The 72089-nt window shown below is 33.8% G+C and overlaps 4 protein-coding genes, 1 long non-coding RNA gene and 1 other non-coding gene across 19 annotated transcripts; 5 read left to right on the plus strand and 1 right to left on the minus strand.

The window, feature by feature from the left end:
* The first annotated feature begins 4020 nt into the window (after positions 1 to 4020).
* On the plus strand, positions 4021 to 9601 carry LOC122296996 (sulfite exporter TauE/SafE family protein 3-like). The gene is made up of 12 exons (XM_043106787.1): positions 4021 to 4527; positions 4871 to 5030; positions 5194 to 5394; positions 5674 to 5738; positions 5833 to 5872; positions 6866 to 6927; positions 7028 to 7114; positions 7378 to 7428; positions 7900 to 8121; positions 8837 to 8930; positions 9060 to 9200; positions 9345 to 9601. The coding sequence occupies exons 1-12, from the start codon at positions 4291 to 4293 to the stop codon at positions 9425 to 9427; spliced, it is 1443 nt and encodes a 480-aa protein (XP_042962721.1). The 5' UTR covers positions 4021 to 4290; the 3' UTR covers positions 9428 to 9601.
* A 697-nt stretch (positions 9602 to 10298) lies between these two features.
* TRNAE-UUC lies at positions 10299 to 10370 on the minus strand. The gene has a single exon. It is a non-coding gene; the product is annotated as a tRNA-Glu (tRNA).
* Positions 10371 to 11523: 1153 nt separating this feature from the next.
* Positions 11524 to 15256, plus strand: LOC122297001. Its single transcript, XR_006238602.1, has 2 exons — positions 11524 to 12132; positions 14679 to 15256. It is a non-coding gene; the product is annotated as an uncharacterized LOC122297001 (long non-coding RNA).
* Positions 15257 to 24344: 9088 nt separating this feature from the next.
* LOC122297006 (cytochrome P450 90B1) lies at positions 24345 to 28660 on the plus strand. The gene is made up of 8 exons (XM_043106797.1): positions 24345 to 24768; positions 24874 to 25198; positions 25295 to 25447; positions 25548 to 25802; positions 25886 to 25978; positions 26092 to 26170; positions 26287 to 26393; positions 28167 to 28660. Exons 1-8 carry the CDS (start codon positions 24566 to 24568, stop codon positions 28425 to 28427), a joined length of 1476 nt encoding a protein of 491 aa, XP_042962731.1. The 5' UTR covers positions 24345 to 24565; the 3' UTR covers positions 28428 to 28660.
* Positions 28661 to 33894: 5234 nt separating this feature from the next.
* On the plus strand, positions 33895 to 46981 carry LOC122297022 (succinate dehydrogenase [ubiquinone] flavoprotein subunit 1, mitochondrial-like). Of its 14 annotated transcripts, none has more exons than XM_043106812.1 (16): positions 37369 to 37521; positions 37866 to 37997; positions 39315 to 39424; positions 41004 to 41150; positions 41280 to 41419; positions 41898 to 41984; positions 42080 to 42172; positions 42271 to 42335; positions 42503 to 42645; positions 42989 to 43176; positions 43606 to 43780; positions 43866 to 44036; positions 44252 to 44321; positions 44411 to 44531; positions 44615 to 44652; positions 45464 to 46981. In XM_043106812.1, the coding sequence occupies exons 2-16, from the start codon at positions 37951 to 37953 to the stop codon at positions 45528 to 45530; spliced, it is 1662 nt and encodes a 553-aa protein (XP_042962746.1). In that variant the 5' UTR covers positions 37369 to 37521; positions 37866 to 37950; the 3' UTR covers positions 45531 to 46981. The 14 variants fall into 14 exon arrangements, with proteins under 14 accessions (XP_042962757.1, XP_042962781.1, XP_042962771.1 ...); XM_043106879.1 differs by lacking the exon at positions 37369 to 37521 and adding an exon at positions 40011 to 40108 and having other exon boundaries at positions 37860 to 37997; positions 39257 to 39424; XM_043106870.1 differs by lacking the exon at positions 37369 to 37521 and adding an exon at positions 40021 to 40108 and having other exon boundaries at positions 37860 to 37997; positions 39257 to 39424.
* A 2740-nt stretch (positions 46982 to 49721) lies between these two features.
* Positions 49722 to 52943, plus strand: LOC122297015 (SCARECROW-LIKE protein 7-like). Its single transcript, XM_043106805.1, has 2 exons — positions 49722 to 51875; positions 52428 to 52943. The coding sequence occupies exon 1, from the start codon at positions 50001 to 50003 to the stop codon at positions 51870 to 51872; it is 1872 nt and encodes a 623-aa protein (XP_042962739.1). The 5' UTR covers positions 49722 to 50000; the 3' UTR covers positions 51873 to 51875; positions 52428 to 52943.
* Positions 52944 to 72089: the final 19146 nt, after the last annotated feature.

Here is a 72089-nt window from a genome sequence, read left to right on the forward strand (position 1 = left end):
ATTGTGTCATATATAGACAGGGTATCTAACCAATTCTTGAAATTATGACAAAAGATCATCTCATATACAAAAATTTGGCACTTCCACTACGGAAACTTGAAGGAATTGAACCCGGTAAGTAAAAAGGTGACAAACCTAATAATTACTAGGTTGTTTCATAATATATATATATATATGAAGTGATGTTGATTAGTAATTATAAAACTCAATTAGCCTATTAGGGACGTACGGTAATAATAATAGAATAGTTGTAAAGTTGATGATGGTTGGAGATTACCAAATTTAAAGGATGAAGTAATAGACTAAATTCAACTTAATCTAACCAATCCTCGACTTGCCCCAAAACCTCGTATTGAAAATTAAAGAAACAAAAATGTTTAACTTTAGTTCCTACATAAGCAAAGCCCTATATATGGGTAACGTAACTAATGAGTTTTGGTTCCACCAGTAATTTTTTTCGTTTTAAGAAAGAAGAATTTTATTCACAAGCTGGTATGGAGTATACATATTGCATATGGCTGATATGTTAGGATTTAATTTATATGAAAAATTTATAAATTCAAATCATATAAATCAAATTGTATAACATCAATAATGTGTATAGCGTGTTCTTCATACCGACTTATAAATATAATGACTTTAGTAGAAAAATGGGAGGAGGATTTGAAGTTACGAGCAGAGGGTAAGGTTATAAGAATTTTCAAAAAACTCTCAAAGAGTCTGTTTAGCCAAATACCCTTAAATGAGTATGTGTTTTGAAGAATTTAGCAAGATTTTAAATACTATGCCGTATCGACCAATATTTATCGTGTCGAAATAGTAATCGGCACATGGGAGGTAAGTGTTTCGTAATCAAATCAAATACTAACCTTATTAATGTGTTTCGGTCAATACCGGTTGGGTTTCGGTATATTGGCCGAAATTAATATAAAAATTTTGATTTTTTCGTAATTTTCACTTCAATTCTCTAATCTGAAGACTATTTTTTTTACTTTTTTTAATCATCTTTTCTCGAGGATTGAAAATCAAATCCCTACTCTCATTTTTGTGATGAAGATGAGTGATTTTTTTTTTTTTTTTAATAATTAGAATGAGAACTTAGAAGTATTATTGAGTTTTATAAATATATGTTTTAATTTTTTAAGATTTATATTGATGTTATTTTAAAATATAATTTATACATAAATAATTAATTTATCTATATATAAATTATTTTAAAACGATATTAATAATAAAATATTTCGTTCTAATACTTTAATCAAAACGATATTAAAAACTTTGAAATTTAGTAGATTTTGAAATGAAAGAGATGTTGAGTATATCCAGGTCAAGTTGTAGAAAGGTGATGCATACGACAAAAACATTGCGTTTCCTTCCGAATGTGAATGATCAATTGCTTTACAAATCAAATTACATTTTCCAAATTCTTAGAAAGAGACGTAAATAATATTTTGGGGGACCATTGCAATGAATGTAATATAATGTATTTTCTTTCGTGACTTTTGTTACATATAAAACGACGTCCCGTGTTATGATAGTTGGACGCTGCTACAGTTACCGTTGGTGGCTCCCGCACCGTTAGGCTAAAAAAATTTTTTGTTTTTTTTGTTTCTTTTTTCAAATTATTTTTTAATAGTTTTAAATATTTAAAAAAAATATAAAAAAATTATAATAATATTAAAAAAAATTTCTTAATCATTAAGAAAAAAAAAATTAAAAAAAAAATTTTGAGCCAGCAGTGGTCCCCAACGGGAGCCATAGTGTTTTCCTATGATAGTTATCCATAACAGTAGTACTGTACGGTGTTCCGCAGCCGCTATCATTTTATGCGGAATCGTTGTCACTTCGAGGTTCCTACTTCCGCACTGCATTTGTCTTCAAAAGAATCAAAACGTTGTATGCCGTTTCTGCGAAACTTCCTGCTGGATATCTAACTGAATTAAGTTATACGTGTCACTTTTATACAATTTTTATAAATTTTATTAATGTAATTAATTAAAATAATTATTTTATATTAAAAAAATAATAAAACTAATCACATTAATAAAATAACGTAATGAATATATAAAAATACATATACATAAAATTTTTATTATTTTATATAATTCTTTTGTGAGTACATCATTCTTTTTTTTTTTCTTTTTTTCTTTTTTATATATATTGAATAGAGTTTTGTTATATATAAATAAAGTCGCGTACTAATCTGCATATCAATACTGATTCCTTCATATTTAAAATTTTAATTAGTATTATTTTTAATAAAATTTATATTTTGATCAATTACAATAAATTAATATACATATTAATATATAATTGTGCTTATAATTAAATTTTTCTTATTAAATAATATAATTTAAAAAGGAAAAAAAGGATGAGGAAAGGGGCGGCACATTTGTTTGATGCGCCGTTTACAAAATTACCCTAAAGACAAGAAGGGGGGAAGCAGCTGTGAAACTTCCACTTGTGCACAAATCGAACTCGATGCTTCGGAGCAATGCACCCTTTTAACTGAATTTTCCTGTGGATTGATAATAAATTATTTAACCCTGTCGATATTCTTTAGTTAATTGAAAAAGATCTGAATCTGAAAAATTCTATTGCAACAGTATAGAATATGAGTTTTATTCATCATTTTTACACACCACATTATATTTATTTTTAATTTTTTTAATTTTTTTTTTTAAATTAATTGATTTCTTCTATTCACCATTCATTCATCACATATTTAATAAAAGAAAAACAATTAAAAAATTAAAAAAATTATGTGTGACATGTGATGTAAGAATGATAAATAAAATATTTCATAGAAGATATACCTATCTCCACTTCTACCATATTAGCAATGAAAATTTTTAGCACAATCGCATCCAAATTGAGAGGTCTAATTTCTGTTTAATTAAGGTATGGAACATGTCCTCTCTTGGGCTTTTGGTTTAAACAATTGTTTTTTTTTTTTTTTAATCAATTGCTCATATGAAAAAACTCATTTGTAAATATTCCAACAAAAAAACTCATTTGTAAATATTTCTTAAAAAAAAAAGGGGGATTAATCATGATTTTCTTGGATTCCATTGTGTCATATATAGACAGGGTATCTAAACGGTAGCCAATTCATGAAACTAACACAAAAGATCATTTCATATACAAAATTTTGGCACTTCCACTTCCGGAAACTTGGAGGAACCCAGTGAAAAGATGACAAAACCAGTAATTATATATATATATATATATATATTCCTCTTTTGAAATTTGATCTTCCAAATCATCATATTTGTCCTTTTATAAGAACTGTTTGCCTTTGAAACTATGACATTTGGCCCAACGTGATAAAGGCTTTATCTGGAACTGAAAAGAAAAAAGAGGGAGAGATGGTGTTGAAATTTGGATCAGTCCAATTATAATTAAAAGAAAAGATATTTATAATAGTAAATTAGGTAATATTTAAAAAAAATGGATATAATATAAAATTTATATGAAAAAATTCTAATTTTTTTTAGAGTGATTAATTAAACCTAAAAAATGTTTATATTTAATGAGAAAAATGATAGTATGTTGTATGAGTTTGTCTTTTTATTTTGACCATCCTTGTATTTAATTTTTTTCACTTAATAATTAAGGAAATAATTTTTAATGTATTTATATATATTTTTATTTTTTAAAAATATTTAACTATGTTAAAAGAATGTAAAAAAGGAAAGAAAAAAAAAATAACTTTGTGCTAATGGACACGTCCACGGATAAAGTTGAATGACACGCTAGGACTACTCATATTTATTTGTCATTTCAAGAGCAAGATCTTCTAAGATTTCACGAATTGCTCAAATCAAATTCATTGTAATGAAAATTTTTGTCAGCTCAATATTTATAGTTTATAACAACAACAAATTCAAACATATTAATAATATTTTTGAAAAGAAAACTATGAAGAGGTACATAAATTTTATTAAAAAGTAATAATAATAATTTTATAAGTAGTCCAAATCATTGGGCCAGGGAGAAAGAGAGAGAGTGAGTGAGGCACTGAGAGTGAGTGAGAGAGATATAAATGTGGAGAATATGCAGGTACCGAAAGACTGGCCTTTTCATTTCTTGATTTCTTCCTTCATTTCTTGCGTTCTTCACTTTTCCCTTCCACCTAGAAGCGTGACTGCATGTGCTCTCGTAGGAAATTAAGAAGAGAAAACAGTTAGGCAAGGAAAGCATATAGCAAAGAGTTCTCAGAAGTAATACACTATAGTACATACCATTACCATCTTCCCTCGTTTTTTGCTTTGCATACTGTCTGGCTACATGGCTCGGACTCAGTTCCTGAACCAGAGAGGGTTGGCAATAACAACAGCAGCGGTAGCATGGTTTTTGTTTGGGAGCCTAGTTATGATGAGCAACGTCAGCTGTGCAGAACGGGTCTTGAAAGATATAGAACCAGAAAGTTCTGTACTTGAGAGAGAAGAAAGACAAGGGTTTCTACTTAAAATGTTTAATTTCTTATTACAGGGTGGGAAATCTTCCTATGAGCATGTTTGGCCGGTGAGTTTTTAACAATCTTGAAGTCATTCTAACACTTTCTGGCTCGTGGGTGGACTGAATTTATGTACTTGCAACTCGGTTTGGAAAACACACCCTCTACATATTTGACATATATAACATGATTTAATTTGTAAGAGAATCTGATTTTATGCTTCTTATGTAAATCAAATTATATCATGTCAGCGGTGTGGAGATTGTCTCCAGACCGACTTACCAAATTATGAGGAAGTTTCTCCTCTAATGTATTTCTTATCTGGTACTCTGTAATTCTTTGTTTGTGTGTGTTTCCTTCGACTACGATTGAAGTATTTTTATTTTGACACATGATTCATTGGTTGGGCAGGAGATGGAATTCGGTTGGAAAATTGTAGTTGGATCAATAATTGGATTCTTTGGCGCAGCATTGGGTAGCGTTGGAGGGGTTGGAGGTGGTGGAATTTTCGTCCCAATGCTCACCTTAATCATTGGTTTCGACCCCAAGTCTTCCACTGCCATCTCTAAGTGTCAGTATTGATTTATGCAGACATCCATGCCTTCCTGGCATTCATGTTTCATATACACATACTACAAATATAAACGCATGCATTCTTCAAAAGCTAGGTTTAGTTTAATCAATAACTTACTACAACCAGACATTATTAAGATTGGTGATTTTCGTGGGTGCAGGTATGATCATGGGTGCCGCTGGATCAACGGTATACTACAATCTGAGACTCAGACACCCAACACTGGACATTCCCCTAATAGATTATGACCTGGCGTTGCTCTTTCAGCCCATGCTAATGCTAGGAATTAGCATTGGGGTTGCCTTCAATGTCATGTTTGCTGATTGGATGGTCACAGTTCTGCTTATCATTCTATTCATTGGTAGTATCAATACTAATAGATATCGGCATTAACTTGTTTCAATAATAGGGTCAATATAGGAGTTTTGTAGTCTATCTTCTAATTTCCTGTATATTGATCATTGTGATGACTACTCAATTGAAATTTGTTTTGTACAAAATGCTTTTGAGATCAAAACTATTATGTCCAAATTCTATGCGTTTGTCAAGGCTCTTCCAGCCACTGCAATTGTTTTTTTTCTTTTTTGGGGCAAGTGAAACAGAATAATTAATAGAATTACACTGGAATTATTGCTTCCAGGTACATCAACAAAAGCATTATTTAAAGGGATTGAGACATGGAAGAAAGAGACAATAATGAAGAAGGTAAGATTTTCCACTAACCAAATCTTAAGCGTGAAATTGAGATCCGTATTTTCGACTTACTAATGAAGAGATGCCAATGCTACTTGACTTTCAGGAATCGGCTAGGCTGTTGGAATCAGAGACAAAACCTGGTGGTGAGTATCGGTGGTTCTCTCCAAGTCAAATTTTGGTAGAAAAATCCAAACTTTTGGTAAATATATCATGATTAAGTGCTACAATCAAAAGGGACACTGAGATATAACTGGCAGGGAAAACTTGGATGGCAATACAATCTTATTCACTAACAAATCATCAAAGTTTCCTTCCATCAGTTTTAATTTACTATTGCTTTCTGCTTTTAGTATACATGACTGGTGTAAATAAGTTTACTCACACCAAAGGCTGCAGTATGACCTTCCGAAGGGGAAAAAGCTTGCTAATAGACAGAATCTATATCTAATTTTGCAGAACTGGTTGGGATTGTAATCAACTATTACAATATAATTCAGAGTCATTTTATGGGGCATCTGACTAAAGTTAAGTGGGTAAGGGAATCTATAAAGAAGTTTCAATATATAAAAACCCAAGACAAAAGCTTTTGAATTTTAAAAACTTATGGTTAAAATTTAATTAGAATGGGCAAAAGATTAGTTCTACAAATTTTCTATTGAATTACCTACTTATAATAGGGCTGGCCTCATTGGATATTATCTTAAAAATGATGAACATCATCATCACAGCTGCACTTTACAATGTTAGCTGAAGTTAAATCTTTTACAAGCATGAAAGCTAGAATAGAACTGACTCACATCACCTATCAGAAACAGAATGTGATCGAATTCCAGTGTCACTAGTTCTCAGGGAATTGAACTACTCTTCAGATATAAATAGCAGTTCTTTTAAACTTAAGGTTTAAACCAAGTCTATGTACCTCCTCTGCACATAATACTACTCATTACTTCCCTAAATCACATGAAACCACAAAATATTGAGAGAAACAAACTGATGCCCCCCCTCCAAAAAAAAAACAAAAATCCTCCTAGCAACAACAAAGCAATAACACGAAAGAACATCCAAGAATTAAGGGAGAGAAATCTCCTCTAAATATTATTAGTGGCATTGGATTGTGCTAAACTTATGAACTGCAGATGGTTCTGGAGAAGAATACAGAGCACTACCAAGTGGTCCCACTGATCACCAAGATGAGGAGGTGAGTCCAAGAATGTCTAATTTTCTTTACAGAAATCTTGGTTACTTTGTTAGTTTTCTTGTTGTTGCTGTCAGATTGTGACTATCACCATCTCATCCAGGTTTCCCTAGCACGCAACATACACTGGAAAGAAGTATCCCTGCTTGTGTATGTCTGGGTGGCTTTTCTTATTGTTCAGATTGTTAAGGTAAGTTTTTGGATTCTGAAATCTCATACAAGAAAGTACCCTTTTCAAGTATTTCATCTCTCTGCATTGCTCAATGAATTGAACTGTTACAAATGAGCTTTTTCAGTGTCCTAATTAAATAAATGTATCTAGTGGTAGAGGTCCTTGGCTTTATAGTGCTAGGAGACCTGTCATATGCCATTTCAAGTTTTGGACAGTCACTACTCACCATGAAGTTTGCCTTATTTTACTGAGTATTTGTATCTATATGTATCTTTATGCAGACATATACGGTGACCTGCTCCATCAATTACTGGATTCTGAACTCCTTGCAGGTAAAATAATCAAATTTCTTTCAGGCTGCTTCCATAGCATATTAAGATGAACAGTGAAGCACACTGCAAGATAATTATGTTTCCTAGTTTATTATGTAAGCTTCAAAATAAAAGTCTATAAAGAATATAAAGGCTACGTATAATCCTAGGAAAAAAGATTTGCTTGTAGAATTACGCACGACAAAACACTCTTTACAAGGATAGAAGAATCATTGCAAGTCGCTTCACTACTGTAGAAAACAGATGGTTTTCTTTTCTGGGATAAAAAAGAGATGTAATGCTAGATTCCCGAATAAACTAATGGCAGCAAATCTTTCTGTATCCATCTCTTTCTTTTCAGATTGAACCTGCACTTGATTCAAGTAAGTTTGGGAATCATGTAACTAAGACATGAACAAGCATGCTCTAATTATATAACTATCAGATCTTCCCATATAGATCAGCCTGTCATAATATTTTCTCGTTGTATAGGTACCGATTGCGGTCTCAGTGACACTTTTTGAAGCCATAAGCTTATACAGAGGGACAAGGGTGATTGCATCTAAGGGAAAGGAAATCACAAACTGGAAGTTGCATCTGATTTTTTTATACTGTAGCTGTGGTATAGTGGCCGGTATGGTAGGTGGACTGCTCGGGCTAGGAGGTGGCTTTATCTTGGGACCCCTTTTTCTCGAATTGGGAATTCCTCCTCAGGTATCTCGAACATTTTTCTTGCATCTTCTACTTCTGATCCTCTTAAAGAAACAATGTGATGTGATCCTTGAACATGGCCAGGTGATAAAGGATTGAGTGGAGAGTGATTATGGTAGATCTTAGCAATAAAAGCCAAGCACATATACAATAAAATCAAGGAAAGGTGATGAAAGCCAATGACCATAAGGGAAATCGACCATAGGACAATAGTGATTAAAAGAGTTGGCAACATAATTTTCATTGGGGAAAGTTTCTGGGATCTCATTCCCCTTCTGTTTTGAAAATGTTGAGATATTCTTACTGTTACACATGAGATGAGATGAGATGAAAGTTGAAAGTTGAATAAAATATTGTTAGAATATAATATTTTAATATAATTTTTGTTTTGGATTTGAAAAAGTTGAATTGTTTATTATATTTTGTGGGGGAGTTCGGGAAAGTTGTAATGAGTAGATGAGTTCAATGCTAATCAAGAGGAAGCAAAAAAGATACTTAAAAAATGGATGTAAAACAGATCAGTTGAGTACCATGTCAGTGGCAGGTATTTAAACTTGCTTAACCAACCAAGTAACATGAAACCATATTACATAACATCTAAAAGCTAGATATCTCAACTTGAAGTCATCAGGGGAAAAACACATGCACGCAACATACAGAACTCGGGCTCGAACACAAAGGAAAGTTGAACCAGCTTCTAAATTCGCACATTTTGCAGGTAGCAAGCGCAACATCAACCTTTGCAATGGTATTCTCATCCTCCATGTCAGTTGTCCAATATTACCTTCTCAATCGTTTCCCTGTTCCATACGGTAAGTGAATCCAAACTCATTTTTACTGCTAGAACAAGTTTTGTTAGCAGGAAGGAAATTCATAGTATCTATAGTTATTGTTAATTTAGCATCAGATTTCATTCTACTTCAACTTACTCTTTGCTGCAGCTGCTTACTTTGTTCTCGTTGCAACAATAGCTGCCTTCACTGGTCAGCACGTAGTGAGAAAGATAATTAAACTCCTTGGCAGGGCATCAATAATAATCTTCATACTAGCTCTGACAATCTTTGTGAGCGCAATCAGCTTAGGTATGCAGCTATCTATCTTTCCATCATTAAAAAAATAAAAAAGAAATAAAAAAGAAAAAAAGAGCAACATAGCAAGACATTACAGCTTCTTATTCTTTTATATGTCCATACAAGGGTGATATAATTTTCTACTGCATGTCACAGGTGGGGTGGGCATTGCGAATATGGTTGAGAAGATGGAAAATCAAGAGTACATGGGTTTTGAAAATCTGTGTCACCAGTCTTAAGATGTTGTGTCCCAATATTGTTGTTGAGTTTCTCAACAGAGCACCCATATATCCACTCTGTTTTGGCTTTTACATGATCAGCCATTTTCCCCATTTGGTTTCAAGCAAAGACTGTTAACTGCTGTACTACTATATGGTCAATTCATTATAACCGTCTCTCCGGAAATTTCACCATCATGTTTCACAATTCCATCTTATTAAAGTTTCTTCTACTGAAAACATTCACACCAAGAATTCCTTAAGCTTATCATTAAAGAAATTCATGGGTCTAACTCATCTTATAAAACCGGTTCAACAAAAGATAGTTGTTCATTACTTATAAATATGTTCAAGACTTTGTCCACAATCAATGTAAAATTTATTCCTCAATACTGAGAAATGCTACTTATCATTCTCATACCACGTACCAACATGTGATTTAGGTGTGTTTAAATAAAATGGCAAAAAATACAAATCACATTTTGGTACTTAGTGTAGCTGTGTAGAGGATGCTAAGGAGAATTTTTCAATTCGAAATACCTTTAAAGGCAAATTTTCACCTTGCAGAAAGATCTCCATTCAATCATTTGTATATTTTTAAGGTAACTATTGCAAAACAATAGGAGGGAGCCAGTTTGGGGGTTTTACAATTTTTGTATGCGCTGCCCAAAACAGTTGTAAGATGGAGTTTAATGCGATTTTCAGTTTTTATTAAAAATTGAACTATTTCCTGTGTACTGAAAGTGTGAATGATGGATGGATGGCCTTGTAAAATGATGAATTATGGCCGTATTAACTAACAATAGTATTTCTCAGTTATAACTTATTCCTACGAGTCAAGGCAGGCTACTGAAAGTCAAGAACAAAAACATGATACAAAAATAAAAGCTTATTCCGTTGCCGGGAATCGAACCCGGGTCTCCTGGGTGAAAGCCAGATATCCTAACCGCTGGACGACAACGGATTTGTATTAATTCTGAGACATTACTAATATATCTTAAGCACTACTTTCGGCCTAACTCACCCCGCTCAAACTCAGGCAGTGGGTGGGCTGAGTCTCAGCTCGGAATATTTGTGAGTGGGGGTACTCATCCTACTTCATTCATACTCAAAAGAATATTTGATAAATTTTATTTGTTGATGCCAAATCAACAACATCACTCTTAAGTTTTATCATGAAAAATAATTAAATAGAAAAATTATTTTCGTTGAGTTCAAAAAGTATTACTTGAATTCTCAAAAAAAAAAAAAAAAAAAAAATCTACACAAAAGTGAAAAATTATGAGATACATATTAGCATGCCAACTTGGTATATTACTCTTATTCTCTCCTATAATGTCTTAAAATTTTTGGTGTCTACTCAAGAAACATGTTAAGCAACATCTAACTTTTTCAACAGTAAAGAATAATCTTGATCATGCTAAGGATAAGATCAAAGATGACAATAAAAATTAGAGTTTATCAATAACTCAGTCACTAGATAAATAACATAATTGTATGGTTTACAATACACAAATGCATTATGAGATATATATATATATATATTAGCATACCACCTTGGTATATTACTCTTATTCTCTCCAAAAATGTCTTAAAAATCTTGGTGTTTACTCAAGAAACATGCTAAGCTGACATTTAATTTTTTTCAAAAATAAAATGATAATCCTGAATCCCTGATCATGATGTTATGGATGAGATCAAATATAACTATAAAACTTAGAATTTATCAATAACTTAGATAAATGATGTATTTGTATAGTCTACAATACAAAGTGTTTGATGTAAGGATGGGGTTACTCTGTCACCCCATCCTTACCCGCGTACCGCCTAGTGTAATTTTTTTTTCACATTTTTTTAATCATTTTCTTAATTACTAAGAAAAAATATACCAATACATTTAAAATTACTTCCTTAATCACTAAATAAAGAAAAAAATATATATATACTATAACGGTACACTTCAGGCAGCACAGTAACTTTTTCCTTGATGTAAACTCTATGACTTATCTAATGCATGTTACTCTATATAATTGGCATAACCTATACACAATCACTGAATTATATCATCAAGATCTTGTTATTGTGTTTACTTTATCATCCACGAGCGTTCCAACGTTTTTGGGTAGCTTTGGTTCTCATCAATGATGTGTATTAACCACACGATTGACGTTTTGTCACCAATCCATGAATGACACGAAATCTAGTGATATTATTAGCTCATATTGTATCTTAGACGGTAGTCGATATCTTAGTTTCTAGTGATATTAATAGTTCAAAGCAAACACGAATCTCTTTTGTTGTTTTTCGAAGACCCCACAATATTAATACGTCTTAAGAATGAGTCCTGCTGGCTATGGTACGGAGTAGCAACATAACATCTTAATTTGGCAATCGAGCCGGGGAATAAAAGCAGAACGGAAAGAAATGATTTTTACTTTGTGCTCGGTTTTCTTCGCTCTTCGGTCTTCACCAGTGTTTATCGAACCGTGATCTCCTTCCTGTGATTGTGTTTTGCTTCGAAAACAAGCTCGGTTGTGTTGGGCTCATCAGAAACAGTAATTCCTTGAGTTTTGCGGTCCGATTGAAGGTCGGAGAAGAATATCTCTGATCCGAGCAATGATAACCCGGTCGAAGCTCGTTGAGCAACTCAGAGACCACCAGATCCGTTCCCAACGCAAGTGTCCGGCTCTTACTGTCTTCTCCCCCAAACCCCATTTCACTTCCTGGTACCCCTTTAAACCCTTTCATTTAGGAAACCATATTCTATTCAATTTTCTGAAAAATAAATTATAATAGAGATTTTCAACGGAAATACCTTCTTTTCAAAAGGTCAAAAAAATAAAAAAGTTCTCATATTCGGTGTACTCGACGCCTCGCAAAATATTATTATGTTTTGTTTGCTCCAAATTAATTGTTTTCGTGAATGACTTATTGTTGTTAAGCACGCCAACCTTGATTGATAAATTACTGCTGTTAACTGAAATTGGTTTGTGTTTTGGCGTTGATGCATTGACTATAGAGCACTCAAGTGGTGAATTTTGTTTTTGTTCCTAACTGGTGGTGACAAATATCATTGTTTATTGCTTAAGTTACTTTCTTGGCCTTTGTCGTTATCTTAATCACGTACTTGAGATTTATTACACAGAAAGCACTTATTAAACAGAAAAAGGAAATTATTATAGGGAAGTCATGCCAGGTATTGATCTCATGTCGTTTCCATTTCTTTGTAAACATAACCTAATATATTGTTCCCCACTTTGCTTCCTCAAGTTGATAGACTGGTTGCCCGAGTTTTGAAGTTCTTATAATCAGTTGAAACATTATCCTAGAATAGGGTATAGTCCAGTGCCCCCAATAAAAGAAACCTTGCTTCATCCGTGGTTACTGAAATAGAACCTTTTCCGTTGTTTCTTACCTTGCGAATTTTGATGACTGTTAATGTGGCCATTACGATTTTGGTTTTTCTAGGCCATATGTCCCACCTATTAGGTGATTCTGCAAGTTTTTTCTAACCTCAATCTTTTAGATCCATTACCCCATCAGTAGTGGTTACTTGTACTTGGAATGCTCATTGATTCCCTCTTGAAACTAAAGTTTAAACAATTGATTTCCCTACTTATAAAATTTAAGTCAGTATAATTCTAATTGGTCTGGAAGAGATAAGGGTAAATGAAGCATTACTCTTCGAATGGATGATGAATTTTCAATTTTGAATGCATTTTTTTGTAACAACCCATGGAAAGGCCAAGACGCATCTAGGCTAATACTCCAAAAGTACTTCAATGTTACAATTGGAGTTTGCAAGACCTTTTCTTTCCCAAGCATTGTGGGATCCCACTCACCACTTTCCCATACACAATCACACATCCAGGGTATTAGATTTTTTTTGTTTATCTTTTGTATTTGTCCTTGTGCCAAAATCAATATTGTCCCTGTAATAAGTTTATTGAGCTTAAATACCATGAATCTTTTTGTCTCAACTTTATAGACGTACTGATTCAGTATTTTAGATAAACCTCTCACTGAAACAATAATTTATGGAGGAAAACAGTTTGTATTCCAATTTCTTGTCTAAATCTTTTGATTCTGGCAAAATAACATTTAGTAAATAGTTAAAGAATAAATTACCATTCAAATGCATTTGGATAGGGTGCTTGTGATTGGAGAAGACTAGAAGATAGTCATACACTTTCTTTGAGTTCCAGCAGTTTCTCCTGCTAGGATGGTAAGTTGATGGTAGTTTGCATAAACGAGTCTGGTTGAGCTGAGTTTTATATAGCTCAGGTACAAACTCGAAGTTAGTGTTTAGATAGTCGGAGTTTGTCCTTTTTTTTCTAGAAACTCTTGGAATTGGGTATGGTGGAGCCAAGCAGCTTTGAAATGAAACTTATTGAGATTAGTTTGAGGTGAAAAAAAAAAAAAAAAAAAAAAAGCACACAGACACAAGGCAGTAAAATATGAGTAATCATTGCATGGGAATGTTGATGGAATGTATTTGATTCTAAGGGCTCATTCATTCTAGTAGTAATGACTGCATACTTGTGTTGTGAGGAGTTTGCTCTTGTTTCAAAATTTTGGCTTTTATTGATAATGATCAAACTCTTTGGCGACTAATATTTGATCTTATGTGTTCACGGTTTGCACTTGCTTGCACTGCCAGAAGTATCAGTAAGGCTGGCAAAAAATCCGTTGGCTGATGTGTTCATAAATTCGATTAAGTAAAGCTATGATTTGCATGACTTCTAACTTTTCATAAGTAACTTGAACCATCTATTATCTCTGCACCAAATATCCTCTGCAAAAACCCTGGCACCAATAATATTTGCTATGTGTTCTCAAGTTCCCACAGGTAAAGTACTCAGAGATTGAATGTTTTAGAAATCTGTGAGTTTCCTTCAACTATGGTTGTGATTGCATGGGGATCAAACTCAGTCAGGATTTGATTAGACGGAACCACTCAGTTTTTTCTTTACTTGAGGGCTTTTGAGTCATGTTCTACCAAATTGAGTAGTAACATTCATTTGCCAATTCATATGGTCGGGCTTAACCATCTCCATTTCTCCTTTATCGAATTCATCTTCCTCTCTCTCTTATGTTATGAAATTTAGTATGCCCATGGATTTCTTAATATCGTACTTTGTTTAATGTTTACCCATTAAAAAGAAAAAAAAAAATCTCAAAGGAACCTTTGTTGATTACCTATGCTAGTGCCAAAATATCTTTATATTCTTGTTGCCATTCAATTGCAATAGCTTTTGTTAACTTCATGCAGGGTCGATGTCACCGTGGCAATCTTTTGGGCTCTAATCTTTAGCATGCTTGTCGTGTCATGCTATTGGTCCCTTTACTTAGGCCACATTCGGATTTCTTTTGTGGTAATCTGCATTGGTATCTTTCTTCCTGTACGCCTAAGAAAATCTAGGCAGTCCCTTGCCAGGAAGAAGGAGAGAAGACTGCTGTTACCATTGTCTATGTGAACATCTGTGGCAGAGAAACTATGCAGCGCGCAGTGTACGCCTCACTGCCCCTTTTTGAGATTAGATGCATACACAAAGGCATGAGAATTTGCCAAACACCATTTCTTGATCATTGCAAACAGCATAGATTTTTAACTTAGAGAAAATGCTACTTCCTATTAATTTTCCCTTCATGGGCTTGTAGATTCAATTGGGTTTCAGAAATATCTGTACTCAAATATTGTGCAGTTAAAGTGGTTGCATATTTAGAAGTTCAGGCACAGCCTAGACCCGAGAGGTGATACCAGCTTACAAATGAATAGTTGGCACTTTGAATTTTTTTTATGAGAATCCAGTGATACGTGGGTCCAAATGGCCTGCAATGTGAGCAGAATTGAATGGCTCTTCTATTTTTTTGTTTCATGCATAATTTTGTTTTCTAAGCATATCAAACTGAATTCTTGATGAATATACATCCTCGAGCTGTTCATGTGGGTTACTGTATTTTAAGGGTAGGAGTTATTAGGACAATAACGAGAGCTTATTCTTACACATCGAATCCATCGAGAGGTGTTGACAAAGAAACTAACAGATCATCATGATATGAATGCTGGAGAAATTAGATCAACGTGCTACATACGTGCATCAATGATGGGATCAAATTTAATTTAGTGCGTCTTTATTCCTATACTTTCGCTAATTAGCCTGTAACTTTCATGTGCATGATATCTATGCAAATTAATACTGCTCTACGGCATGCATAATAAGCACTTCGAAATCATCAAAGTTCTCAGACCAAATAAGATAAGGTCTGATTTTTAAATGGGAAAATCAAAAAGTACTTCGGCATGCATAAGCAATCTATTCAAATCGTCAAGTCTTTGGATTAAATGAGATTAGATCTGATTTCTAAATAGAAAAGCCAAAAAGTACTTTGTCATGTATAAGCATTCTATCCAAATCGTCAAAATCCACGGATCAAATGGGATAAGGTCTGATTTCTAAATGAAAAAACTAAAAAGTACTTCGGCATGCATAAGCATTCCATCCAAATCGTCAAGTCTTTGGATCAAATGAGATCAGATCTGATTTCCAAATAGAAAATCCAAAAAGTACTTCGGCATGCATAAGCACTCCATCCAAATCGTCAAAGTCCACAAATCAAATGGGATAAGGTCTAATTTCTAAATGGAAAAACTAAAAAGTACTTTAGCATGCATAAGCACTTCTAACTTTTCGAAGCCTTTGGACCAAATGGCATAAGGTCTGATCTCCAAATAGGAAAAACAAAAACTACTTCCAAATCGGTGCTCATGAATTCAAATTATCTTTCGTGCCACACTGCTGTATTTTTGTCGTGGTGATTAAGTTGACCCATGCAAAAACTCGCATGATTTGATTGGTTGAATTATTCTCGGTTTATTAGTGCTGTCGTGGTCCCTCAAGGGACAATTTTGTTATGTTCCTCTTGAACAAGGCTCAAGTACCAGTTATCATGAACAAGGGAAGAATATCCGATTGTAGTGGGTGGCAGTGTGGCACACAAGTTGGATCGACTCATCTAAGTTAATGAATGAGTATCCGACCCTTGAACAAATGCTGTAGGCCCTGATCTTCTGTTGGACATTTAGATGAGAATTGAGTAAATCATTGCTGCCTAGACTGACCTCATGTTTCTGTTTTTCTTTGTTCTCGTAATTCAAATTGCATGATTTTTGTTTTAGTCTGTCACTTAATAATTAATGGCTTTGTCTTTCTTTTTTTATTATTATTTGAATTTAAAATTTAAATTTTACATTAAATTCAAAACATATTTTAACGGTTCAAAATCTTCCGTTTCAAATTACATTAGAAACTATAAAATAATTCGAAAACATGGCCAAATTCAAATCTAGATTTGCTTAATACAAACAGCCAGCTTGAACACATTTTCTCATAATAATAATAATTATTATTATTATATACATAGGTTCTAACCCTAGCTAGGGATTAGACAAAACAACTTGATTTTGCTTAATATAATATTTCAATTCGTAGGAAAATTGGTGGGTCATGCGAACTGCAGTACTACTGTTATCCAGTGGAATCTTGGTGTCAATTGGGGTCATGTTTTTATAATAATCACTACTTCTCTTAAATAATTTTCTCACAAAGATATTTTTGTAAAATAAAATTACATGCAAGAATTCCAAAGAAGATGCAACCAGCAATTCTAGCTTTGATAAAAATGCATTACGTACATGAGTTAAGCTGCTAGCTTTGAGCTCAAAATCATACGTAAAAATCGTTTTTCAACGAGTTTAATGTTAATGAATTTTCCATGCACCCTTTTCGTGGGTTGTAGCTTTGATTTATATATTGTACATCTGAAAGGTTAAGTGATTTTTGTAGGTTCTGAATGGATGTTGATGTTACACGATACTAGTTGTGCTTGCTAGCTGCTTTTTTGTAATATTGGAGGCCACCTTTTCCTTGTCGTCAGGTTTTCGATGGACTGATTATGTGATATGTCCAAAAACAATATCATCGTTCTTTTAATTAAAGGCTAATTAATGACCTTTTTAATCCAAAAACAAGAAATTAAGTCTACGAATATCATGTAATTATTTTAAAATAAGTAAATAAATATAAAATTTATATAAAAAAATTAATTTTTTAATAATAGATCTCACTTTTTTTTTAAATAACTATACGATATTTACGTACTCTACATCTATATATACAGTCATAAAATATATAAATGATAATGTAATATGTAATCACTTATAAAAAATAAAATTTATTATTAAAAATTTAATTTTTTAAAATATAAATTTTATATTTATTTATTTTTATAATGATTATATTACACTTAGATATTCACGATGGTATCTATATATAATTTATTATTAGGTCCTCTATTTGCTGTCAAAGAGTCATTAATGTCCTCGATCCCATTTTCTCAAGTTGATTAGACAAGGCATGAATACTGGTTTCGAAAACTCTAGCTCAGTCAGTGCCCTCTTACTAAGTGCAGAGGGGTACTGCATATAATGCATTGTTATAGATTATAGGGGGAAGACATTCATTAATGGAGAGCTCGATCGGTTTCTTCATCTTGGAATATTACAACGCCGAGTTTGTAATTAAAATATTTTATTAATTAAAATATAACATATTTATTATTATTAAATAATCATTTATTAAGACAGTGATGATCAAAATGGCTAGATCCGTATCTCGAAAATACGGTGTTAGGTGTGTGTACGTGGTTAATGGAACTTCAGAAGTGTGGTGCCGTGTGAGTCCCATTTGCGCCTCGTGGAGCGCAATGCGGCTCGAAATTGGACATGACAATATTTCTCAAAGAATTAAATCCATCTAAGCACTTCTTCTTAAAAAGGCAAAAAAAAAAAAAAAAAAAAAAGAGACTAATAAAGAGGAAAATATCTACAAGAGATACGAGAGTTATGTCATTTGTATTTGAAACATATTTTATCTTATCTAATTTTATTTTATTATTATAATATTTTTAAATTTTTATATAAAATATAATAAATATTTTAATATTTTAAAATTTTAAAATAATAATAATAAAATAATATTTTAATAAAATTTAATTTTCATCTTTTATTTAAAACTATCTCATCTTATCCTATTTCATATTTAAATCTAAATCAAGATCTAAAGACCATTTAGATTAAAAACACTATTAACCCATTTCATCTCATCTTATCATTATAATTTTTTCAAATTTTTACATAAAATATAATAAATAATTCAAAATTTTTAAATTCTAATTTAATTTTTTTCAAATCTCATAATAATAATATTAAAAATTAATATTATAATAATATTTTATTTAATTTTTATTTAAAACTATCTCATCTAATCATCTTACTCTCCAAATTAAAAGTACTGCAAACAGTACTAATGGTGGAGCTACCCTAGCTACTATTTTTCTTTCTTTTGAATTATTGCTTTGATAAATAACGACTAATCCCAGATGTAATTGTGAAGGCTAGGGTAATAATTCTGTCCTTGCTGCGTATCATGAGATCAGTGGTAAAATATGCATAAACTACTATTTTATAAGTTTTTCTGCAATTAATATTCTCTTACTAGATTTTGCCATTTTTATTTTTTAGTCGGATTTATTGAGGTGATAAATGATTTGGATACATTTGTACGAAATCAAACAAAATAAATAAATAAATAAAAATTAGTGTAAATTTCTAATTATTTAGAATATATATATATATAAAGAAAAATTCTATTTACAGCTCATACCTTTTATTGAATAAGAAAAAAAATATTATTTTAAAAAAAATATTTTAATAATTTTAAAAATAAAATTATCTATGATTGTATTTCAGTCTCTAAATGAGAACTGTACGTAATATTGCTTATAAAAAAAAAAATGTGAATAGGATAATATATTTTGTAATGTCTCAATGAAAAGTTGAAGGTATGGGACCTATATTTTTTTAAAAAGAAAATAATTATATATTTGAAACTCCATTAAAAATATTATAAAAAATAAAAATTTCTCATTATTAAATAATACGAGTACTCATACATCACTTGTATTCTCACGATACATGGGGTATGCATTTTTCTTACCCATGTAGCCGGAGAGAGTTTGGTTACATCCACATGAGGTGTAGTGATCGTATATTGATGGATACATAATCGCAGCTAACTACTAATTGATTGTATATATGATGTAACCTGCTGATATTTTGGTGCATACTAGCTGTCGAGTTTTGGGAATTTGGCTGTGTACTGATTATAGGGACTTTCAACTTCTAATTTCACTAAAATAAGGAAGAAATAAGAGAGAAAACATAATAAATATTAGGTAATTCAAGATTATTACTTCATTCCATATTTTGGAAGGATGTTCTATTTTTAAAGATGAGACGAATTAGGTTTAAGTCTTTAAGATATATCTGAGGAAGATATGACACCAGCCATCTGAGTACGTACGTACGTACAAGAGCTCTCTGATCATCTCTTTTATCCAAAATCTCTATCTCTAGAAAGAAAGCATCGTCAAGCTGCATGCAAAGACAAAGTGGATCAGTGACTGATGGAAAGAGTTATGCAGAGTACTTGGTAGGTAAGAATTAAAGAAAACACATTTATTATGTTGATGTTTCGTGTTATATAATTTTGGATTTCTGTCCATTGAGATGAGTGCCACTTATCATAATTTGAAAGAAAGTGTCATGCACACGTTGACATTAAAAAGGATATGAGTGGCTCGATTCTGATGGTTAAATTTTATTTTTTTCATGTATTTATTTAATATTTTTAAAAAAATTAACAATATTTTTAAAAATATATTTTTTAATCACTACCTATAAAAAAAAATAATGTCATAATTTTCATGCGTGACTTTAGTATTTCTGAAAGAACAATGCTACGTACAATTTCTATTTAAGAATTGTAATATAGATACAAATAATTTTATGTTTAAAATTTTTTTAAATTACTAAAATACCATTCTTAAAATGATATTTTTTCTTTTTTAATAAAGAGTCTGTATATGTAGTCTCTACTTGAAAATTATAAATAAAATTTCTCTTTCTGAAAAGATATTCTCTGACCATAAACAGCAAATTTTAACTTTTTATTTTTATATTTTTTGCTTGCAAATCATATATAATAGTTAATACACATATTTGAATTTAAAAAAAAAAACTAATTTAAAAAAAAAACTAATTTTTAAAATTTCTCTTATAAATTAAATGATGCGTTTATATTAATGTGAATACTCCACGCCTGCTCGTAATTATTAAAAATTATTAAACTATTTTTATTTTTTTTGTCAAAAATATTTTTCATATTCTAAATGAAGATAAGAGAAAGAAATTATAATGTCAGAATTTGATCAAGTAATCATGTTCAGAACTCTAGCCATCATCATGATTGTGCAAAACCAAAGGCAGAGGCCGGGACCTCAATCAATAATCGCTCACGCTTGAGTTTGGCTCAAAAGGTGGCCGCACGATGCTCCCACAATTCTCACCCATTTTCCTCTTTATTTCTCCCCCCTTTTTCAATATCTTTATTCTTTTTCGTTACGGTTTATTTATAGATTAATATTTTGAATTTAATAAATGATAATGGTGAATGAATTCAGTAAAAAATTATGGTGATTTTTTAATAATCTTAAGATATATACTCTAATTATTTAATTTCTTTGGGCAATTAAGTTATCTTTTAGATACAAGTTGTCAATGATGATCATGTCTTTCAGAATAACGAATTTTTGTTCTTTCTTATGCCTTATAATATGGGTTAGTTTATAGACGACATAAAAGAAAAACACCTTTAGAAATATATTGATTTTATTGGTTTGCCAACTCCAAGCACGATTCATCTTGTCCCAGTTATTTTATTCTCATTTTTTCTTGGCATTGGGTGTCTAGAAATAATGTTCCAAATAATTCCGAGATGCAATAGCTATCAGTAAGGAATTTTTTAGAAGTGTACATCGGATAATTTAATGAAAAAATCTTTTAATCCGATGGTTCCTAGATATTGTTTACACCTAAAAGAATTTGAATCTTTGACCTGGAGAGCATACCTTCAAATCCAATATTTTTACCACTTGAGTCAATCTCTATGAGTTAAAATAAGTGTAAGGGATGCTTATATATATATTATAAAGTGCAAAATGGTCATGATACTCATTCCTCAGTTTTTATCAGTATCCAAGGTCGAGAATACATAATCGCCATATCTTGATAAAATGGTCACTTTTAAGGTTTTTTCAGGTTATAATAGATAAAATTGCTTTAATTTTTGCTAGGTTGTCACTGCCATCCATGCAAATATTAGTTCTTTTTGTATTCTATTATTATTATTATTATTATTACTATTACTATTATTGTTGTTATTGTTGTTGTTGTTGTTGTTAGGGTCTTCCTACGTCCACCACTCTCAATAACTGTTGAAAACTGCAATTAGGCATAGATGAGTTTTTAATTTTTTGTTTTTCTACATGTATTTTTTAACACTTTTAATTTTGTTTTTTTTTTAAATTCACAACTTCATTAAAAAATACTTCCTTAATCATGAAGTTAAAAATAAAAACAAAAAAAGTGAACTGTAGAGAAGTGACTTTATCATTTTCCTTATTTTTAATACCTTCGCATAAGTAACTTCCAAACTTGTAAAATAAGTTATTAGATGGAAGGACTTGAGTGGTGGCATTCATTTTATTATTGTGATCAACTTGCAATTTTATCAGATTGTCCTATCTGTGAGCAAGAACTTGAAACAACTAAGCATGTAATTTGGGAATGTATTGCAACAAATGATGTATGGCGGCAATGCTCAATTCGAATTCAAAAGTTCAAGTCTCAAAGCCATAATCTCAAGAATTTTCTGGAGGAGATCTTTAATTTGCTTGACAAGAAGGAAGTGGAAGAATTTGCAATTACCTCTTGGCAGATTTGGGCTAGAAGAAATGATCTTATTTTTAAAGGTTCACTTTCTTATCCCAATCAGATAGTGCTCCATTCATAGCATTTGTTGCAACAATTCCAGCAGCCTAATAGCATATCCGAGACCTCATTAGCAAACAATTCTCAAGCAACCCTTTCTTGGGAGGCTCTTCCTCTAAATGTATACAAGTTCAATTGGGATGTAGCATGGACAAGACTCATTGTAAGGCTAGTTTTGGAGCTATCATTCATGATTGGGAGGGTTTTGCTATAGGCACCTTGAGGAGGAACATTGAATATTTATATCCTGTTCCTTTACTAGCTGAGGCACAGGCAACACTGCATGCAGTTAATTTATGTAAGGCTTTGGGTTTAAAGTAGGTCATATTGGAAGTTGATTCTCTGCAAGTAGTTGAAAGAATTCAGAAGCAACAAATAAATGATATTTACTGTGGTATGTTTATTGCAGAAATCATTGAGAGTTTGGCTGTCTTTGATCAATGGTCAGTGAACCATATTGGGAGAGAATGTAACAAGGCTATTCATGCCTTAAGCAAAGTGCTTTGGGGGTCCTAGATGTTATCATTGATTTAGATGCGATTCCTCAATATATTCTTTCATTCTGTTGATACTTATTAATAAAGTTTTATTTTTTTCTTAAAAAAAAAATGGCACAAAATAAAATGATCGAGTGAAGAAGTGGGTTGGTTGGATTGATGGATGGAAGAAAATTGGAGCTTTTCTTTACGCCACGAATGGGTTACACATTGACCTAGTTTGACGGCACCAGACTCCTATCTTTCAACCAGTTGTATTTGCATCATTAATTGACGGCAAAAACCTTTTTTTTAAACTTTTATATGAATTTAATGACTTCAATTGATACAAAGATTGACATAATTTAAGTAAGTTTTATAGGCAATTTGAATTGAGAAACACTCCTAACTCATCTCATCTCATCTCATTATTATATTTGCACCCGACTCCTATCTTTCAACAAAATTGTATTTGCACCTACCATCATTAATTGACAGCAAAAACCTTTTTTTAAACTTTTATATGAATTTAATGACCTCAATTGATACAAAGATTGACATGATTTAAGTGAGCTTTAAAGACAATTTGGATTGAGAAACACTCTCAACTCATTTTATCACATCATTATAATTTTTCTAAATTTTCACACAAAATATAATGAATAAATCAACTTTTTCAAATCTCAATTCAACTTTTTCAAATCACAAAATAATAATAATAATATTGATGTCAAACAGAATTTAGATTAATTATGATGGTTAGTTTCAATAGATGATCAACACAAAGTATATAAAAGATTTATTTATCCAAAACACAGAGAAAATTTTGAATAATATTGATTAATAGTAAAATTAAAAAAAAAATTATGAAACCCACAAGTTAGACTTAAATAGTTGCAAAATCTAAAATTATGATGATTTTCCAAAAAAGAAGAAATCTAAATTATTGTATGAGAAATAAATACATAAATAAACAAAAATCCTACAAAAAATTTGGCCAAAATCCAAATCAAAATCATTTCTAAAACTTGAAACCAAATATTTATTAATAAGATAAAAATGAACATAAATATATGATTTGAGAAAAATTAACTAATATTGTCTTTAGTCCAAAAAAGATGTTAAGATTTTCCTTCCGTATTTATACATATTCATCTTTTTAAATGAGTACTTCAATGCAATTAATGTAAAATTTGGATCTATATACTTCATATCAATTTGAATTTGCATCAAATATTAAAAAATAATATTATAATAATATTTTATTCGAATTTCATATAAAACTATCTCATCTCATTTCATTATCTAAACCAAGCGTTTTCTTACTTTTTTGCATGCCATGTTATGTATCAACATGTAGGATTATTTTAGCAGAAAGTTAGCAAATTCACGCACCAATTATGAGCAAAACAAAAATATGGAACTTAAAAAATGCAAGTTTATTTTATACAGATTAGCATTTCCGAAGTGTAAAGCCTATTTCCTCGCTATGCTTTCGGCTATTTTCGCTTAAAGACAGAGCTGCTTATAAAAAGCAGCCTAGTACGTTTGGCTTCGAAGCTTGCACTTGAGTTTGCTTTCATCGAAACCATCTGCTCAAGTTATTTTTTGAAACTACTGAAAGGTGCAAGACGTGGAACTACAACAAGAAGCAGAAATCTGATTCAAACTGCTTAGAACAGACTAAGCAAATTCCACGCACAGAGATCAGGGAGAAAAGAGTCAGTCTCCATGCCTGACTCAGAGCTAGTTCTCTGTTCTGTTCCGTCTATCCTAGCTCTACTTCTGATCTTCATTTTCATCAGAAGAAAGCGAAGCAGACTCAATCTCCCACCAGGGAATATGGGCTGGCCTTTTCTTGGAGAAACTATAGGTTATCTTAAGCCTTACTCCGCTATTTCAATTGGAGAATTCATGGAGCAACACATATCAAGGTAATATCACATACACTCACAAAAAAACAAGCCGTCAACACACAAAAATCAATGTTCTGCTTTACACAATTATATCTCTTAAATAAACTGTTTCTCATTGTTCAGATATGGCAAAATTTTCAAGTCTAATCTGTTTGGAGAGCCAACAATAGTCTCGGTAGATGCTGGCCTCAACAGATTCATCTTACAGAACGAAGGAAAGTTATTTGAATGCAGCTATCCCAGAAGCATAGGTGGGATTCTTGGAAAATGGTCAATGTTGGTATTAGTTGGAGAAATGCATAGAGACATGAGGAGTATCGCACTCAACTTCTTGAGCCATGCCAGGCTTAGGACCCATCTCTTGAGAGAGGTAGAGAAGCATACCGTGCTTGTACTGAGCACCTGGAAGGAGAATTCTATATTTTCAGCTCAAGATGAAGCCAAGAAGGTAAAAGCTTTAAAGATAGCAACTTTTTTTCTATTCAGCAAGTCAAATTTAATTATCGAGACAGCTTTGCTTATTATTTATCAATAAGAATTGCAGTTTACCTTTAATTTGATGGCGAAACATATCATGAGCATGGAACCCGGAGTTCCCGAGACCGAGCAGCTGAAGAAAGAATATGTTACTTTCATGAAGGGAGTGGTATCGGCTCCTCTGAATTTTCCCGGAACAGCATATAGAAAGGCCTTGCAGGTAACTAGTTTTACCCCACTGGACGATAATGATGAATGTTTTAGAAACATAAAAATCACGGTTTCAGTGGGTTTATCTTGCGTGATGCTCTGCTTCACAGTCTCGAGCAACCATCCTAAAGTTTATCGAGCGCAAAATGGAAGATAGACATCAGAGAATGAAGGAGGGAAGCGGGAATTTAGAGGAAGATGATGATCTTCTTGGATGGGTTTTGCAGCATTCCAATCTTTCAACAGAGCAAATCCTTGACTTGATTTTAAGCTTGCTCTTCGCTGGCCATGAAACCTCATCAGTAGCCATAGCTTTAGCTATATACTTTTTGCAAGGTTGTCCCAATGCTATTCAACAGCTAAGAGTAAGTACCTCCTCAAAGTCACAGACAAATCCCCTTTAAGTTAATTTACCATATTTTAATTATTTTTTGATGTGTCGTTTCAGGAAGAACACCTCAGAATTGCCAGAGCCAAGAAGCAATCAGGAGAAATGGAGTTGAGTTGGGATGACTACAAGGAAATGGATTTCACCCAATGTGTAAGCTCAAGCAGTACCTATTTTCAATGATTTTGCAGTAAATTTATGGAACTTAAATCTAAATTATTCCATTATTCAGTTCTTAAGACCATTCTTTTTTCCCTCTTGTGAAGGTTATCAATGAGACACTCCGGCTTGGTAATGTAGTGAGGTTTCTTCACAGAAAGGCACTGAAAAATGTTCGGTATAGAGGTATGACAAGGCACTTGAAATGAGTGTAATTTCGCTGGAAGGTTGCCAGAAACTGACCCAACTTTGATTTTTTCTTTTTTTTTGGTTGAATTGTTTATTATTATTGTGTTTGAAAGGGTATGATATTCCATGTGGATGGAAAGTGCTTCCGGTGATTGCAGCTGTGCATTTGGATCCTTTGCTTTTTGACCAGCCTCAACAGTTCAACCCGTGGAGATGGCAGGTGACTTATGAGCCCTTTGACAGCATGCCTTTCATAATGAGTGCTATCATTTCTTTCTTTCTTTCTTTTTTTCAAAATAAATATATATTCTGGTATATTAAACTAGGAGGAGGAAAAGGGGGGAAAAGGGGGTTTGATTGACTTAGCAGAGGTCCCCAAGCACTTTCAGTGGTTACTGTTGTTGTGGCTCTCACTGGCAAGCATTGCATAATTGGTCATAGACCCAATTGGTGCTGCAAATGATTGTCTGGCAGATCATGGTGGCCAAAATTAAGTAAATATTATTATTATTATTATTATTATTATTATTATATTAATGTTTTGGTGTTGGTTGCTTGATAATCTTAATCAAATCCAAGACTGCTCGTAAACTGTTGTAATGAAAAAAAAAAAAAAAAAAGCAGCCAAGATGTAAAGCCAACATGGGAATGAAGTCAGAAATATCACCTTGTGGGACCAGACGGAATAGACTAGATTTAAAAAAAGATCATCGTTAGAGGAATATCAACTTTCTCAATAAATTTTATTTCAGATTTTTGGTCCCCCGCCCAGGCTGCCCTATGCCATATTTTCACAGTCTAACATCATACCACATTTAAGTCATGTTTATTTGTGTATTTACTTTTTAAGATCTCAACTTTGATTTTAATTTGATATATTATTGTTGTAGATGGTGTCTTCTTTGCATGCAGTAACTAACAATTGAAATTTTTAATAAGTTTATTGTAAGATTTCTATTAAAGCCTTTTTCATATCTGTATGGAATTGGGATTAAAGGGTGGTTATAAAAACTTGGTGGGATCTCTAGGATTTTTTTGGAGATGAACTGTCATGATCAAAGAACCAATGTTACACAGTACGGCCGACTGCCAGTCTGCCCCCACGAAGTTGTGGCCGTTTCTCTCTCTATTCCATGCGTGCGTGTGGGCGGGCCTCTGGGTTTTGAGATGATTAAAGCCCATGTGGAGGTGGGGTTCTCAAGTGCACGTGCACCAGTGCCTTTCTATGGTGGGTCAATGAATTGACGAAACTGGTCCCTGATCACCAGCCACCATATTCCGGAAAGAGAAAAAGAAAGAAAAAAGGCAAAACCCCGTTCAAGAAAGTGAGAAACTCCCTAGTCCCTAGCTTAGCAAAGAGCAGAAAAAAGGAAAAAGGAAATAAACTTATTGACAGAGATAATTGTGGGGGCAATGTACTATGCTGTTTTTCTCTCGAGAAGTTGGACCTCATCAGTCATCATCATTTTCGTTGAATGTCCCACTACTTGAACACATAGAATTTACATCCATTTTTATAGGCAAAATAGAATAATTAAAGATTCGTATCGTATCTAAATCTATGGATATATATATACATATAAATTGTTTGTACTTTGGGTTATGTGACAAAAGCAACCCTGTTGTTGATATTTGGTGCATGTTTGTTTTTAGACAGTTAAAGGTTATGTGATTTAGCAATCCATATCCTTAAAAATTCGTTTGTTATAACTACATGCCCAAGCACACTAGAGTTCTATATTAGATTTTTAAGAAACGAAGAAAAATAATTAGTTGATATGTGTAGTTAAGCTATGTAGCTAGAAGCCTAGCTATGAATCAGAGCAGAGATCTCACTCAACTATAAATATTCCATAAGTGGGTCTAGCCCGCAGGTGAAGGGAGTGTGAGAGAGACCCATGTTCTATATGCTATATATAAGATTCAATAGAAACTACTGTGATATTTTTCATTATTTCCTCCTTGTAATGGTGTGATGGTTATGATTGAGCAGAACAATGGAATATTGCGAGGATCTTCATCCAGTTGCCCGAGCATATCAACAACAAGCAATAACTTCATGCCATTTGGGGGAGGACCACGGCTGTGCGCGGGATCGGAATTGGCAAAGCTAGAAATGGCAGTTTTCATCCACCATATGGTCCTCAACTACCACTGGGAGTTAGCCGATACGGATCAAGCTTATGCCTTCCCCTTTGTCGATTTCCCCAACGGCCTGCCAATCAGGGTGCAACAGTACCCCAGCTTCATGTAGAGTTATATTAGAAAGACAAGTACAGCTCATGCATGCATGTAAAACTTCATGAAAAGACACAGCTAGCTAGATATATAGCTTATTTCCTCAAATCTCAAAATCTCAGCCTCTCATGATGCATGCTGGTTGCAGGACAATATAGAAACAGAACAGAGCTGATTAATATGTACGTTAAGATTGAGTTCTTGGATTTTCCAACGGCTTAATTAGTGTAAGCTATTTTCACCTTATCATCATGTAGCTCACATGAACACAGGGAAGACAAAGAAATAAAGTACACAAGATTCTAGGACCACTCGGTCCCCAAAAAAACGTCTGTAAATTTGTTTCCCTCTATGCCAATTGCCATGTTGGGACTTGGGAGTTTTTAATATTCATTTATATATAATATACAAAAAATATATATATATATATATATAGAGAGAGAGAGAGAGAGAGAGAGAGAGAGAGAGAGAGAGAGAGAGAGAGAGAGATGAGGTGGAATTTTCTTCAACATATATATATATATTATAACTTGTCTAACTAAAAGATCGAGCTATATATCTGCATCCAAATATCATTCGTGTCTTTTTGTGATTTATTCAGAGTGAAGAGGAGGAGTGTTCAAAATCTCCAAAAGAAGATATGGCATAGTGATTGGACTATACACTTTGTTTTTTCTAACCACCATTAAATAATGAGTATAGTGATGCATGTGTCTCCCATCCTCAAATATACTGCATCTTATGGCATATAAGTTACTTGATATTCATATCGGTTTGGTTCCCAAAACCATTGCTTAATTAATTAGCAGTACCACTAAAAGGAAAATCATTTTAAACTTTTAAAAATATCAATAATTTCCACTCATTTCCAATGAATATTTCAAGTTTATATTTGTATTGAAGAAAAGGTCATGATCACTTGTGAAGAAAGTGTTAGTAATTAGATGATCCGCAAATTAGATTTTCTCATCTTTCCCTTGGGAAAAAGCTCAAAAGGGTTTAGATTTTGTTGGTTGTTGCCATATCTTTGGTTGTTTTGGCCGGCACGTCCCTTTGTAATTGGGAGCGGCCCCCCCTCCCACGTCCTCCCCGTTTGATGCCACCTGTGAGATAAAGCTTCCAACTGCCAAGGTCCAAGACAAATTATCTGTTCTTTGGAATCGGTTTCTTCCTTGGTTAAAGGAATAGAAACAAAAAAACAAAAAGTACTTCGTGCAGAATTAAAGTCCCATAAAACCATCCACGTACGAGAGTATACCACCACATGAATGCCTCATGATCAGAAAAACAAAGAACGAGGCCGGGAACAGAAATTGTACAAGGTTTCAAGAAAAAAAAATATATATATACACATAATATTGTAAGTAGAAAGGAGTCGTTTTGAGTACAGTATATATAAAAATATATATTTTTTCTTTAATCAGCCAGTTCAACGATTTGAACTAAGTTTAAACCGGAATCGAACTGGCTAATATTGGTTTTTTATATTTGCTATCGCCTGCTGACCAGTTCTCCGCCGATTTTAGCAGGTTCTTGACTCCAGCAGCCAGTCTCCATCAGCGTAGGTCGGTCCGGGTTATAGCTCTAATAATAAGTAGGGTAATAAAGGAAAAGGAATTACCGTGCATGCATGCTGATTAGTCAATCAAGCAATACACGTGGGACAATTGTAGTTGTAAAAGTAGTACTGGGACAGCAAGTCGAACAAGAGAAATTAAGGTCTAATTAATTAATTAATTGGAACGTACTCATTATTGTAAGGGGTCGGCAGCATTAATAGGAATTCAATTATATATATAAGGTACTGGCAAGGGACCTCTACAATTTGATCTCCACTGACAAAAGGATTAATATTGTCGGAAGTACTGCATGTTATCCTTCTCACAGCTTAATTAGCTGATAATCATGGCCTCCTCGTTTGTTTTGATCATTTCGCTTTCCAAAGTTCTTGTGTGCGTGCATGCTGCTCCTCGTCACGATCGAGTACTAATTCGTGGCCTGGTTTCTGTTTATGATCGTCATCATGGGTGGTCTCTCTCCCCCTCCTCTCCTGTGCATATATGGTATGTGAAGCTGCACGATGCATGTGGGTTTAAATTCATGGTCTCTATCCAAAACAACACTGTTCGAGAGCTACGTACGTCGTACTGACCATTTATATATGCATGGGGTTAATGCTTTTCTGTTAATGCTTGTTTCCATGGACTGTCTCCGGCCTTTATATGGTAAGAGAAGCTGCACGTTGTGGATTTAAATTGTGGGCTCTAAAAGAACACTGTTCGATACAGCTACTTACCAAAGATCGATCAGTCATGGATATATAATTATTAGCTACCATTTTCCGGCCTACTTGACTGCTGATTATCCACTAGCTAGGAATTATAGCTCGAAGCCATGCATATCTCTTTCATCGATCTCTTTTGATCTGTGGTGTAGGGGTCACCTTTCCATTGCCCCCAAATAATTAGCTAGGCCGATGATAAGTCGTTTTGGCGTATTATTGCCTGCTGATATCGTACTGCCAATATTGTACCTACTTCATAAGATATATTAAATATATTTTATAATAAAAAAATAATTTTATAATTTAATATATCATATTAAACGGTAATATTAATTTATTATAATATAAATATAACGTATTATACGAAATTATATAATAAATTTAATTTTATAAAATCTGTTTGTGATAGTAGGGCCTCTCATTACCAAAGTTGATAACTTGATATATAATATCTTCAAATTATTTAAATTATGTGTCATAATGATTATGTCATATCACCTATTTTCATTCATTTTAATATTTAGAATTGAACAAAAATTTTAATATTCAAATCTATCTTCCGTTGGGGGATGTAATGTGTAGATTTGGGTAGTTTTAGATATAAAATGAAAAAAAAATCTATGATTAGAGGGTGTTAAATATACTTTTTCAAAATTTTAGGTAAAAACACATGAAACGCAACTTAAATTACTACCCATTTTACAATCACCCCCAAACAATTTTAACATTAACCCTTACTGAAAAACTACCAATAATTTTCAATGTACCCAATTTTCGTTTAAAAGATAAAATTATCCCTAAAAGTTCTCAAAAAATACTATGAAAATAATTAGAAACAATTCCTTGAATAATTTATTTTTTCTATTTTCATTTATTTTATTTTTTGAAAAAAATTGTTCATGCTGTCTATTTATTTACTTTTAAAAATTTTTGTTTTGATTTATTTTAATTATTTATCAAGGGCGTTTATCTCAAATTTTTTACAGAACTGCAGAGGATTTTATTATACTAATTAATCAATAATTACACTTGAGAGCGAAAATCTCACTATTTAGGACATTTGGGATGTACTCAACTATTCATGTCACGTGACAGAAATCCTAATTTTCACTTTTCTGTATTATTTACTCGAGTGGCATGTCAAGCACATCTCGAATGAACTCTCTGTTTAAACTTCTCTCGAGCAACCTATTGAGCGAGTAATGAGTGAACTTTTTACTTGCCACTTTTTCAATTGCAAACAGTGCCTAAAAGTTTCTCCAAAAGCCTTATTGAAAATAAAAACTATTATACATCCCTGTCGAGTCAAGTCAGGCCAACATGCCAACAAAATCAGGCTCTACAAACCCAACAAGAGTTAAATAAAATTTCTCCTGGTAGTTTGAGACTGTCAAAATTGATTACTTTGGATGTGATTGAAAATTTATAGGTAATTTAAAGTAGATTTGAGTATTTTCTCTAATTTATTTGGTGCTCTCGAATAAATAGGTATTTTCTTTGGTAGTCTTGAATATAAAGTTTGTTTTGATGGGCCTAGAAACACTTGTCTTTGTGGCTCACATGTCTAGACCCAGGCCCGTTTACTATTTCTTGAGTGGACAAAGAGCTCTACGAACCCAATTCAGCAATTTCTGCGTAGGGTAAGCCCATCCATGAAGCATCCCATCAAACACACACTCCCTTATCACTTCTAAACTAGTACAATTTGCCAAGATGATCACGACCAAGTGCTTAACTTAACGATGTTATCAATTGCTTTAAAAAAAAATAATGTTCTCTGTTGGGTATAAAACCCACAATATTAAAACGCAAGTTTAAGCCCAGTTCACTGATGTATTAAAAGCCTAAAACAATGGAAGATGAGAGCAGATACAAAAGAGATCCTGCCATGCAGACACCGAGGATACATCCCTAAAAGTAAATGATTCCTTTATTATTATTATTATTATTATTATTATTTAATTGTTAAGTAAGTTTTTTTAAATAAGTTTATGAATTTTTTTCATTTTTTCAATGTTTAAAATGATTTGATAAGTGTTTGAAAAGAAACATATAAAAAAAAAATACATTTTATACTTCCCGGTAGAAATTCTCAGAACCATCTCTCGAGTCTCGGCCATATAGTCCCCTAAATTAATTTGAGAGGACATAAAGCTCGAGAAGGGAGACAAAATTGACATGCAGCAACTGAAAAGGTGGGATGGAACATAAAACAATGCACTTTGCTTCAATGTGAAGTAAGAGATTGAGAAAAAGGGAGCTTCTAGGCAGCCAAGACATCTTCATATTTCTCAAGCATAGTGGATATAAAATCAAAAGACCGTGAGAGTTTATAAATTCATCAAACATAATGATATTCACCCTCAAATGAATTGTGAAGAGCATTTCGAGGGCCTGAACCATCATCGAGCACCACAACCATCATTGACAGTATTGTTGGTCATTGGACCATACTATTGACATCCACCCTCGACCATCATCGACGGTTCTGTTGGTCATTGGATCTTGACGAAAAAATGCATTAACATTATCAATTCTATCTCAATTATTGAAATAAAATATATTAAAAACAAAATAGTCCAACTTACCCTATTCAACCCAAATCTAGAACGAACCAAAAGGTTGGGTTTCCACTTTTCCTTAATTCCAATTCTAATTGAAATGGCATTCTCCATTTACTTCTATTAGCTTATAAATTGCAAATTCAGTGGAAAAGAATAATTTCTTTGCAGGTGAGGAGCCATATGAGGTAAAAACTTCACATAAATTGTAAAGGATAGCTAACAAGGGCGTTCTAATGCATTGTAGATATTTATTAGACTTTTTGCATATTTATTGATAAAATTATGTTTGATTAATTATCATATTCTTAATCAACTCTTTTTTTTTTTTTTTTTTTTTTTTTTTTTTTTTTTGTCTCGCTAACGAACATAATCATATTAGGAATCATTTATGATACATCAATCTCATCTAAAATTTCTTCTATATCTTACCATTTAGATTACTTTATCATAATCGTAAGAGTACTAATAGTGAAATAGCTAAGTTAAATTTTGGTCAAAATTTAACTAAGTTGCATAAATTATATTTATACCAAACTTAATAAAGGTATAATATTTTTAACCAACACCAAACTCGTTGGCTAAATCTGACCAGCCCAAGTTGCTGGCCATAAAATATTCCTTTCCGCTTGTATTCATCACACGTCAAAGCACACAAAAAGTCCAGAAAGAGAAATAGAAGAGACACCAACCTCTTTGACATCTCCCATACAATCCAGAGTAGCCATCAACCATCAATAGCCGCAACCACCGTTTAGGAATCCCAGTGTACCCACTGTTGCCGCCCAACGCCTTCTGGTAACCCCTCTACTTTTTTGCCTTCAGCTCACTTTGAACCATTTCCCTCCCTCTATCTGAAAAATCCTCTCTTTCAATTTCCATTTATAAAAAATTATCTGCTTTCCTCATGCTATTGATTGGGTATTGCTGGTTTGCTGTGGAATATCGATCTTGGTGGTAAATATTCACTGTTTTGATGTTTGGTTTCATACTGGGCATTCTCTGTATTTGATGAAATGTCTAATCAGACACAGGTTTTGATTTTTCATTAATTCCATCGGTTTTAGACCTTTTGTGTGTTTTTTGATCATTTTATTTCATTTTAATCTCTACTTTGGAACTGCACCAATTACGTGTGGAATTTGTGTGGGTATGTGTCATTTTGGGTTGGCATCTCTCAAGTATAAAATACATGTGTACTCTGGCATGGCCATTTATGTTCTCTACTTTGGTGCCCTAAAGTTGATGATTATGTTTATACAACCATCATGCAACTTGAAGTTTTTTTTTTTTTCGATTTATTTGCATACTTCCGTTGGGATAAATTCATTATTGAAAATCCTCATTTTTTTGTGTGTGGTGTTTTACTTATTGATATGCTGGACTTTGTTACTTTAGTTTCACTTGTTTATGCTTGCTCATATGTAGGGCAATCTTGCGGAAACAATGCTTTTGCTTAGCTTACGAAAACCTGATCTCTAAAGCACCCAAGATGCCCGATACCTTCATTGTGTTCTATTTGAATAATTAATAAATAATCCAGTCCCAAAAGTCCTGCATTTTAACAACCTTCTGTGTACAACCCCGTAGATGTTATTTGGTTTTTGTCTTCCCACAATTTCAGAGAATTAAAAAAAAAAAGAATATTCTTCCCTTTTCTCACAAAACCTAAACCCTACTTGTGAAACATTCAATCCAATTAATTACACGGCCACAGCCATCACATTTCTTAGATCTAACTCGTAGGTTTGAAGCTATCCTTTTTGTACCCTTCCAATACGCTACCTCCACCTATACTGGGTCCATTGCTCGCCTTCCTTTTTCTAGTAAATTTACTCCTTGTTCTACAAAATATGATGATCACCTCTTTAACTGTTGATTATTTAATTTGTGGTATGACATAGAGCAGGCCGAAATAGGTACATCATTGCTTAGAGTAAATTTACTTTTTGCTACATATTTTACCTTTACATATTTTGCTACATATTTTACTCATTCATTCTTCAACAAATATTTTACTCAAATATTTTACATATTTAAAGATCAAACCTTATTAAAAAAAAAAGTAAAAAACAAATAAAAAATGATAATATTTTATTATTATTTTATCTCAAATTTGCATAAGTTAATTTGAAAGTTTTGCTTGTATAGTAAATTAGATATCCAAAAGATGTGATTTTATATATGCATATGCATAAACCAATGTGAATGCTCTGAAGTTAGTTATAATTCTTTTGTATGCTAGAATGTTAGGTATAAATATGACCTGTCCAATCTTCAAGTTCTGTAAACTATACATGTCCATGTTGATAACAATTTTAGTAACGATGAAGATTTGATGCTTATGGAGAGATAGCTTGAATTTTTCTTAGATTCGGTGCAAGGAAAAAAATAAAAGCACATGATGTTATAGAAAATAATTCATAAATATTTTGAAAAAAATCAAGAAATTTGATTCTACACGTAACTACACATCTCTAATGAATTAGTGTTCGAAAATTCAAAAAACGATAAATAAGTTTTGTAGTTACTTGGTACAAGTCAGAAGAAATGCATCCAAGTGGTTGAATAATTTTACATACAACCATGAAGTGCGTAAACGTTGCATAATCGCTTTGAAAAATAGTAGAGTTTACTATTAAAAAATTAAATTTTTTTATGTGAGTCATATTTTATTCATTTTTTTTTAAATAATTATGTGGTGGATACACAATTCATAATTGTAAATATCTTTTCTTAAAAATGAATAAATATTCTAATTATAATTACAATTAAAATAAATAAAAATATCAAAATAAATATTTTTATATAATAATAATAAATTTGAAGAATTTATTATTTAATATTATAGAAAAATCACTAGTTAAATTTATAAAAATAAATTTCTAGTCAAAATTTGGTCAACTTTAATTAGGTCACTGCCCTAAGATTGAGATTTTGTGGACCAGTCGAAAAGTACTTCTTTTCAGCCGCTAGTAAATTGTTAAAAGGCCACGTGGCTGTATCTTAGTCATACCCTTCAGTCCTTGCTGGCCAAAAATGCCCCTTGACACGTGTTGTCATTTTGGGTTTTAAGCGTCGACCCAAGTTTGAAGAATGGTATGGTTCAGGTGTTAAGGTTGAACTAATTCAAGGAAAATTTGCTCTGGCCTAGCTCTCTCTGGAATGTATTTTGTATTGGGGGGAGGGGGGGCCCGGGACACAAATTGTGAATTCAATATAAATTTTATATTATATTTGAGTTTAATATTAATGAGTTCCAATCAAAATAAATTAACATATTAAGACACCATTTATAAAATATTAATAACAAGTTAACATGCTTAATTCGAAATTAACCTATTTAAATTTTATTTTAAAATCACAAGTTTATTATTATTGAATTCTAATATTTATATTTCTCAGTATATTTATATTTTTATACTTTTGGATCTATCATTATATTTGTTATTATAAAGTTTGTAATATTGGTTTTATTATATATTAAATTTTGAAAAATATTAATATTTTTTGTTAGTTGGAAGTATTATTATTTTTAAGATATTGTGACTACTAATAAATATATATTTTAACTTTTATATAAAATGATGTTAATTAAGTTAAATGAGTTATTTGAGTTAATTCAATTCATTTACATGACATGTGTTTAAATAAGTCATGTTGTATTATTTGATATCTAATTAATTATTAAATCGATTAAAATGGGTGACACAACACGACTTATTAAATGAGTTCGATTAAGGTTTGAAAGTTTTACACATTTAATTTAATAAATTAGATTTTGATTGAACTATATAATTGAATATTCCTTACATGACACGAACGTGATCTGATAATACGAATTGCCACCTCTAATATATTACATGTTATAAAACTATCAAAGATTATATTATAATGTTTATATCCTTCCATGAAGACTAGGCTATAAAAATTGTGTCAATTCCAATATTTTATATTCATTTGAATAATTAGAATTAGAAAAATGTGCTAAAAGCTAGTTTTTAATAATTAGAAAGTATAGTCGGTGAGTTCTGACATCCTTGGTGCAAATGTCAAAAACAAAAAAAAAAAAAAAATGATAATTTGTTGTTCTCCAAATAATGGAGACTCTTGATAATCAACAGCGTGCTGGTTTTCTCAGCGGTAATCACATGCATCAGCCACTATTCGCCACCTCAACTGTTCTGTTGAAATCTTCCCATAACGCCTCCACTTTCCTGCCCCTTCCAGCGGAGAGAGAAATATTATAAGCACTTGATTATAGACGTAGTGCATGTTTGAGATTGCAGTAAAAAATATAACTTATAATTTTAGAGTTTATAACTTTTAACTTAAATAACAAGCTCTTCTATTAAAAAGTCATTTACTGTTTGGTAATCATGTCTCTAAAATATTTTTAAAGTTAGTTATATTAATTTTTTTTAAATATATAATTATTTGTAGGAGTTTTTTGATAAAAAATTTAATTTAATATTTTTTAAAAAGTAAATTTTTAATTTTTTTAAATAATTAAAATATTTTTTATAAATTTACTAAACATATCATTTTAAAGAGTTTTTAAACAATTGAAATTACTTTTTAGGCTTTCAAACCCAATCCCAAACAGGCTCGTAGCCAGACAGAGATGTGGCGGTGCGTTTCTCGAGGCCTTCGCGTCCCTTCTTCTCCGGCCTGTTTGACGAGATCGCTCTCCAATGACTCCCTCAGATCTCACATTTCGCGCTTCTTCTCCACTGAATCGGTGCGATATCTCTCTCGCACGTCCAATAATTAAATCTTCGGGTTAATGCTCCTTTCCGTCTTTGATTAGTCTTTACTTGGCTAGCTTTCTTCTTTTTCTTTTTATTATTATTATTATTTTTTTAAGTTAAGTTTAACGTTCCTTATCTGATTGATTTTCTGTTCTCATGGATTCCTTTAGAATTTGCTTGGATCGATATTTGGTTTTGTTTCATGACCGATATCCTCCTAAGTCCTACGTGATTAAAAAAAAAAAAAAAAAAAAAAAAATCTATCTCCCTCTTGTTCACTCATGGATTTTTTTGTTGTAATTTTGCTCCGAGTGGTTGCCAAGCACTTGTAAGAAAGATAATCTAAGCTTATTCGTCTCAGATTCTCCACCATTCGGAGTTCCAGGCAGCAACTGGAATGTTTTATTCGAGTTTAACACATAAATTCTCTATTTGTTCCAATATCTTATTAGCTCATTTACTGTTTTTTTATTCAACGTGTACGCGTTTTGTAGTTTTGTTTTTCCTTTTTCCTTGATAGGGAGGGGTTTCACTTTTGCTTTTGAAAGCTTTGGTTTGGTTATAAGTAGAGGTGTAAATGAGTCGAGTTGGAGCAAGTAGTGGACGGTCGTTCATTTAACTTTTATTCGCACATCAGTCAAATTCAAGATTGTCACCGAGTTTCCTTTATATTCACGAACAGCTTATCTGTTTTTTGAGCGAGCTCGAATTTGTTCATGACCTACTTATTTGACAAAACAAATTATTTATATTATGCATGTAGCTTTATCTATAAATTTTGATAAACCATCTTTAGGCTTTTGTGTATATTTTTATACAGTTTATATATTCATATATGAATGTATATATATTTATATTTTTTTTTCTTACTTATCAAAAAAGAAAATATTTCATATATGATATATGAAAGATTATATTCATAAATATTCAAACAATCCATATTGTGTAAAGAATCTGGTTTTCTTTTATATTTTTCAATACTTAAAATATACTCAATATAAAGTTAAAGATAATATTATAAAGATGATAAGTACAAAGATATTTGAGTTTATATGAAACTTAGACGAGTCGAGCCAAGTTTTATATGAATTGTATCATTTAATAATATCATCATTTATGTTTCTAACGGCTCATTTAATGAATGAGTATAGTCAAAATCAAGTTTCTTTGAGCCCGTTTTGACCTGTTTGTCGAATAGTCTTGTTTATCTACAGCCCCAGTTATAAGTCATCCCTTTTGCTTGTGGCAGACTGGGGGGCGCTCCTCGTACACAATAGTTGATCATACGTATGATGCCGTTGTTGTAGGAGCTGGTGGTGCAGGGCTACGAGCAGCCATAGGGCTTTTGGAGCATGGGTTCAATACTGCCTGCATGACAAAGCTATTCCCTACTCGTTCACACACCATTGCTGCTCAGGTATATAGATTATAGAACTAAGAGTTGTATATTTGGACTTATCAAAAAAAAAAAAAAAAGAGTTGTATATTTGGTAACTAGTACATATATGCAGTATTGAATTCGTATTTTCTTCCATTTGTTTTGTTCCAAACATGTGCATGGTATAGTAGTAGTTGCCCTGTCTTTGCTTCATGGTATGATTTTCAAGATGAGGTTGTCATTCTTGGTACAATAACTGCAGGATTAGATGGTCATTGCATCATAAGACTTACTCCAAAGTCATTTGTAAGCCAGGTGGTAGCCTGCATTGTACGACTAAAAGCCTTTTTAATGATTGCATATCCACACTGGTTTTTTATCCCTTAGCGGAAGTGTGGAGTGGTTAATTCTCAGTTGATGTAATGCATTTATTGTGATAAACTAGTTGATAAATTATATCCATATAATCGATCTGGCCATTAAAATATATTTTGTTTCCTTTTATCATATGTGAAGCAATCTAGACTGACAATTGTGAATTTTTCATCTCTACTCATCGTCTTCACATCAATACGTATGTACTGATGGGAATCTCTTGGATCATTTACTAACTGTGATATGTTAGTTTTGTATAGGGTGGTATAAATGCTGCATTAGGCAACATGACTGAAGATGACTGGAGGTGGCACATGTATGACACGGTCAAGGGAAGTGATTGACTTGGTATATACCAGCGTTACACAGACAAATCTTTCATTTTATTTGTATTATTCTTACACCCACGTTGGATGCCTGGGTTAAGCAAATTACTGCCTTTTTATGAATTACAATGAGGATAAAATTGATTTTTACTTGTATTGGTGTAATGCCCCAATGGAAGGCCAAAACCACATGTCCTATACTCCAAAAAGACTAGTCAACGATACAATTGGAGCTCCATTGGGGCATTATAAAGAGGAAGAAATTCTTTTTTCCCAAGTAATTTGGGATCCCATAAACCACCTATCGTTATCCTTATTATATGGGATATCACAATCTCCCTCTTAAATTCCTGACATCCTCGTCAGGCCTATCTGTCGTAGGTGACACTGCTCAAGTCTCACATTTATGATTGGGATAGGCTCTTATACCATTTGTAACGCTCCAATGGAAGGCTCAAATCAGAAGACCTATACTCCAAAAGGACTAGTTAATGATACAATTGGAGCCTCATTGGGGTTTTATAAAGAGCAAGAACTTCTCATTCCCAAGCAATGTGGGATCCCATACACCACCTATCCTTATCCTTATCATATGGGGTATTACAAATTGGTTTCTTTCACATTTGGTTTGGAGTGTTTTTATGCATTGGGGCATCCTTTGCGGTGATATTCCTGTTTTTCTTATGATTCTTGCCCTATGTAATGGTGTGTATACTTTGAAGAGAATCAGAAATGTTTTATGCAAGGAAGCCATTTTGTTCGTTCTGAATGTTTGAGATTATGAGCTCTCATTGTAAATTGTGACATGCAGTCTCTTGTACTGACATTCACATCGCTCTTCCAAAATTTGTATGTACTTGTTATTCATCTTTTTCTTTTCATTTTTTTAAAGATGCAAGCATATTTGGATCATGTAGGTGATCAGGATGCAATTCAGTATATGTGTAGGGAGGCACCAAAAGCAGTGATTGAGCTTGAGAACTATGGATTACCATTTTCACGAACTGAAGATGGAAGAATATATCAGCGTGCGTTTGGCGGTCAGAGCTTGAATTTTGGAAAAGGTCTGATGATGCTGCCATCCATGTTTGGATTTTAATCTCTTTATCGGGGATTGTTTTTGAAGTTGTCTGACTTTGGTTTTTTTTTTTTTTTATTATTATTATTATTTTTTTATTTATTTTTTATTATAGGTGGACAGGCATATCGTTGTGCATGTGCTGCTGACCGAACTGGACATGCTTTATTACATACTCTCTATGGCCAATCTATGAAACATAATACCCAATTCTTTGTGGAATATTTTGCTTTGGATCTATTAATGAACAGTGATGTAAGTTATTATGCCATAACTGTGGTTTTGCTTGCTGGTTGATAATGCAGCATAATCAGCTACACAGCTTTATGTTATTCTTTTTAGTAAATGTTGCTAGTGTCCCATTCCTTGTAGCTGCATCAACTGCAAGCCTTTCTCATTCCCACTGCAAAATATACCGATATTTTTTTCTGAAAGACCCATGCTCCCCACATTAGGTTTCTCCACTCACCATGTTCTAGCTTAGGGACTATCCTACAAGGGATTATTTAATGTTTCCTGAGATAACTTTCTATCAGCACTTTGTTTGATTTTTGCTTGTCAATGATCCTTTAGATGTTCTCTTTCTTTGCCTCATAGTGATATGTTCAGTTACATAAACTTTCAGGAATTACATTTTTTTTCCTGGCCACATTGCATTTATAGGAACCCAGATGAAAGAGAATCTTTCTTCATTTTATGAGAAGGCTTTTTTATTCTTTATGCGGTACTTCCAGGTAGCTGCCAAGGAGTAATCGCGTTAAATATGGAGGATGGTACATTGCATAGATTTTGTGCAGGTTCTACAATTCTGGCTACAGGGGTACTATAATCTTTACCTTCTTTCCTCTTTGGGTAGTTAATGAAACTCTTGTTTTAGTTGAGCTAAAGTATCCATATATGGCATATTTCTCTTAGGGTTATGGTAGAGCATACTTTTCTGCAACTTCAGCTCATACATGTACCGGAGATGGCAATGCCATGGTTGCACGTGCTGGGCTTCCACTCGAGGTTTTTCTTTTCTCTCGCCAATATTCAATTTCTCTGTTGACTTGTCTTATTCTTTATATGCATATATAATTCCTTTGTTGATTATATTCCTCCCACAGGATTTAGAGTTTGTGCAGTTTCATCCAACAGGTATATATGGTGCTGGTTGCCTCATCACTGAAGGTTCGTACTTACCGAGTTATGATGGAGGTCCAGGATTGCATTTAGTTGCTTAATCTGTACTTTGTAGTGTCCTTTTATGGTTTCAACTGCAGTGATCTTGCTTATATTTAATAAATGATCTTTCTTCAAATATATATATTTTTTTAATATTTTTAGTTGCATATTGTAATCCCGTGGTGAAGGTGGTATTCTTAGGAACAGTGAAGGTGAACGTTTTATGGAACGATATGCGCCTACGGCAAAGGATCTTGCTTCAAGAGATGTTGTTTCCGGGTCTATGACTATGGAAATCCAGGAGGGTCGTGGTGTAGGTATGACATGCTCCTATATATGTTTTCATCCTCATGTGTTGTCTGCGTCCAGAAATGGAAAATATAGGTCTTATGGCCGTTAGTGAATTCTAAAATTTTATTTCTGTACATTTTCCACAAAACCAATGATTGTTCCTGAAAATATCGATGTAGGATATATGCAGAATGTTCATGTATTTGTGCATGCATAGTTTGTGTATATATTTTGTGCACCCAATCATAAAGTTTATGCAAAATTTTATGTGTTGAACGTAACCTGTGTAAAACTGATAAAGAGCAATTACCAGCTCACCTTGTTTCAAATTTCGAGTTTCGATATAACTATGATTTTAATTGTCTACAGGACCTTTGAAAGACCATATATATCTCCATTTGAATCACTTGCCCCCTGAAGTACTTAAGGAGAGACTTCCTGGTATCTCTGAAACAGCTGCAATATTTGCTGGTGTCGATGTTACAAAGGAGCCCATTCCTGTTTTGCCTACTGTGCATTATAACATGGGAGGAATTCCCACTAATTACCGTGGCGAGGTATCATTTATGATATAATGTTAACTTTGCTGAGATATTTATTTTCAGTATTAAGTTGATTCTCATATTTAAGGAATTGGAAGAGCCAATTTTCTTAGTTCCTTAGAAGTTTTATTGGAAAGTGGAAGAAAGGATGAAGCCCAACTAAATGTTTCCCCTTAGTATTACATTTCCTCTGCCTTTTATTCAACTTCTCACTGACTTCATAGTAGTGCAATCCCTAATATGGGCACAACCCAGCCATAACAAACAAAATAAACACTGTTGCAATGAGATATTTTAAAATCTAGTGGTTTATGAGGCTAATTTTGATGCATAAAATCAGTCACTAATAAATCTTGTGTTTATACCTCTATTAAATTACCATAGTGCCTATTTCATCTATTCCGAGTATGCTTTATTATTATCAATCTGCTGTTCATTCCTCAGGTAGTTACTGTTAAAGGTGATGACCCCGATGCAGTAGTTCTGGGATTAATGGCTGCCGGAGAGGCAGCATGTGCATCAGTTCATGGTGCCAATAGACTTGGTGCAAATTCCCTTCTGGACATTGTTGTTTTTGGACGAGCATGTGCAAACACAGTTGCTGAGATTCAGAGACCAGGCTAGTTTATTTTGATGTTAATTTGGAGACTTGATTATGAAATATGTAAGGGAAACTAAAGATGCCTCCACTTGAAATTTTGTAGGGGAGAAACAAAAACCTTTGGAGAAGGATGCTGGTGAGAAGACTATTGAGTGGCTGGACAAAATGAGGAATTCAAATGGCTCAATACCAACTTCAAAAATTCGGTTGAATATGCAACGAATAATGCAAAATAATGCAGCTGTGTTTCGTACACAGGAAACATTGGAAGAAGGTATTTTTTGCATGTTGTAGTTTGTCTTTTTACTTTTTTTGCTGTTTTTCTTCTGCTTGACTTGTAGTCCGTACTCAAAACCCAACTCAACAGAAATTGAGTTTTCCTTGCATAAATAGTTACACAGCTGTGGAAACAAATGCTACTGTGAAACCATCAAATTAACCCTAATAATGAGCATCTTTTACCATCTTCTGTCTCTTTTGCCTCCATAGGTTGTCAATTGATTGACAAGGCATGGGAGAGCTTTAATGATGTTAAATTGAAGGATGGGAGTTTAATATGGTAAATTTTGGGGATAACGTTCTTCATGATTAAAAAACATGATGCAAATTCTTGATGTTGTGAGCTTAAATTCAAAAATCTTTCGACAGGAACTCAGACTTGATAGAGACTATTGAGTTGGAAAACCTTTTGATAAATGCTTGCATCATGATGCATTCTGCTGAAGCCAGGAAAGAGAGCAGAGGGGCACATGCTCGTGAAGATTTTCCAGTTAGTCTTATTTATTTTAAAGTTAATGATTTCTCTTTCATGTTAGTTTCTGTATAATGAATCAAGTTGCTTTGGTTTTGCAGAAAAGAGATGATGAGAACTGGATGAAACACACGTTGGGGTAAGTCATTTTATCACCCCACCTGAATTAATTCTTTTGGCTTGAGATCATGGATGTAGATTGCCATTGTTGAAGTAGAATTTGACATAAGAGTTTTTTAAGTGGTGTAGTGTGGTGTCGCAGTTGAGTTTTTGAGATAGAGTTCTGTCGGATAATTAGCAGGTGATCTGAACTTTGAAAGCGAATTGGGTGGTTTATTTTATGGTGGAGGGATAAACTCCCCCCTATAGGCACCTGTATCCTCTAAAAGTGGTAATTGACTGGAAAGGAGAATATCTTAATTAATCTTCTGGCAATACCCAAAATGCCCCTAACATGAGGGTACAATGGCCTAGGACATAGTAGTAATTTTAATTAATCCTGTCAACCAAACAAGTCATGATATTCCTATCTTCGTGACATATGTGGTTGCCTCATCCATAATCATCTGTATTCATCAACTGTTCTAATTCAATACTTATTGGCCATGCATTCATCACATTGTCTCCTGTTTACTGTCTGCAATCAAGTCATGTAGTCCGCGACTGTGATATAGAAACAATGGTCAATCCATTTGTGTTCAGTATTGGAGAATATGTTACTATGATTATTGATATTAGGGGAAAGTACATTTTTTGCTTCTACAAACTACCATCATTTTTGCAATTTGCATCCCTAACTACCACTTTTTTGGCAATAGATGCCAATTGTTGCAGTTTTTTTGTTTGAAATATACTTTTCCCTTTATATATTAATATTGTCCTTTACTTTGGTAGTAACTTCATTCCGCTTCTAGTTTGTTTATTATCTGAAAGAATAAATCTGCTTACAGCCGAGTTGGGCACTGGCGCGGCATCGCGGTCTCACGTGGCATGGTTCCTCAAACGACATCGTTCTAATTAGAGAAAAAAACCCAAGCCTTCGCCTTCGATGCCCTGTCTTTGAAATCATAGCCTTCGAGAGCCTTTGTCTTGAAAATAAAATTTGTTCTTTGTCTGCATGTTACAACCACGCTCCTTTGACATCCAAAAGCAAACTTTGGAGATTGATGGTAGTGTTTTTGCTGTCCCTGTTTTTCCCGTTATGCAGGGTGGAAAGTGAAGATGATGAGCGTTCAGAACACCAAAAATCTTTCATTTTCCCCTGAAACCTCCAAACCGCCATTTTGGTCACTGCATTTTTCATTCTGCGTTTAAATTCAGCTACCAGATCCATTCAAGCTCTAATCTTGTCCGACTGTGAGAAGCAGTCTACACTGGGTATTGGGTAAGGTAACTTCCAGATGACAAAAAATAAAATAATTTTTCCATTTTTCTTCCGTTTTAGAACTCATAAAACTGCACAGCTCGATTCAATTTCTGAAAATGGACAATTCAAGCCAAAAAGAAGTAGGTGTTCTAAATAAGTGACTTGGGTACAGAGTTTAATCACCTAAATATTAATGGTGGATTTTATATAGGTCTGGTGCTTTAGATGGACATGGATGAAACGTAAAAAAAAAAAAAAAAAAAGTATACCTAAACTTAGAGCTGGGTCTTTCGGAGTAAGATGTAAATGATTTTGGAGCCAAAATTGATGGAACTCATGTAGATACGAAGTCAAAGATCAGATTGCAAAGCTGAAATTTCAAGATCTGAAATTGGAATGGTTGAACTAGGAACTCGGGTTTGGGTCTTTCATAGGAAGAAGATACCAGCTTTTGGGACACTAGTACTTACAAAGTCTGCTTTTGGATGTCAAAGGAGCGGGGTTGTAACAAGCAGACACAGCAAAATTTGATTTTCAAGATGAAGGCTCTTGAAGGCTAAGGTTTCAAAGACAAGGGTAAGGCATCGAAGACAGGCGTGGGTTTTTTCCTCTAACTAGAACGATGTTGTTTAAGGAACCATGCCACATGAGACTGCGATGGGGCGCCCGTGCCCCACCTCGGTTGCAAGCAGGTTTATTTTATCTGAAATGTGCTTCATTTTGGTGTGTTGATATTGGGAGAAGGAAAGGATCAGGCTAGATTACAGGCCAGTTCACCTTTACACATTAGATGATGAGATAGAGCCATTCCAATTTATCAAAAAAAAATGATGAGATAGAGCCATTCCCACCAAAAGCTCGTGTATATTGATACATTGGCTCCAAAACTGTACATGGATGATGTTTCTTTACAAGCATTACATTATGCTCCCCAAGGTACAAGTGGATCATGTAATAAATCTATGTAGGCAGAGAGAGCATTTTGGCACTGATTGTGCATTAAACGGAGTTTGAAATGATCATTATACATTAAATCCTAGTCCTGTGTATTTTGTATTGGCAAAATAAATTAATTGTATGAGAGTTTCTTATTGATAATTAATTAATTGTATGCTCTGGGATACCCATATGATAAGGATAAGGTCACCTATATGATAAGGATAAGGGTAAGTGGTATATGGGATTCTACGTTACTTGAGAAGGAGAAGTTCTTACTCTTTATAAGGTTTTAATGAGATTCTTATTGTATTATTTACTAATCCTTTTAAAGTATATATCATATGGTTTAAACTTTTTATTGGGACGTTACATGGTTTATAGAGCTCGCTGGATCCATAGAATGGCATTGTTTCTGCCGAGTGTACAACATGTAGTCCCGGTTGAAGAATAAGTTATATAGAATTTGATTACAATATATTGCATAAAATATAAAATATGATGCATGCAGTGGTATGTGTTTTTCGTTTTTCTTCTATTTGGCGGTATTTTATTACTTAGATGATTTATCGTTCTTATATAGTTTAAAAAAGAAAAAAAAACCATCTTTGGATCAAACCAAATGCATAAATTGGAAGGGTTGGCCAACTTTGAAATGGTCCATAAAGATCACCAACCCAATAACTCCAGCTGTAACATTCCATATTACCTAAAGCTAGGTTTTGTAAATAATTTAAGGTACAAAAACGTCGAAAAGTAAGGTACCGGGCTGTGGTGTATCGGACACCAGTAAATCGACGTGTCTTGAATAACAGACTCGTAGGCAAGAAAGTGGGGTCCGCTACTCATAATGTATTGACGATCTCTAGCAGAGCTGGTCCAGCTGGAGGAGTTTGGTGCCGCCGAGTTCCAGTCCAATAGTCGTTTGGGAGCCACATCTCCAGTAGTAGGAGGCTAGGAGCTAAGAAAGAAGTGTAGGGGACCGTAGAGTTGTACTTTCAGTCTTGTAATAAATGAGAATAAAAACTAAAGAGAATAGGCACATACTATTTACTCTAAACAACGGCATCAAATGAAAGCATGCCACGTAAATCCCATTTCCTCTCAATCGTAGACCGCACTGCAGAGGAAGAAAAAAGTTTTTTCTCACTTCTGTCCCCTCTCTCTCCTTTCAAGCTTCGTATAATGTCCACCGACCTCCCTCAATCTCCTGACTTTTCTTTTTCCTCCCTCAATTTCATGTCCTTCTCCTCTCTACAGTTTCTTACCACAATCTTAACCATTTCAAACAGATTAAATCAGTCAATTCCTTCTCCTTTTTTTACTCTTAGATGCAAGATGGTTGCTACTGATTTGATTTTGCTTCCTAACGTTTCTCATACTTCCTTCAATGCTTTCCACGAGTAAAAAATAAAGTTGGCTTTTCCTGTTGAGAAATATTTGGGAAATGATTTTTAACAAAAAATTATGTTTTTTGTTTTTGGGTGTTTTCTTTCTTTAATCTTATGTAATCTTCTATAATTTTGATTAATTTTAATTTTTGGTGAAAGTTGTATGAGGGGAAAATTTGTTTGGGTGTTTTGACAGGATGGGTTCAGGCAAATGTGAAGGTTGTAGATAGCCTGACTTGTCCAATATTAGCTCTAAAACGTTTTGATCTCTATAGTAAGGGTTGTAAGGGTTTTTTGTATATACATCGATTTCATTAAGCATCAGATCATAATTATCAGTTAAACAAAGTTGAAATTTACCCTGCTGGTAATTGCTTTCAGATCAACTAAATAAAATGTTGTTGCCAACACCGGATACTTGGGCTCGTAAAATGCTGTTGGTCGGATTCTTGAAGCTCTCCCATAGGATGCTTGAGGTTGTGCTCGTCATCATCAAGTTTCCAGTGTCAAGCATGGCCCGTGCGATATCGAAACATTTCCAGTGTTTTCATAACCCCACAAGTACAACCCATCTGATTTTGTGAGCACAAAAGCTGTCCGGCGGTGGTTAGCTTCATGATTGAATCTCGGTCAGTCAGGTGATCTCTGTTTGCAGACCAAACTATGATTTTTTTTGGTATCTTAGCAAACCAGATTACGAGAAAGAACTGGTCTTCTTGACCTGGAAGGCTGCAGAATCCGAATGCAGAATAAAGAAATATTAACTCACACTTTATTCCTAGCCATAGTGTAGAAGTTTAATATAAGGTAAGTGCAGTGTAGGATTTTTGCATAAAGGAGTCTGACATGTCAAAATATTATTAGTTATCGTTAAACTCATAACGTAGGAACTTCCGTTCCAAAGAGGAACTCAAAACTAAATTATCCTTCAAAAACTAATTTCTTGATTTAGAATATATTATATATACTCAATTCATAAAAAAGACATTTTTTTAATAATTAAAAAAAAATCATGGTCGGTTTGGACATATTGGATACCTGGTATTTGATGAAATGTCTAGCCGAGAGAGCACAAAGAAGTAATATTCATCTTAAATTTTAAGAATTTTCTATATTAACATAAAGCTCGTTTTAATTGACACATGGAACGTGGTTTCTGACAGTAACTGTATCGCTACTCCTATGAACGGTAATGCCGCAACGGTCGTTAATTTAACACATGTAGACTAGAGTAGACTAGGGTTAATTAGTAATTATAATTAGGATTGGATCATACTGGAGTTTATTAAATATACCCATTAAATATATACATTAATATAAATAAATTTTTTATTTTCATTTAAAAAATTAAAATATATATATAAATACACTAATCTTCACTTTTTTAATTATTAAAAAACTAAAAAATATATAAATAGACAAATTTAATAATCATCTTATCATTTTTACCGTAATTTTCTATCTCACACGTTCAGTTTTCCTCAACTGACAAGTCAGATAATTATCAGCCTTATTTCTCTGTTTCAATATTTTTCTTTTTGTTATAATCGGAAAAGGCTGGAGCTCAGCTCTCTATATCCTCTTCGGGAAGGGGCTTTTTATCAGCGCTGCTCTTGTCCTTCTCACTCGGCTTGTTCAGCTTTTGTTCCTTCTTTCAACCTACTCTACTTTTTTCACTCTCCGGCTCTGTCTCTCATCTTTTGACTGTGAATGCTCCCAGAACACTCGCTCTCTTGCTGATCTTTCTGGGGGTAATGCGAGTGCAGTTTCTTTCCGGCGAGATTTGGCCTTAGAATGGCATACATGTGTACGGACAGCGGCAACCTCATGGCAATTGCTCAGCAAGTCATCAACCAGAAACAACAACGAGAGGAACAACAACAGCACCATGCTCACCACCACCAGCAACAACAACAGCTCGTGGGCGTCAATCCCCTCTCCCTGAATCCATGGACAAATACTCACCACACCTTGTCCGGGTCTCCGAGTTCGGGTTTTGGCCTCACTGGTACCGGGTTCCCCGACCAGTTTCCCGTCAGCGGTGGACCAGATTCTGTCGAGCCAGGGTTTCAGTTTCACAACTTGGAGCATCAATCGACCGGGTTTAGGTTTGCTGATTTTGGAGGTGGTTCGGGTGGTGAGTTCGACTCCGACGAATGGATGGACAGCTTAATGGGCGGTGGGGATTCAACGGATAGTTCCAATCTTCCCTCCGGATACGAAGCATGGCAGAACAATGCCGATTATGGAATCTACGGTTCCGATCCTTTTGCCACCCGCCCCAGTCGACTCAGCGTCGCTTGTGGTCCTCCGTCCGACCTAAACCGATTCGTCTTCCCAGATACTCAGAAGAGTCCTACTCCAAACCCTTCTTCTCAACCCCAGGTCCCCTCGTGGACGCCACCTCCATCACCACCCCCGACGTCATCTCCACCAGCGGTAATTAAGGACGCCAAGCCGCCGAACACTTCACTGCAGAGCCCACACAGGAACGACGTCGTTGGTGTCTCATCTAGCCACTCACCGGAAGTCGAGTCTGCACGGCCTCTTCTCAAAAAGCTCCTCGACTGTGCTAGACTAGCCGATTCGGAACCTGGTCGTGCCGTGAAATCACTTATTGGGCTCGGCAAATTAGTGTCCGAGCGTGGAGATCCAACCGAGAGGGTAGCCTATCACTTCTATCGGGCGCTATGTGGCAGGCTGTCTGTTCAAACTGAGAAAAGCTCGACCGTCACTGAAGAAGAGAGCATGTCCGAGGATTTCACACTGGCTTACAAATCTCTTAACGATGCGTGCCCATACTCGAAGTTTGCACATTTAACAGCAAACCAAGCAATCCTTGAAGCTACAGACGGGGCAACCAAGATTCACATAGTAGATTTCGGCATCGTTCAAGGGGTTCAATGGGCAGCGCTTCTACAAGCTCTGGCGACCCGTTCCACTGGAAAGCCCACTACGATTCGCATCTCGGGCATACCCGCCCCGGCTATAGGTAAATCTCCGGCTGCTTCCCTATTGGCAACGGGAAACCGGCTACGCGAATTTGCTGATATTCTCAAGATGAATTTCGTGTTCGAGCCTGTCCTGACCCCGATTGAGGAGCTCGACGAGTCAAGCTTCCGAGTCGAGCCGGATGAGTTCTTGGCAGTAAACTTCATGCTTCAGCTATACAATTTGTTAGACGAAACTCCCGTCGCCGTCGAAACTGCTCTCCGGCTGGCTAAGTCGCTGAGTCCAAAAATTGTTACTTTGGGGGAATACGAAGTCAGTTTAAACGGTATCGGGTTCTCTCAGCGATTCAAGAACGCGTCGAGGTTCTACTCGGCCTTGTTCGAATCGCTGGAGCCCAACTTGACCCGAGACTCCCCCGAGAGGCTCCAAGTGGAGAGACAGTTACTTGGCCGTCGAATCGCGGGTGTAATTGGAGCTGAGGAGCCTGGAAGCAGCAAGAGAGAACGAATGGAGGACAAAGAGCACTGGAGGATTTTGATGGAAAGTTGTGGTTTTGAGCCTGTAGCCCTCAGCCATTACGCAGTGAGTCAGGCTAAGATGCTCTTATGGAACTACAATTACAGTTCCTCGTATTCTCTAATCGAATCTACGCCTGGGTTTTTCTCTCTGGCATGGAACCAAGTCCCACTTCTGACTGTTTCTTCATGGCGTTGATGGGTTTGTTCTCAGCTCGAATCTCTTTTCTCCGATGCGGAAATTAATGTTTTGACGATCGGGTTGTGGAAATTAGTCGTGCTTAGTAAAATTATAGGCAGTCTTCGTTGCAATCCACTGGCAATTGGCATTAAAATACTACTGCATTTCCAAAATCTTAGAATTTCTTGGGCCAGAACCTGCTTGTTAATATTGCAGAATTTTCTACATTTATATTTCTGTTACAAACATTGTTTATATATATCTCGATCATGATATCTCTTTGAAAATTTTCAGAATTTGATATTTATGTTAGATGTTGAACTGACTTTATATATTAACGTTATAATGTTGAAAATCCACATTAAATTTGATGCTATAAAACTATAAAATATTTTTTAAAAAAATAAATATAAAAAAATATGCATTAAAAAGTACTATATTAAAAAGTATATAAAACTAAGAATATTATATTAGTATAGAGAATGTGATGTATGATTCAATAGGAACTTTGAGTGGGTAGCTAAAACCAAAATGTGTCATATTAGCAACTATACCTAAACCAATGTGTTACAGGTAGTTATGCGATATGTCTAATGGAGAGGGGTTTTTGCACTCAACCAGGCCGGACCCAAGGCTCACGATATCTAGTTGGGGAAGGTCTAGACGAAGCTAGTGGCCCGAGAAAGGGAAAAGGAGCTGACGACTCCTTCAGTCATTGAGCATTAATGGGAGATAGATAGGCCAGGATTCTATCCCTAATAAGATTGGCCGCTGAATGCAATTGCAAGTGGCCAGTCTCGAGGTCGGATCCCTGCAGCCGACAGGAACGATCACATTAAATGTAATGTCATGACATCCAAAGCAAAGGCGACCATTGCAGCCACCAAGAACCCTCCAAAGGAAACAGCTATTAAAGGAAGAGGGCCAACGAAGGGTGCGAGGGTTACACACACTTGTTATCCATCTCCAAACTTCCATCTTTTCCCAAGTTCAGTCTTTACATTCTCATCCATTATGTTATTCTCTCTACAAACCTGATTTAGACATTAGAGACGACATGATCACCTCACGCCATCTTCTATTATATTCCTTCCACGTATGTCTGGGAGACTTGTTGCTTTACGTCGGCTACAGAACACGCGTCAACATCTATCACAATTATAAATAGTTCAATATATAGCACTAGTCTGCAAAATAAACATAAAGAGAAGGTATATAGTTAATGTGTTAATATATAGTTAATGTGTTAATATTAGATGTCGAATTATTGTGGCATTATCGATCAGGATATCATGCAGATACTGTTTAATTTAAGCAATGCACAGCTGAGATTTCTTGAAGTGGTGTTTGATTCTGACATATGGCGGAGGTTAATCTCCTGATGTAATTGATGTTGTGATCATGTGGGGAAGACCAGACCTCCAATAACATGGATTTTTTTTTTGCACACATCAAGAGGTGCCGGGCGATATTTCCCCTGGCCACGTACGTAGACTGTGTAGTACTAGTTCAATCTTCAAGGCTGTCATTATTGGAACATTTTTATAATATAATTTATAAAAGTAATATAAAATATAAAAGTATAATTTTACGGAGAGAAAGAAGGTAAATGACAGGTTATTACTTAGAGTAATGTTATATACAGTCGTGGAATTGTAAATACTGTGCAATCGTTTTGAAAAAAAGTAAGGTCTACGATTAAAAAGTTAATTTTTTTTTTATGTGGATCTCATATTAATTTATTTTTTTCAAGCTTGCATAACTATGACTGCAAATATCATTTCTCGTTCTTTTTCTTAAGCATTAAGAAAAATATTTTCTAATTTTTAAGAAATAAAAAAATAATTTAATACATTTCTTAACAATTAAGAAAAAATAAAAACAAGAAATATATATATATAAAACACCCATCGGTGCAAATGTTTTGATAAACCCTAACATTTCTCAATATAAAATAACTTCAACTTAAAATATAATTTTATAAATAATTATAAAAAAATCTTAGGTATATAAGAGAGATGGTCCTACTGCCTTCGATGAAAATTATATTTTCCAAGTCTATGGGTCAATTTTCCTCTTGATTATGATTTTAATTAAGAATAAATTTATTTATTCTCTCTACGCTATAAATTATATAGGAATGAGTAAAAGAATTTGATTAATTTAATAAAATTAAAATTTAAAAAATTTAAATATATATAATGATGTGCTGTGATGGATAGCATAGTTAATTAATGTCCGTACCTTTCTTTCTAAACCTATAGTCAGGTTTTCACTCTCTCTCTCTCTCTCTCTCTCTCAAAGGTAAATAGAGTCAGAGAAGCCATGCATGCCAGGCTCTTTTCAGGTCTATATGGTCAGTGGATGACAGGGATAGCAGTGGACTACATGATATTTGCCGTTTGCCACCCGGGTACTGATTGTGACCTTTGATGATCACGGTAAAATGCACAATCGAGTACTTTGAAATTTTATTTGAGAGGGTCCCATACAACGAAGATTGCACTTTCTGAGGTTTGGTATGCATCTATTTCGTCGTTACCACGCCCTTTCCTTTCCTTGTTCTAAACTGCAATCATTTTGTTAATAACGTGTTACACTCGCCTGCTCACCCAATGCCATGTAGTTAAAGGAGAGAAAAAGGTGTAGTGTGTATTGAACTGCATATGATGTCTAAATCAGATGAATTGTATGATATTTCTTATAAACTATGTGAGTAAAGTTTTTCGTATTTTGGAAAGTGGCCATTGATAGATATTTAGACAGCGGAAGGATTTTTTCTTGAACTTTATAACTGCATGATATTTTATTTGAAATTAGATCTGAGTTCATTATTTGAATTTCTCTTGTCGTTTGCAATTTATCTTATTTTAGAGGCGATTTGCATCTCTTAGCTACTAAGAGTTTCTTGGGTCCTTTATTCCGTGTATGACGGAGATTGTTATCATGGTCTATGGTCTTCACGAGGAATTCGTCCAATGCTTAGTTGTCTGGGTTTGACATTTAGATTGCCCGCCAGCTCCATTGGCCTTATTAGGAAAAATTAATCCCTTCCACATTTCATTAATTTAAACAGAAGGAAATATACAAGAATATGCATGGAGTAGCATTCTCCAAAGAAACATCTTATTATAATTAATACATATTTGAGAAATAAATAAATAAAAAGCTTTTGGATTAATAAATGTGTCTTATACCCGTCTCTAAAATTTTGTAGAAAATTTACTAATTGAGCCATCTTTTAAAGAAAATTACGGCACTTCAATTTTATTGATGACTATCACATTTTATTAATGACTGTCACATAAAGAGTAGCTTATGTAATAGTTGGAACTTGAGGAGCCATCCATCTTAAATGACTATTTTAAACAATCCAGTTGATCTTGTGCCATGGTAGACACTATATATATATATATATATGTGTGTGCGCGCGCGCTGAGATTTGTAGTGCAATGTTTTGTTGTGTTTTGTTTTTAGAAAAAGTTTGTATTATTCATAAAAATCTCATAAGAGAGGAAGAATATAAGAAGGAATTTTCTCCACTACAATAAGAGAATTGTTCAGACCTTAGGCATCTTGTCCAAGAGCATATGCAACTCTATTGTTGTCTCTTTCAGTTTGCTACACAGACCATGAATCAAAATTTGCCAGTAGAGATCTTGCATTTGCCAACATCATTCCAGTGCTTATTCCATATTTTTTAGCATTAATAAGTCCCTGGACTAATTGCAAAGAATCACCTTCTAATATAATGTCCCTATAACCCAAGTCTTGATAGAAAATAATGGCCTGGAGAGAAGCAATTGCCTCAGCCAACAGAGGGTCAGAGAATAAACTTCTATTCATCCTCAAAGTAGCCTTGATAGTGCCCTCCCAATCTGGTATAACGGTCCCAATCCCCAATACTATCCAGAGTAGCATCCCAATTCAGCTTGAAAAAACCCGGGGAAGGTACTTGCCATGTATTACTAATTGCCTTGCTAGACTTGGTGCTGTGAGGCTACTTGACAATCAGAAATGAGGTCCTTTGCTTACTCCACTAGTGTAAATGGATGGGTAAATTTGTTATTAAAAATGAAATCATTTCTCCTCTTCCATATCAACCAACTAACCACAACAAATTCCTCCATCTCATGCCGGTTTAAGGTAGAAAACATCTTCTCCACCAGTTCTTTGAAAAACTAGCTGTGAGTTCTACTTTTCTGAACACTAATAGTACATTGTCCCCACATATTATTTGTTGTGTTGAATTAGTTAATTAGCAGCGGAGAGATGTGTTTCCACCTAAAGATCGAAGTAAGGCATCCAAAGAGATCATCCACATTGATCAACAATCTATTCCAATTAAAGAAAAATGATAGCATAATCGAGTAACTAGTTTGAGGTGGCATGAGTCGATGATGACAACGGCTATAACTGGCCAGTGAGAACTCAGAGCTTCTCTATCTAGAAGGTGATTTAAAACACTCTGCACTTATTGTTGCTCCTTTTCATTCCAGGTCAAAACAGATCAGACTCAAGATCAAAAGGTCCTCTTCAACTCTTCAATTATCAGCCATCCTAGCAGCAGCTTCTCTCACCAATGGATATGGACTCACTAATCACTCAAACTGAAGCCTTGTCATGGCACGATCTCAACCTCCATCCTGCACCAGAGACAACCCAAGTTATTTCAAACAAAATCTTGATTGGGAGGTTAGTAGCAGATAGGCCATTAAACAAATTTTCTATTCACTCTTGCATCAAAACATCATGGAATTTCATTCAAAATTTTCTCATTGAAGACATGGAGACAAACAAGTTCATTTTCACCTATAGATCTCTCCAAGATAAGTTTCAAGTTCTTAACCAAGCCCCTTGGGATTTTAAAGGTCATCTGCTAGTTCTAAAATCTTGGTCTCTAAGGGCTACTCTTCAAGAAATTAATCTAAACCATGCAACTTTTTATGTGCAAATACATGATCTACCTCTTGATTATATAACTCTTGAAAATGCTGTTGAAATTGGAAAAGCACTTGGTAACTTGATCAAGGTGGAAGAAGACCCTCTATATGGCCTAGCCTTCAAAAAATTCATTAGAATTAATGTTGAGATAGATGTCACTAAACCTCTCCAACAAGGATTTATGATGCAAAGAGAAGAAAATCCTGAAATATGGATAGCTATTAATTATGAAGAACTGACAGATTTTTGCTATGTCTGTGGAAGACTCGGTCACTCTCAAGTTTTCTGTGGTTGCCTAAGTTCATCTCCCACAAGACTCATATATGGTCCATGGATTAGAGTCGAATACAACAACAACCAAGGAAGCACTCAAGTATTTTAGCAAACAAATAGATGGCAATATGAGGAAGCACAATCAATGATAGCACGGTCCGATCCTCATTGATCTATGAAAAATCCAACTAAGGAAAATAAGCAGTCTGTATACGCAAGCAGCTAGAAACAAAAGAATTTGCTTTGAAGGGCCAACAAAATCTCACCAAAGGACAAACCAAAGACATCTCAGCAAGAAGGAATGACCTCTGAAATTCTCAACGTACCCCTGTAAAATTAAAAAATTGTTTACTAATTTTCTTGAACAAATAAGTTAGATCTCAATTATCAAGATTATGAAATGAATCAAATATTTTAAAATGAATAATTAAACTTGCAAGACACAACGATTGGTTATGAAGGGAAACACTTTGAAGAACTCTTTAAAGGTAAAACCCTATGGGGCAGCCAAATCCAAGAAAATCAATCTTAGTATTTGAAGAACAATCACAAGCAATAATCAATTACAAAACCTTTGCAATTCGATTCTCTTACTTGCCTAAACAAACAACCCATTTATCTTCTACCGCAATAGCAGCCAAAACCTCTGGTAATTTTCAAATGTTGACTTCACTTCTGGAACTCTAGAGGCTGAAATCTAATTGATGTTACTTCACACTCAAAGCAAAATCACACTCAAGAAGATATGAAAAATTCTATAAAAATTCTCAAGTGAATTTTCTCTCATAAATGTTCTGAATATCCTCTTTGAATTTTGTGGCTCAAAGTCCTTAAAAAGATACAAAACCAAATCCCTTTAAATAGAAAGTCTAGGAAGAGTTCTAGTCACAGTAGGACTCCACTGACGGTTAGCAACAGTCACAAAAACGTGTTCCAACGGACTGCTAACATTTCGCAATAATTTCTTCTGTTATTGACTAAACTCTGTTAAACTTTTTTCTGGATAAATACAAATCTACCAGAACTCGATTTTGACCTCAAAGACTTATCTAAACAACACCTAAGACTTCTAAATAGACTCAACATTGTTTAGATACAAATCAATAATTATTTTTACATTCATCCAACAATATCAAATAATATGATAAGACAAACCTTATCATCTACTCATCTAATCCTAACCAATTTTTTACCTTTACAATCTCCCCTTTTGGCAGATTGATGACGAAACCAGTTTGATGAATGTAAATTTCCTGAAAATGTGTCAATTAGCAAATCACAAAAAAAATATAGAAGATTATAAAGAGTTTTGATTTAATGAAAACAGAAATGACAGTTATCCTGATCATAATCAAAACACATGCCAAATTGTATTTGCATTACAACCACAAAAACCCTAAACTAGAAAACAGAACATAAAAAAGATAAAGTTTTTCAGTTTTGTCACTATTCTCCCCCTTTGATGCTGCTGCTCTCCCTCAAGCTTTTCTCCCCCTTTTTGTCAACAATCAGCCATGGATATCTATATTTCATTATCAGAATTAGCTACACTTGCCATGATGTCTTGCACATCCAAAGAAAGTTGAACTAGTCGATCATTTGTTTGCACACAATCAGAACGTACAGCAGCCAATTGTTGCTCCAACTTGGACTGACTTGCCTCCCACTTAGCTGTGAAGCCATCAATCTTCTAAGATAATAAAGAGATTTGCTCAAGAACTTGAGAGACGGGGATGGAAGGTTTAGGTGGAGAAGATGCTGAATCAGTAGTTAGGGGGCGCTTCTTAGTGATGACAGCCTCTGATTTGACTACAGTTAAGGCTGAAATAAGCCCTGGCAGCTTCATTGTAGGTTCATTGGCTCGAAGTGAAACTTTAGCAAGCACGACCAACTTAGTAATTAAACTTCCAAACGAGAGAATTAAGTCTTTTTTCACATGTGAACGATGAATAATATCAATGACATGCAGTGGAAAATCAATAGATACGCCAGTAGCAAGAGCATACATAAAATAAGCTCTCTCTAGAGAAATTTCTGTGTGACGACTAATAGGCCCTAGATTGGTCAAAACTATTTTGGCCAGGAGCCGAAACTGAGGGAGCATATTGTGGAGAGGCAGTCTGTGCGTTTTGGCAGTCCATTTGAGGCCAGTGGGACCAACAAACAGATTGCGCATCGTAGTCTTTGTTGGAGCTCCCATGCCCTTATATGGGTATAAAGGAGATTCCACCTCAGGAAGAGTAAATAGACTTCGGAGAATAGCAGGAGATACCTCAATTTGAATCGCTCGAACGATAGAGATGATGCTATGATCATCTAAATTGAAGTGAACAATATTCGAATAAAATTCTCCGACAACCTCGACACAAGGTGCAGGAAAGGCATGAGTAAGCTTCTCCCATCCTCTTTCAATGAATATATGGCGAATAATTTGGAAGTCATCTGTAGGGAAGTCATTTATGCTTACCTCTCGTTCACCCAACACGGGTCTCTTGGAAAAGGTATTCCTATATGCATTCTCGGCTTCAACAGAAGTGAAGCGATTAGGACTAGCTTCTATTGGAGTAGTCACAGATGGAGATTGAGATGGAGGAGGAGCTGAAGTGTCTCCTAACTGCATAAGTTCAAGTAAGGGTACATCCTCACTTGAGGAGTGCTCGGATGGTACAAGAGGAGTGATCTTTTTGCACTTTTCCATTTCTTTGAATCTCATCTGAAGCAGTACAATAATCAAGTCAGGAAAAAAAAAAACATTTTCAAACTTAGAATATAAGAATTGATTGAGATTAAAAGCCCATATGAATTTTTACTTAATAACTATTATATGAATTTTTATTTTTATTTTTTATTTTTTGTATAATTTGTTTGTTGAGAACAAAAAAACTACTCATGCATAAAAGCTTACTATGTATATATAAAAAAACTTCCTAACAATAGCCCAAAAAAAAAAAAAAACAACTGAGATGAGTCAGGAAATAACACAAATACTTGGAGTGCACCCGTGGGGAACAAAAACAAAGAGCCCATGAACGATATAGCTTTGTCCTCAATACATGTATAGAGTGGATAGAATCAACACAAACAATCCATTTATGGGTAGTGCAACTCAACAAAACAACCAAGACTTCTTAAAAAACCCTCCACACATACTCTACTTATCCAAATGCCAAAACTAAAAAAAAAAAAAATAGACATTGGAATCGAGAATACTTACCTTGATGATGGAATGAGGATGAATGAAAATGAAAGGGGCACCGTGCATTGAGGCTTGCATGGAGGAGCCAAGATACCGTGAAAATGGGTAAAGAGAAGGTTATTCTAGTCAGGGCTGGGTGCAAGTGAAAAGGCAAGAGGTGAGGTAAAGGGTTTTAAAGGTAGACCCCCCTAGTGCACGTGCTGGACCAAAAAGTCCCACTGGGACTTATATACTTCAAAAAAAAAAAAACACCCGGTACATCCATTTGACAAAACAAACTGTAAAAAAAATTTATTATTTTTTTATTTTTTTATTTTAAAAAAATCTGCATAGATCCAAAACCAAAAAAAAAAAAATTCTTATATATTTTTATAATGTTTTTTTTTTTTTGTTATAAGTAGGAATGTGACAAAAAAAAAAAAAAACAAAGTAACATGCCTATAATCACCTTAGTTTAATCAAGGAGAATTTAAAAAAAAAACATCACTAATCCTTAGCACACTCATGTTGTAACAGTCCCTTTAGATGTTCACTCCTCATAGAATCATCAATGTCAAAGTTCATGTAAGTATGTGAGTGAGTATACTTATACCATAGCATGTTATGAACTCCTTTTTTTTTTTTCTCATTTTGCTTCCATTTTTTTTAAATATATTTTTGAGACCTTTGTTCAATGAAAGATTACTTTTTATAGATGCTCTCAAGAGTTTGTTGCTTGACCTTAAAAGTCAAACTTTATACTAGGGTCTAGATACATGAGCATCTCCTTCAAACATTAGTTTGTGTACCCCATTTTTGTGTTCATGTTGGTTGCTCATCTTTTTCCATAATGATTAAAGCAACGATTTTTTCTGTAAGAACTTAAGGTGGTAAATCTGTGTAGGGTGTTTGTCTTTTTTCGCAATGAATTAACACCGACTTTTTCTATATGGATCAACTCTTTGTGTTTGGCAAGAGGAGAGCTCTTTATTGATGTACTAGGTTCAACTAGTATTAGTCAATTTAAGGCATGAACTCCCTCTTTAATGAACATCTTAAAAAAGAATTTTAATTATAGGATGCTTACATATAGGTTCCTCACAGTGCATTGTAAATGAACTTTGCCAAGTTGACCTATAGGGTTAGTATACTTAAAGTGTACTGCACAAAGAACATCAGTGCATAAGATCAGAAATTTTTGAATCAATTCCACACATGCTCAAACTTTGATGTATCAAACATGTACCTTAAAAGAAAACAAACAACACAGTTTTTTTTTTTTTTTTAACTGAAACATACATGCATCAAATTAAATAAAAACTAGAAGAAAATATCCTAAACTAGTATGATAGAAAGCCTCTCACTTGGGATCACATATACCAATAGCTTTTCTTAAAAACTCAAACCTAAGTCCATCCAAAGATTTAGTAAACAAGTCAGCCAGTGGATGTTAAGTAGACACATGCACCAAAGATACTATTTTAAACTCAAACAAGTCTCTTATAAAATGATGTCAAATGTCAATGTGCTTGGTTCGAGAGTGCTGAACAGGATTTTTGGAAATACTTATAGCACTTGAATTATCCCAATATATTGTCATAGTATCTTGAGAAAAACCATAATCATCAAGCATTTTTTTCATCCATAACAGCTAAGTACAATAACTCCCTGCAGCTATATATTCAGCTTCAACAGTAGATAAGGAGATTGAATTTTACTTTTTACTCATCCAAGCTACAAGATTTCAACCTATATAAAAACATCCACCCGTAGTACTCTTCCTATCCTAAGCATTCCCAGCCCAACCAGCATCCGAATAGGCAAAAAGTGTAAGATTAGTATCTTGAAATCTAGCACACACACCAACATTGAAAGCTATGTCAGTTCTACTTACTGTAATATATAATAGACTTTCTATCATGCTTCTATAAAGAGTGGAATCAATATTTTTACATGTGGAGTCATTGTTGATTTTCACTGAAGTGCTCATGGGACTGCGAGCATTGCTTTTTCCTTTCATTCTAAATTTTTTCACAAGATCTCTTGCATATTTAGATTATGAAATAAAAATTCATTCTTTACATTATTTTACTTGAATATCCAAGAAAAAATTTAACTCACCAATCATACTAATCTCAAATTCAGATTTTATTTCATTTGTGAAGTTATAAGCAAGAGATTCGAGTGTTGCTCCAAAAACAATATCATCAACATAGATTTGAGCAATTAAGAGTTATTTACCTGATCTTCTTATTAACAAAGTCCTATAAGCTTGTCCTCTAACAAAGTCATGATCAAGTAAGTAAGCTGTTAACCTTTCATACCAAGCTTGAGGTGCTTGTTTCAGTCCATACAGTGCCTTCTTCAACCTGTAAACATATTCAGGGTAGAAATGATTAACAAATCCTTTAGGTTGTTCAACATATACCTCTTCTTGTAACACTCCATTTAAAAAGGCACTCTTGACATCCATTTGATATAATTTGAAGTCTAGATGACAAGCAAGTGCAAGTAGAATACGGACATATTCTAGCCGGGCCACAGGAGCAAATGTTTCATCAACATCAATCCCTTCTACTTGTGTGTAACCTTGTACAACTGGCCTTGCTTTATTTCTCACAATAGTGCCATGCTCATTGGACTTGTTCTTAAAGATCCACTTAGTCCTAATGATGTTTTAATTTTTTGATCTAGGAACTAACTCCCATACATTATTTCTAGTGAATTGATGGAATTTTTCATGCATGGTGTTGACCCAACTTTCATCATTTAATGCTTCCTCGACTTTCTTGAGTTCAACCTGTGACAAATAACACACAAAAGAAACCTGATATAGTACTCTTCTTCTAAGCCTCATACCTTCATCTAGCTTACCGAGAATGTTTTCTTTAGTATGATTTTGAGTAACTCTTGAATAAAGTTCTTTGTCTTGTGGATTTCGTGATGTCTTCTCTATATGATCTTCCTCATCTTGCACTTGTGGGTCTTCTCCACTGGTCTACCCCAGTTTCTTCATATTTTCAAGCTCATTCATGGTCGTTTCAGCTGAAAAATCATCCACAACTACGTTAATTGATTCTATAACAGATTTTGTACGTAAGTTGTAAACTCTATAAGCCTTACTATTGGAGGAATAGCCAAGAAACAATTCTTCATCACTTTTGCTTTCAAATTTATGATTGTTTTCTCGGTCTCTCAGAATATAACACTTGCTACCAAAAATTCTAAAATACTTTACCGTAGGCCTTTTATTTTTCCACAAACCGTAAGGTGTTTGATTGGTGCCGGGTCTTAGAACACTCGATTCAAGATATGATTTGCTGTATTCATAGCTTCTCCCTAAAAATATAAAGTCATCTTCTTGTTGCTCAACATAGTTCGTGCCATTTCTTGAATTGCTCTATTTTTCCTTTCCACCACTCCATTTTGTTGTGGAGTAATAAGTACAAAAAATTCTTGATGTATTCCCTGTTCATAACAAAAAGAAGTAAAATTAGTATTATCAAATTCTCGACCATGATCACTACGTATTCTAGAAATAGAGGCTTCCTTCTCTGTTTGTAGTTTCTTGAACAGCTTTTTGGCAAGATCAAAAGTTTCAGATTTTTCTCTTAAGAGCATTATCCATGTGAATCTTGAAAAGTTATCTACAATCACCATGATATACTTCTTTCCTCCAAGACTCTCATTTTGTGTTGGACCTATCAAATCCATATACAATAGCTCAAGAGGTTGAGAGGTAAGAACATGAGAAATCTTCTTGTGTTGGGCTCTAGTTTGCTTTCCTTCTTGGCATGCTCCAAACACTATTTTTTCTTAACCTTGTCCATCAATAATTTTTCTTTTTGAGATCTTTGATAAATTTTTAAAATTAATGTGCCCAAGGCATTGATGCCATAATTCAGTTTCATCAAGTGTGACTCTATGACATTTCTCCAATGATTTTGGAGAAATTTCATAACAATTGTCTGAGGTTCTAGTACCTTTTAAGACCCATTCTCCACCTTGATCATATACGTTGCATTCATCTTTTGAAAACTGTACAGAAAAATTATTGTCACAAAACTGATTAATGCTGAGTAAATTAGCTTTCAAACCATTAACAAATAAAACATCATGCAACACAAGTAGTCCTGGTATTTCAATATTCTCTTTCCCTTCTACGACAGTCTTGCTCCCATCTCTAAAGGTCACGGTGCCTCCATGAGATGACTCAACCTTCTTGAATAAGGTTTTGTCTCCAGACATGTGTCTCGAACAGCCGCTATCCAGGTACCACAGACAATCTTCCATTGATCTAAGTGCTGTGTGAGCAGCAAGACACACTACATCTTTCTTTCTCACCCATTTTGTTTTGAGTTTTGACTTATGTTTTTCTTTGTTTTGAAGGCAAATATCTACTAGTTCCCCAAACTTGAGAAATTGATTTGTTGGCTCATGTCATTAACTTGAGTCTGTAGGCTCTTCCCTTTTCAAAAGAAGAAGAAATTCAATTGACACCATGAAGCGGAGTCCGGGTAATTGGTTTATGGATCAAACTCTTATAGAAAATGCTTTCATTAATCATTTTCGGTCCATATACATGTCTTCAGGTCTAGAAATTTTATTTGAGAAGCAAAACATAGACCAAAAAAATGTGAACCTCTAAGCAATGCCAAATGAGATAGAAATTTTCGGTGCTCTAAAACAAATTCCAAACTCCAAAGCACTAGGCCCAGATGATATGACAGCGCTATTCTACAAGCATTATTAAAAAGGAGGTGATAGAAGCAAAGCATAATTTTTTCAAGAGTGGCAAATTACTAAAGTAAATTAACCACACCAATATAGCTCTTATTCCAAAAAATCAAAATCTAATCAATTCAAGCCACTACCATCCAATCAACCTCACAAATGTCATTTATAAAATCATTACCAAAATCATGGTCAATCTTTTTAAAGCAACGTTAGATGCTATCATATCCCCACTTCAAATAGCTTTTGTCCCAAGACGCAATATAAAGGAAAACACTGTAATTGTGCTTGAACTAATACAACATCTCAAGAGGAAAAAAAGGGAAAAAAATGTCTGATTGCAAAAAGCTAGATATGGAAAAGGCTTCCAATTTGGTTGAGTGAGATTTCTTATTCTTGGTAATAAAGTTAATGGGTTATAGCCCAGGCTAGATAAATCTGTAAAAAAAATGTATTACCACAGCAACTTTTTCTATTCTCATAAATTGTTCACCACGAGGTTTCTTAAAGCTAAAAGAGGATTAAGATAACGAGATCCAATCTCCCATTTTCTCTTCATACTCGTGACTGAAGTATTATCTCTGATTTATTAAAAGAGGAAGCAAGAGGAAAGATGAAAGGGACAAAAATAAGTAGGCTTAACCCGCTAGTTTCACAACTTTTGTTCGCAGACAACACGATCATCTTTGTCAAAGCAACTACAGATAGTGCCCAAATAATATCTGAAAGCTTAGCAAAATTTCAACAGTGGACAGGGCAAAAGATCAATATGCTTAAATCTACCATCTTCATCACAAGAAATGTAAACTATGTCATAAAGTCAGAAATCCACCATTGGCTTCCATACAAATTAAGTCTCCTCGGAAAAAAAAAATGAAATATATGGGCCTTCCAATGTCTTTTGCCAGAAATAAGAAAGAAAACTTCTAATAACTATTAAGCAAAGTGGAGAAAAAATTAGAAGGTTGGAAATTAAAATTACTTTCTCAACCAGGCCGAATAATGCTAATCAGAACTATAGCTATTACTATTCCTACTTATTTTATGTCAACTTTTCAACTTCCTAAAAATGTGTGCAAGATCCTAGATACGAGTTTCAAAAATTTCTAGTGGGGCTTCCCAAAATTAAGACTCACAATTTGACTCTCAAGTCATGGAAATCCATATGCCAACCAAAAATTTTTGTGGGTCTTGGAATAAGGCAAATGATTAATATGAAGCAAACACTACTCACAAAAACAGGATGAGAAATGAGTGAATGCCAGCATGGTCTTTGGTATGATATACTAGTTGCAAAATATCTCATAAATTCAAATTTTTGGCAAGCAATACAAAGGCAATCTGACTCTTATTTTTGGAAAGGAATTCTACAAATAAGAGAAACACTCAAAAAAAGGAGATGCTTTCAAATCAGTAATAGCCTCACGACTAATATTCAGGATGCACCTTGGATACGTACGACAAAAAATTTCAAACTAAGACCCACTGCAAGGTATGGATCAAGCTTACCCAGAACTAAAAGAGAAAATTTATCTACCGATCTTCTCTCAAAATCAAGACAAAATGATTTGGGTCCCCTCCAAGAATGGAAAATTCTCATTAAAATCGGCTTATCAAGTGATAATTAATGGATAAGAAATGATCCAACAAAATGCAGCCCAAAATCATAACCTTTTCAAGTCAATTTGGAAGCTGAAAATCCATAAGAGACACGAACTATTAATATGGAAGCTGCTTTGGAACATCTTTCCAACAAAAAAAGAGTGAATGAAGTCATCTCAAGCTTATCTTCAGAAGAATATTCGCCATGCAATCACGCGGAAGAATCTTCACTTCATCTTTTTGTCAAATGTCCTATAATAAAAATACTATAAAGTCAAAGCTCATGGCCCCTAAACTTAAGAAATATGCCAATTAACTCAATTTTAGATTGGATCAGAATGATTACCTCTCCAGAAGAATAATTGGGCCTCCAAGACACAGAGATTCATCATTTTCAACTCTTTGTAGTCATAACTACAGACTGCATCTGAAAGCAATGAAATGACATTGTGCACAATCAACCCATTTTCTCAATGGAAGAAGTCAAAACTCAACTGAGTTGCATATATCTCAACTATCAAGAAGCTTGGAATAGAAAGCAAACAAACAAGTTTGAAAAATGACAACCTCCACCCAGCAACTACTTGTACTCTTTCGATGCAGCGGTTAGATATTTATTCTTTACTATTTCTGTTCTATGCAAAGGTCACTTTGGCAATGTTTTAAAAATCCAGACTGAAAGAATCTCTACAACGAATCCTCTAGTGGCTGAAGCAGTGGCAACTCTCCTAGACACAAGAACGGCAGCCTCATCCCAGCACCTTCGGGTAATTTTCGAAGGCGACTCTCAACAAGTTATCTCAGCCATAGAAGACTCTTCATTTACATCAAACTGGTGTATTTCTCCCATCATCAAAAACATCCAACACTTATTCACTCTCTGTGGTCATTGGAAATTAGCCAAAATCCATCGAATTGTTAATCGATGTACGCACTCTGTGGTACAATAGATAGCAATCAATCTTGTTTTTGAAAGTATACCCTTAGATAGTTCTTCTCTTTATTTTCTTTTTGATCCTTCCTGATTTTTGTAATACTTTATATTTCATATTTATATTATAACAAGCTTGATTAAGAATATATATATATATATATATTTATATGAGTCGACGACGGCTAGAAAGACTCTTTGGCAGCTGAGCTACCTCATGAAGTCTGTAAGATGATATTATTTATTTAGAGGTTTTTTCTATTATAATAGGAAAATTTGTGAAAAAAGAAAATTATAATGTCATGTATTTTCCACGCATGAATTTCTCCTGTCTCAAGACTCAGCGTACGCCTAAAAAACATGAAAACCTTTTACCTTTCTAATAAAATAAGTATTTGAGACATGTGCATGGTTTAACAATCGAGTCTTGGGACCTCTTTGAAATCTTGATAAAAGAAACATGAGCCCCTTTCCTCAAATCAAACAGATCTAGCAAAATAAAAATGTTCCTAGAACTCAATCTCTATCGTCTTTCTTCCCATGGTCTCATTGATCTAGAACTCAAACTCAAAGCTTTTTATATTTTCTTGATGATCTAGAACTCTAAGTTTCTTTTTTTCTTTTTCTTTTTCTTTTTCTTTTTTTCCTGGAAAAGCTACCTCTACTCAATATGTAATATTCCATGAAACGTATCTATATATGTGGCTGTATTTTATTTCTGTTGAGATATAAACTAAATAATAAAATTTAGTTTTTTTCATCGGTTTATTTTTTTGATGCAATTGTAATTTCACATATTATCATAATAGAGTTTTCGAATTCAAATTCTAATTATACCATACTCTACCTCATTTAATCTACACATAAAAAAAAGTATTGAGATATAAATTAAATAATAAAATATCCACCGTCTCATTTAAAGAGTAGTCGAGAGAGAATCTCATACCCAATTTAAAAAAAAAAAAAAAAGTAGAAATTAAGGACGTGATTTCCTTGATGAAAAATAAAAACTAGTTAGGTTTGAAATTGACTTAAAATAATAATAAAAAAAAAAGCTTTTGCATATCAATTAGGTGAAAACCACAAACAAAAAAATGGGTGAAATAAGACTTCAATTTCTCAAAATAAGAACACTAGAATATAGAGTGGAATATTAGAGAGAAATATATCTAAAACCAAACTTTATAATATTTATTAAAAGCTTAATATTATTTAAAAAAAAAAGTTATTTAAATAAATATAAATATTATAATATTATTTTATATATCTATCTTCCTTTCCCATTTTTAAACTCCATAAAACATTAGGAGTCCTTGAAAAATATATTAATTATTCAATCCAACTTTACTCAATTTCTATGACGTCAGCTTATTTTATCCACTCATTTCATTTGCATTCATTGCATTAAGTACAAAATGATGACATTTTGGCTAGAATTGGCTCAGCAGGTATTAATACTTGAAACGGTTCACTTTTAAGGGACCCAGCAGGTGTTTCGAATTCAAAGAGCCCCTGCCACGATATCGATCAAATTCAAAGTACCAGGAGTCATTATATAAATATAATTTTATAAATTAATGTAGTTTTTATTAATATTTTAAATTTATTTTCAAATAAAAATAATTTTTTAATTTAATTAACTACATTAGGATACATGACAATTTATAAAATTAATTTTTATGTAACTTAATTTTAATTTAATTATTAAATAAAAAAGACTTTATGTAAATCTCGGTGAATACTAACTGCGAGGCAACTGCTCCATTGCCCCCCAAAGTAACTGCACAATTTTCTCAAGTAAAATCCAAAGGAAGTTTACTTTAGTACGACCGGGCCTGCACGCAGCTCTGCTACATTTTACTTTACTTTAGTGACGTCGTAGCTTGAGAGCTTGGAGACTCTGACCACTCCAGGCCACGGGATGCAGGTGATCGCGGCGTCACCATGAGTGGAGCCCATCGGTAAGAGCGTCTGGAAGTAGACAAAAGTCTGATGAATGAACGTGACATGACATCTGTACCGGAGAATTCTATGAACGCCGTACTTTCTTGAATGTTCTTGATGATGTCAATATCACTGTAACGGTCGGTTGGTCTGTCTTCCTTTGCTGAACGACAGTGGAGCCTTGCTTACGTTTTAAACGACGTGCCACGGCCATTTGATAAGCTGTGGTATTCCGTACCGTAGGGTGTAGACCTGCTGAGGTTTTCTTCTATTTCTATTCGAATTTATCAAATTAAGCAAAATGTTTTAGGTATTAAACACTCGTCAATTTTTAAACTTTTTCGTTAGAAAAATAAAAATAATATAAATATCACATTTCTAGAAATAAAAATATAAGCATGTAGAATATAGTATTATTATTAAATCAAAATGATAGATTAACTTATATTTTCTATTTTGTTAGTTAATAAATTACTCTACAAATGAAGCCGTTTGGATTGAAAAACTCTCAACTAATCTCATATCATCTAAATATTTAATATAGATTTTTTAAATTTTTATAAAAAATATAAAAAATAATTCAATTTTTTTATAAAGGTGGGCAACGAGGGCCACCTCGTTACCCCACCCCCGTCTGCCCTGACCGGCATGGGTAAGCAAGCTACTCCATCCCGTTCTGCATGAAATACTCTAAGCAGGACGAGGGGCGGGCAGGTCCAATCCCGCCCCGAATCACTCAATATTTATATTTATAAATATATATTTATATTTTATAAATTATATATATATATGTATATATATATATAAGACTTGTATAAATATAAAAAATATTTACAATCCATATATAAAATTGTATAAATCTCGGAAATAGTTTGAAATTAGGAGGGGGACACGCTCAACAACGGTAATGCCTCCAAAGAAGACCTGTTCGCTAAGTACTGACTTGCTTTAATTGTGAAGGATAAAGCTTAGTCGACTAAACAAAAAGCGATATCATTTCTCCATGCACGCTTCTCAGATTGATATTTGGTTAATGTTTATCCTGAAAAATGGCTGTCCAAACTTTATGAACAACGAGAATGATTAGAAAAACTAAAAGTGATCCGATAAAGCCAATTATCAGCTTCCAGCTCCAAGCTGCTAGGCTAGCTGGAAACGATACTTTCATTTTCGAAACTGAAGGTGTCTTTTGCTGTGTTGATCTCATATTCTTACAATTACATGGTTTGATAAGTTTTTGTAATAGTACTTCTTCACATATCAATAATTACTTTCGGCCGGTACGTACGTGATTCAAGTCGACAAGAAGAAGATCAAAGATATCGGAAAGTATGTATGGAAGTGATATATATATATATATATATACACATAGCATTCAAACCAAGAATATTATTAGGACATATAATATAATTGGCAATTAACAATATTCCTTTGGCTTTCTTTTTTAAGAAAGTATTAAGGAATAATTGTGAATGAATTGAAGTGCTTTTGAGAAATATTTTTGTTTTAAAGAGATTTTATAAAAATAAACCTACAAACTAACATGCTTTGACATAGTATGTTTGATTATAAAATTAATTTTATTATAAAATAAATTTAATATATTATATGAAGTCATGTTAATTAATTTGTGAATTTACTTTTATGAAGTAATTTGTGATTGTAGCATTTCTTTCTATTTATTTTATTTAAGTTTCCTTCTCTTGGTTCATTTGATTTACGGAGCAACTCACACCACTTTTCTTCATTTTAAGTGAGGAACCACGTCACACTAGAGGATTAACAAGCTCACTACAACCACAGCTTTTCCTTATTTAGTGCCTCGAGGGGTTCGTATCACTTGTATGCTCTTTGCAAATGATTTTTTGTTATTTACTAATAGATTGAAAAGAAGTTTATCTTCTCGATCGTATGAGATTTATATCTAAGTATGAACATAAATCATCACAAGAGAACTTTTCTGATTCATAAAAATGTCTCTCGAGTTAGAAAGCAGCTGATAGCTTCAAACACTAGTTCTTATGGTAATTAAATTACCTAATAGTTGTTATGAAGCTCATATTTCTAAGATTAAAAAAAGGTATCTATTTAGGGATGGAAAAGTAGATTGCTATCTACGGGAGGAAAACTAACTCTGATCGAATCAATGATATCCTCTGTACCCAAAGACAAAGCCATGATTTATATAGAGAGGGAGCCGCAAGATATATAAAAATTTGTATATGAATAAAATTAAAAGATTACTTAAAAGCGGGTAGAGGGTATATAAGACGTTTCAAGTTTGAATGTAAAATATAAAAAAAAATTAAAAGCATTTAACATGCTAATTAGGCCTATTCATCCAGGTTCCAACTCGAAAATTCGGGTATATTCAAACTGGAACCCGGATTTCAAATTCAGGCCGAAACCCGGACCGGGTTAACCCGAATTTCAAATTTGGAACCCGGAATCCAGATAAATCTAGATTTCTCAAAAACTGGATTCCGGGTTTTGGGTTGAACCCTTTTTTTTTTTCTTTTTTTTTTAAATTTAAAAAAATCCATATAAAAGCCTAAATGTATGTACAATATTTTCACATGCAGCTTTGATTTTTTTTTCTTATAAAAAATGCATGTAAAATAAAAAAAAAATT

The sequence above is a fragment of the Carya illinoinensis genome, chromosome 2 (assembly GCF_018687715.1).
Source record: "Carya illinoinensis cultivar Pawnee chromosome 2, C.illinoinensisPawnee_v1, whole genome shotgun sequence".
Taxonomy (NCBI): domain Eukaryota; kingdom Viridiplantae; phylum Streptophyta; class Magnoliopsida; order Fagales; family Juglandaceae; genus Carya; species Carya illinoinensis.

Bases quoted from the DNA above. Each gene is read 5' to 3' on its own strand.
- LOC122296996 (XM_043106787.1), top strand. From the start codon at position 4,291: ATGGCTCGGACTCAGTTCCTGAACCAGAGAGGGTTGGCAATAACAACA. The intron at 5,873-6,865 runs GTGAGTATCGGT...TATGAACTGCAG, and splicing joins ATCAGAGACAAAACCTGGTG to ATGGTTCTGGAGAAGAATAC. The intron at 7,429-7,899 runs GTAAAATAATCA...CTCGTTGTATAG, and splicing joins GGATTCTGAACTCCTTGCAG to GTACCGATTGCGGTCTCAGT.
- LOC122297006 (XM_043106797.1), top strand. From the start codon at position 24,566: ATGCCTGACTCAGAGCTAGTTCTCTGTTCTGTTCCGTCTATCCTAGCT. The intron at 24,769-24,873 runs GTAATATCACAT...CTCATTGTTCAG, and splicing joins ATGGAGCAACACATATCAAG to ATATGGCAAAATTTTCAAGT. The intron at 25,979-26,091 runs GTAAGCTCAAGC...CCTCTTGTGAAG, and splicing joins AAATGGATTTCACCCAATGT to GTTATCAATGAGACACTCCG.
- LOC122297022 (XM_043106812.1), top strand. From the start codon at position 37,951: ATGACTCCCTCAGATCTCACATTTCGCGCTTCTTCTCCACTGAATCG. The intron at 41,151-41,279 runs GTCTGATGATGC...TTTTTATTATAG, and splicing joins GAGCTTGAATTTTGGAAAAG to GTGGACAGGCATATCGTTGT. The intron at 41,985-42,079 runs GTACTATAATCT...TATTTCTCTTAG, and splicing joins CTACAATTCTGGCTACAGGG to GGTTATGGTAGAGCATACTT.
- LOC122297015 (XM_043106805.1), top strand. From the start codon at position 50,001: ATGGCATACATGTGTACGGACAGCGGCAACCTCATGGCAATTGCTCAG.